Consider the following 72,089-nt stretch of genomic DNA (forward strand, 5'->3'; position numbering starts at 1 on the left):
CATTCACCCATTCATACACCGATTGCGGCGGAAGCCATGCAAGGTACCAACCAGCACATCGGGAGCAATTTGGGGTTCAGTGTCTTGCCCAAGGACACTTCGACATGTAGACAGGAGGAGCCGGGATTCGAACCGCCGACCCATGGATCATTGGACGACCTGCTCAACCTCCTGAGCCACAGTCGCCCACACGGTCAATTTAATAACCTGCTTTTGAACCTCCCTACCTCAATATGTAACTGTTTTTAACTTATGTTTTGTCTCAATGTCTGTATAATAATGTCTCTATGCCTTACAAGAAGATTTGTTTTGTGTTTTATACCTGCATGTCTTAAATTGTTTCATATACTGTATGTAATCTCGTCAGCATTGAAAATGAGGGAGAACCTCAATTGCTCTTTCGAGAATAAATAAAGGTTTCAATCAATATACTGTTGGATGGGATGGATGGATTTTATTTTGTCATTGAACACTGTTTACACACATGTACAACGAAATTGATCTGTTGGCATCACTCCAATGCAGTACAAAAGTAATCATAATGTGTTAGTAGTGTACCAATAGTAGTAGTACCAATAATACAAAGAAGTAAGAAATAACAGTGTATGTATAGTCAGTGAAGAGTTCATATTGTTGGGCGAACGAATGGAAAAAAGCACAAATACATTTAGGAGCTTAACTTGATGTTTGGATACAAACAACAAGTTAGCAGAGATGCAGGCAGAGCTTTGCATTGTAAACTGTTACGCGCTTCTTTGTCCTTTGTTCAGGGTTGCAGGTGCGGTGGTCTCAAAAACAAAGGACAACGGGCAGGAAAAGACATGCTCGCTGCATAAACTATTAGGTATCATGACATGCTGTTTAACAAACTATTCAAGTCTTTATTGTGGTCCTTCAAACATGTAGGTTAAAGGTTTAAACAGAAAAATACAATCAAGTGAGCCATGGCATGTTTTTTTCCTCCAATTTACAATTTAGGCATTTAGCAGATGCTCTTAATCCAGAGCGATTTACAGTATGCAAGAACCACATAAACAAGCTAAGAACCTAACATCCCTCTAACAGTAGAATATAATTATGTACAATTCAATGAAACTATGAGTATACACTATAGAGTGCTATGCCTATATAATATCTAAATTACATACGTTTAGCTTTTGCACACGCCTGTAAGGTCGTCGAGGCTAGTGCAAGTGCTACGGAAAGTGCTGTGGGCTAAGATGAAAAATTAAGAGGTAGTTTTCAGACTACGGCGGAAGATTGGGAGTGAGTCTGCAGTTCTGATTGCAAGAAGTTCATTCCAAAGTTTTGGAGCCAAAAGGGAGAGGAGTCTGGGACATGTGGAGCGTTGTCCTGGCTGTTTTAGTAAAGGTTCTGCCAGCCTCCCTGTGCTGGCTGATCTGAGCGAGCGTGGGGGGGGGGGTTGTACTCTGCGCAGGCAGTAATCGGGAGCCAATAGGGGGAGCGGAGAAGGGGGGGGGGCATGTGTTCTGATGCTTTTCCAGCTGCAAAAAGTCCTATTTGCAGGGCCCTGACGTCGCAAAAAAGTTGCATTGCAAACGTTTTGTCAGTGCAGTGCATCTTTCTTAAAGGTCTCATGACGACATCGATGACATTTTCAAATTTTATAACCTCAATTACACCCAAATGACTGTAACGTTGTACAATCAGTGGATTTTCTGCTGTGGTCTGGTCTGGGGTTTTCTGAATAATTAGGCTCAGAAAAGTGCTGTGATTGGCCTGTGGACTTTGATGTCAAAGTCGACTAATCCTGCCCCCTTTCCACTAGGGGGCAAAGTCTTTATCATGGTCCTTCAGACGTGTCTTAAAAGGTTTTAACAGGAAAATGCACTCCAGTGAGTAGTTTTTTTTCGCTCTGTGTTCTGAGGATTGATGAAAAAAGATGTGGGTGTCAATGTTGAGGGGTTTTGCCTGTCAATCACCACCCCCCGTCCCGTCTGTCTGTCTGTACGTCCGTGTGTCCGTCTGTCTGTGAACAGCTAATCTCCGGCACTGTTGTCCCGAGTCCCGACCAACGTGAAACTGTGCACACACTGTCCCTGGATGCCCAGAGCAGAACCTCTGCCCCAGTCTTTTCACATTCCTCTCGATCTTTGCGAAAACACATTTTTGGATATTACTCCTACAGATTCCGTCCAAACATCACACAAATCTGTATACAGTAGTCCCATCTCATGTCATGTGATCAAGACGGCATGTGATCAAGACATGTGATCAAGACGGATCTGTCTTGATTTTTCATATTCTATCCTGATTGGCAAAGATTTGCTTCCAAAGTTTGCAGGAGTCCTGAATGCAATCTGCGATTGCCGTGAAACTTTGCACGCACATTCCTATACTAGGCCAAGGAAGAAATTCCACTCCAAATGTTTCAAATCAGATGGCACTATGAACAAACATCAAGAAAATTGGTCCACATTATCTCTATGTGGTGAAGACAGATCTGTCCGATTTTTCATATTACATCCTGATTGGCGAATTCAGAACATTGCTTCCCCACAAAAACTTCCTGACCTGCTGATGGAGTCCTGAAACTGAAATAAACTGAAGGTTCATACTGCCTCTATTCATCCTCAGATCAATTCTAATTTAAATGGATATGATTGGACCTTGGGTATGTTTCATAACACACACTTAATAACTGAGTTCTGTCAGTCAGTCAGGGGGCACACGCCTGGGAGACCACACATGAGAAATGAACCCTATTTCTTTGCTCTAAAGTGTTACCGCTTGCGATGAGGAGTCAGTGAAGCGAATATAAAATACGCTTAAAAACTTTCAAGTTTTTTTAAAGCATCCTCAGGTTTTGATGGACCTCATCAATAGTCTGCTTTCTCCTGCCAAGAAGTGTCTCATAAATCCAAGGTGACAGAGGTTTCATAGGAATACGCCTGATGGCTGATGGCATTGTTCAGATTGAAAGGGCCAGGGCTTTAAAATGATAACACATGACCTCAATGGGAAGGTGGGAGCACGTTTTGTAACAGTGTTTAACCAAGCCTGGGCTCTGGGAATCCATTACCGTTAGAAGGAGACCTTGGCAGCAATCTGTCATATTGTGAACGTATGGCAACATCTGATTATAAATACAAAGTTCTCCACACTCTTACTTTCTGTGAAGTGCCCAGGGACAGTGGACACCATTCTGCTTTTCTGCGATAAAAGCTGAAAACCTTTGAGTCAAAAGGCCAAAATCAGCCAATCAGCCAATCCAAACAGCCACAGGCGTAGCTTATGAGGTCCAAGTGTTGTATCTCTCGAGTATTACGCAATGTCCGAGATCACCCTAATCCAGCCACTTAGAACGGGTGTCCCCTGGCCGTGGCACAATCGTTATGTGATGCTCAACCAATTTGCGTCCTAATTTTTCCGTCCTCACTTTTGTCTTCAATGTTTGCGTTTACACAAACCCGGAAAGCTGGGCATAAAAAGGTTACTTTTGTATCTCTCATATTTCATGATCAATAATAATAATAACGTGGTTGTTTAAGGAAACGGAGAGATTAAGGGAAGAGGGCAACCGCTCGCCCCATCGACTTCCCTCAGGGAGTGCAGTGCCCGGTGTCGAGTCCGTCGGATAGCCGGTTGTCCAGAACCAGCACAAAAGCCTCTTCCTGGGCTATGGACCTGATCCCCCCCTATATCTCCATATATAGAGCTGGCCTGTTCTGACATCATTCTGACATCTGCATAGACTCCATATTTGGGCATGCCTGACAAAGAACTCCATGGGCATAAAAGGGACACAGACATAATAAGCGGGCCTGTTCCGACATCACAATGCTTTTCTGATATCACAGTGGCGCACGACCTCGCCTTTTATTAGCCCCAACAGGCACTGTTCTAGTATGGTTATAAAGGGGACACGGAGAGACAGGCTGAAAGACAGATACAGATGCACAGACATGTGAATCTTCAGTTATAGCTTCCAACTTCCCGCTCGGCTGATCACACTCTATGGCCCTCGGCAAATACACACACAGCAGGTTTGAAGTCAATTATTGGTTCAACGGTTCTCGAGATGTGTGTCGGGAAAATCGACAGATAAATAGACATAAAAAAAGGGCAGGGTCTAATAACGACGTGACTTCCCTGCGCTGTTTTGTGGAAGTGCATTATTTGGGACGGCTGAGCCCTGCTGTGGGGGTGAGTAGAGGAGATGGCTCAGCAGTCAGCAGCACACACCGTATCAGTGGTTGTCATGTGATGGTGCCCAGAGTCCCTGGCTCTACGTCAAACGCTTCATGAGCTACATACAGCAGTGGTCCGGGGACCACCAGTGGTCCGTGAAGGGGTTCCAGGTGGTCCCCAGCTAAATGATGGGGAGTTGGTAGCCTGGAACTCACCTATGCTTTTTATGGCATAGGCAGCTCCCGGCAGGATCCGCCGGGAGAAACTATGCGCAGCTGCTAGACATGAGACTAATTAATTAGAGCGACAGAGAGAGAGGAGTGTGTGTGTGTATATGTGTGCGTGTGTGTGTCAATTTAACAAAGGTGCAGACGAGCAGAGAGTGAGTGATGTTGGCGCTACTCTATGCCGAATTGAAGTGGACTCGGACCCAGACTTTTTTTTTCTCCCTGCAGGAAATAAAAACGTCTGGGATTCCGAGGCTAGGGAGTTGGTAACCAAATAGACCCTATAGATCTTTAACTCTTGAGAGCACTTCCCATAATAAATAATAATAATAATAAATAATAATAAATGTATATGAAAAGGGTTGAAAACCACTCATACAGTATGCCTGTTCAAAGTTTGCATTTTTCAATCGAGTTTAACGGCACACCGATAAGAACCAGTATGCGTTCACAGCAGGCCGGGGGCCAAAAGAACCCATTAGATGCAATGTGAAAGTGGTCATAGCACTCACGTGTAAAAATGCATTCCATCAAACTTTCAGATGCTGTTTTCCTCCCAGTGTGGAGGAAGAAGGTTTAGGATGGATGTTTACTGTGGTCTCTAGGCTCTTGGTTTATGTTGTGTGTGAACAATTATAGCGATTCTCAAAGTAGTCGTCCTCCAAACTCCACCTCCAGTCGCTGTCATTCGAAGGACGGAGCGCTCCCTATGATCACGGCACCATGAGCCTGCTTGATCGCACTGCAGCTGTATCCCCTCAAACCTAATTGATGCTCTGCCGCAGGTGTTGCGAGGAGAGAACGACCGAGAATAGCACCTCTTTAAGCTGACAATGGTTCGCTCAACCAAAGCAACAGGTTTGGGGATCTGTTGGGAATTGACCACATGAAACTGGCACCTGCACGTGCAGTCTCAATGTTTGTAAACAAGAAATCAGTCTATAGCGCCACCCTTTGTTTGGTTGTGAGTTTCGTTTCTTGGCCTTTTGGCATATAGCCCGGCCCTCGACCATATTGCCATGTAAAAAACGACTGCATGGTTAATTCAGAACTGCAAAAAGTGGTGGAAGGAGAAGAAAATAAACAATTAAAAAACAAACAAAGGGGTAACTACGCACTGCGTGCTTGGCCCCTAATAACCTTGAAAACGTCAAAGTCAGTCGGAAGCCTGTAACATAGCTGCCTTCTCGTATGTTAATGGCGCCATCTTGTAACCTCATCAATATTTAAACATAATCAATCTAAAAGTGTAAGCCGGAACATACTATCATACTGATGCGATGGGATAGTCCTTTTCACCCCGTAGTTTTAACATCAATTATGCCAGCAGTGCGTCGATTACGCAGACACAAAATAGCACACTGTGAAATTAACAGGGCTTCTTTGTTGATGTTTATTGCCGTGTTTGCTTGAAAATTGCTTTTACGATTATGAGCGATTACCTCCGTTAATCAGCAGATTAAAATGTTTTTAGTGTTGTAGAGATCACTCTATTCCCTCATTTATTCGGCAAAACATATACATCATCATCATCATCATCATCATCGGCTTCCGCTTAACCCATTAAGACCCACCCTGGGCAAGACCTACGCTGAAAAGACTATCATCGGAAGTTGCGGGATTTTAGCGGAAGTATCGCCCAAGGAAATTACGTTGATGCTTTACAAATCAGTTTACATTCTCCGGGAATTAAACAAGTATTGTGATTGGTCGGGAAAATATCGTATCCGGGGGAAATACATCTGACTGATGTTCCGGAGGATACATCCGCCGATGGCTTCTCTGCCTTACGTTGTGACCAGGCTTTTCTTTTCGCAGATAAGTAAGCCTGGGACCGAGGCTAATTAAGACCTGGAACGCAACGGTCACCTTAGCTTTTAACCACTTTAACCATTATTTTAAATTTTAGCTATTGATAAATAGCAGATATACAAGCTCATAGCACGACACAGAGTGAGCTTGTAGATCTGCTATTTTTTTTTAAACCGTGAAAATGTATGCACATTTTTGAACATTATATTCTTTCACAGCAAACGTGACGTGAAAAACTTGATTTCAATTTAGAGTCCATTGTAGATTCTGGTCCTCGGGTCTTAATGTGTTAAAGACCACTTTCCAGGCACCGCTGGGTTGGACTGGTTTCTCGCTATATGGCTTTTATCAACCGGGAACAGTCCATGGCCACCTCGATGCCGAGTGCTTTTGCAACGTAGACCGAGCTTTCGCTGTGGCCGGAACCAGTCCCTGGAACGCCCTGCCGCTCCATATTCGCTCTGCTTGGTCATTGACGGTTTTTCAAGTCCTTACTAAAGACTCGCTTTCAATGTGTAATTAATTTACCCTGGCCCTCATAGCCTATACCTCTGATGTACTGCTTTTACTGATATGTTGTTTTGATGTTACTTTGACATATTTTATTTTCTTGCTTTTCCTCCCTTTTGCTTTCCTCTGTCTTCTTATCAGCTTTTTCTTTTTTGCCCGTTGCCTGTTATGCTCTGTGAAGCACTTCGGTTTGACCTTGGTCGTTGGAAATGTGCTATACAAATAATAAAGTTTGATTTGATTTCATGTAAGCCAACACGGTCGTCTGCCAAGTCCACTTAGGCCTGCCACTGCATGGGTCTTGTCCCCTCTAAGGTGTTGTCTAAATCAGTGGTTTTCAACCAGTGGTCCGGGGACCACCAGTGGTCCTTGAAGGGGGTTCCGCAGGTGGTCCCCAGCTAAATGATGGAGAGTTGGGAACCAAAATAGACCCTTATAGATCTTTAACTCTTGAGAGCGAAATATTAAACCAAATGGACCTGTACGCTCTCAAGAGTCAAATTATTGTTAAACATCTGTATTATGTAATTTACAAGACGTCTACAAAACAAGAGAATGTAGAAGAATACAACAACAACAAAATATTCAAAGCTTTGGTTCTGAGAGGCTAAGGGCTCCATTTTCGCATTTTCGCATGATTAAAAGACCAGTCAGAATGGACTTATAATAACTTGTCTTAGAATAGAGCTGTTGATAAACAGGGCAGAATAATCCCTGCACAGCTTCGGGGACTCAGGCAGTCTACCCTGACCCTCTAGATAGGAAAAGTGAATTTAAGTTCATTAGTATATTTGCATTGGTTAAAAGAAAATATACACTACAAGTAATTCATTTAAAAAGTTATAATGTGTGTTATGCTTAGTATTTTCTTTAATAGTAGATTTCATACTGTACACGCTTGAGTTGAAGTAAAAGAAAATAATTGTCTGTGTAATTACAGTAAAAGAAATTAACAGTTGTTTGTTTAAAAAGAAATGTTGGTAATCGACTAAAAGAGGGAGATGTGGAGATATGCATAGGAACCTATGTGTGCAGGTACGGGGAACACATTAGGTGACGCACCCAGCCATACTGGTGTGACATTAATAAGAGTTGTCAATAAAGCCACACATGAGGATACACGCCAGTCTCTTCTAGATTATTATACAGAGTTGATACAGCCTGTTACACGTACCATCGCAGTCTGCCTCTCCTCACCACACCCACTATGGCCTCTATACTCCCGACTACTCTATCAGCTCTGCACTGGTCTCTTTTCCTCCATGTTTAGCATGGTGTCTAGTAAGTAGGGATGTCCCGATACACTTTTTTCGCTTCCGATCCGATCCCGGTACCTACATTTCTGTGTTAGCCGATACCGAATACCGATACCAGTGTCGTGATCTCATGTTGTGTGTATAGCTATCTAGCTATATATATATATATATATCTCGTGTTGTGTTTATAGCAGACTCCTCACTCAAATATGCACTTGCAGTTTGGGCAACTCCAAAGCAAACTCCACATGTCCCAAAAATTGATTTACCTGCCACAGTGTCAACCCCTTACCCCTGTGTCGGATCGGTGGTTAGACTGGCATATTCACCGATACCGATGTGATCCGATATGACAAATAAGGCCGATCCGATACTTTTCCCAATACAGTATCGGGACACATTACTACTAGTAAGGCTGCACAATATATCGATACGATAACGAGCAATATCAGTATCGCAAAAAAGGCAACGGTATCGTGATAAATCAACATATCAATGTATCAATGTCCCAATCAATATATCAATAACCCATCAATATATCGTCGGTATATAGTCCACTTCTAAAGCCAGCAACATCCCATCCAGCTAGTTTTCATTGTTGCTACAATATGGGAACCCAATAGCACTTAAAATTAAGAGTGATATTGACTTGTTATTATGCGTTTTTGAGTTGTGAAACCACTCCTATAGACAGCTAGGTATGTCCCTGGATCTGTCCGAGCATGAAAATAGCGTTATAGTGTTTGTTCACCACCAAGTGTCACTGTTGCGCGCGCGCGCGCACGCACGCACGCACGCACGCACGCACGCACGCACGCACGCACACACACACACAAGGGATGAGGGCTTGTACAGTACGTACAGCATGACAGCACCACTCACTTCAGACAGGTCTGATTTTTTGAGTGGTTTGCACCACTCCAACAACCAGCTTTGTCTGTTTGTGTCTATGTATGTGTACCTGTACGTGTGTGTACCTGTACGTGGGACCCAAAAAAAATGAGCATTGTTACTATGGTCACTGACATTACGTCAGACCACAGCTGATCAGGCTATATAAGACCTTGCACCACTCAGTTCACACGGTTGTGATCTTTTAATAATGTTTAGTGTTCAATGTTGCAACACTTGAAATATAGAATATGAAATGTTAACGTTAATATCGTATATCGTATTGATATCGCAATACTTGCCATAAATATAACTGAGATATGACATCTTGTCATATCGTGCAGCCCTATAGTGTCTAGATATTATCTTGTGGGACTGTGTGTAATAATTGTATGAAAAGTATAGCCAACATTCTCAGGATCATCAAAGCTCTCACAGTAAAGTGGAAGAAACTGCTCTGATGGCTACATTCTGGCCTGCATGTAAAGGTGGAGCTAATTAACTAACTTTTCATGACAAGATCTGGCTTTACAGCGAGTTGCTAATGACAAGTGGAAGTTAATGGCTTGCTAACTTTACCAACATCAAGTTATATTTAATTTGAATCATTATATAGTGTGAGACTAAGATTCCTCCAACAAGATGTTTATGCTGATCTTCTGAGAGGCCTTAGTTTAATTTCTCTTGTCAGTGTATATGAAAAGAACATTTGTGACCAGATTTGACTGAGAGACTGCCATCGCACACATTCCAGCTTTTCACCAGAAGAGAAAAAGTTTTTTTTTTTGTATGAGTTAATAGCACAGGCAGACTCTTCACATACTAGAGCATGTCTGAAATAAGTGTCAGAGCTGATATCGACATGTAAATATGAAATAAATGCTTAAACATGTAGCTAGGTGTAATGTTAGAGACCACAGAAGTGAACCTTTCAAGCCTGTTTTCTCAACTCGCTGTTTTCTGCAAGACATTACTCTATAAGCCATATCTCCAAAACTGGTGGGTCAAACTGAACAACCAATATGTCAATTTGAAGCTATGATTCCCTGCTTTCATATGATATGAAAAAACGAAAATTCAAAAAAATCCAATGGCAGTCCCTCAGTCAAATGTAGTCAAATTTTTTGGCAATCTCATTCATTTGACTATTATTTAAGTGGAATGTCTCCTTCTGCATTGTACAACATATTGTCTCTCTCATCTACACCACCGTATGTTATTTTCTTTCAGCTTCCTCCCTGAGCTTGGCTGGATCGAGCCAGCCAGCCGTCGCCTGATGTCTCAAAATCTTTTTTTTCTTTTCCCCTTTCTTTTTTTAAGCTGCTCTGGTCTAAATTTAGCAGCCACAAATGTATTTATAGCCTCACGTTGCAGACAGACCCTCCCTGCTTTTCTCTCTCTCTCTCTCTCTCTCCCTCTCTCTCCCTCTCTCTCCCTCCCTCCCTCCCTCCCTCCCTCTCTCTCCTTCCCTCCTCTCTCTCTCTCTCTCTGGCCTCCCTCGCTTCATCCCATTTTCTCTTTCATATCTCTGTCTATTCCCCCTTCTCAGTAGAAGCTTACCCCCCAGCCCCCCCTCTCTCTGAGTTTCCTATATTCTCGCTCTTTGATCCCCCCCCACCCCTCTTGCTCTCTCAGTCAGAGCTCACGTGCCAGTTGTTGGCTGTACCTGTGCCGGAGTGAGTGGAGTGGAGTGGAGAGTGGAGTGGAGTGGAGTCTGCGCATGATAGGCATGCAAACAAGTCTAGCAATGACGCACTGTCTGATGAAAGATGATATGTGAGATTTAACGGATGCATTTGAAGGATGTTTATTGCTCTGCTCGTGTCGACTGTACTGCAATGCTTCTCCACTCCTCCCCTATATGCTGCAGCGCTCACACACACATGCACGTACGACTGCACGTGTGAGAGACACACACACACACACACACACACACACACCCACAGCCAGGGCTGATATCTTTGACCCACCCACCCACAGCCAGGGCTGATATCTTTGAAATTCAAAGATAGCATGAGTTTTCTTTGTATCACTTGGTATTCAAAGTTTGAATACCAAGTGATACAAAGAAAACTCATGCACACAATGTGCGTTTGCAGGTACACAGTATTTTGAATACAGAGAAGTAGAAGCGCTGCGTGGTCCGTATGGTTATTACTTAGAGTATATATGAATAGAGACGGCACCCGAGTTCTCCTCCCATCCACTTGCATTAAGTTGCTCTAAAGCGCATGACTTGAGGCGATTTCACTCCTCCTTCCGGGTAGGAACAGAGTGCATTCTGGGATGGATTTGCCCTGAAACACATGAACGCGCTGCCGTTGACCAACATTGCACGCGTTCACGTGCGTTCACGTATGAAACAGCGTTCGCGTGTCATCGTGAACGTGCACAATGATAGTCAACGGACCAGCGCGTTCATGTGTTTGGGCCCACGCTGCAATACCAAATTCGGCCACTATGTCCATTTCTCCTCAGGGTTTCCTCCGGGTGCCGTCTCTATTCATATATACTCTAATAAGGTGGTTGCACACCGGCCGCGATCGGAAAACCGATGGAGAAACGCCGCTAAAAATCCGAATTCGCATCCGATTCGCGCCCGGTGTGTGGAGACCTTAAGGGTTATTATCACTAAGGTGCTCGTTGGAGAGGGTTTCATTAATTAGTCAAGTCAATTTTATAACAGCATAAAACAGCACCCAAAGTGCTTTCCAAAACAAGTCTATTCACAGTGAAATAGTACAAGCACACTGTATAGTGCAATTATGAAAACAAGCCAAACAAAAAAAACAGCTAAACAACAACATACAATAACCTAAAACTGTGTTAAAAGCCAGACTAAAAAGGTGGGTTTTCAGTTTGGATTTAAAAAATCTCCAGGGTGGCCGTGGGGCTATAGCCTTAATCCATTGAGACCTGGAACGCATCCATGTCACGTTAGCGTTTAACCACATTAACCATTAACCCATTTTGGGGCGGGAACCCGTTTGTGTTTTAAACATTGTTATAATTTAGCTATTGAAAAATAGCAGATCTACAAGCTCATAGCGCGCCACCGAGTGGCGCGCTATGAACTTGTAGATCTGCTATCTTTGAAAAATCGTTAAAATGTGCCTCAAATCTTTCCGAAAATTGTCATGATTTAGAAAATACATGAGGGGGCTAGGCCGTTGAGAGCTTTGAACACAAAGACCAAAGTTTTAGATTGGATTCAGAAATTTTACTGCTAACAAGTAATCAAGTTCCTTCCCCTGTGGTGGTGGGCTGACGATCATCCAAGTGCAAAAAAATCCAAGGCACTCTGTTCAGTAAAGTTTAAAAAGCCTTTATTTTCATGGCTCAGCTAGGCAAAAAAAGTTGACTAAATAAATAAAAACTACCTACGCGCTTCGGCTATGAAGCCTCATGCATCATGCATTATTTATTGGACTAGTGACTACTGCACATTTGCAAAATATAATGCTCATAGATTTTCCGACTAGATGCAATGCCAACTGTAATGCATTATACGGACGGAGGTATTAAAGGAGCATTCAGTGATTTGAGTGATTTGGAAAACCACCCAGTCCGCCCCGGTAACAAAATGTGCACATGCACACTCTACAGTGGGGGGAAGTGCAACAGGCCAACTGCATGTGCACCAAGGCCCGCCTCCACTCGATTGATTGGAGGAAGGCCCCTCTCATCCTGATTGGATGAAGGCTTTGCCACCCGTCACCAAAACTGAAACTAGGGTTTTTTGACGCCAGGGGCTCACTGGGGACAGGGAGGAACTCCTTATATGGTCAGCACACTCTATAGTAGGGAGGATTATCCAGAAAAAAAGAAAAAATAAGTGATATTTAGATTAAGTCAAATCACTGAATATACCTTTAACTACTGCCATTCAGATGACAATATGTCACAACCCCTCCAACGTGATTTCCATAGATTAATGATGCATGGCGTGACCCTCACGCCTACTGGTGACCGGCATCATGTCAGTGTCCTTGGTCAACACACTGAGCCCCCAATTGCTCCCGACCCGGTGATTAGATTGGCTCTATGCATGGCTGCCTTCACCATGAGCGTGTGAATTGTACACAATCCATCCATCCATCCATCCATCCATCTTCAACCGCTTATCCGTAGTCGGGTCACGGGGGCAACAGCTCCACCAGAGAGCTCCAGACTTCCCTCTCCAGAGCAACATTAGTGACTTCCTCCTGGACGATCCCGAGACGTTCCAAGGCCAGTGAGTCGATGTAATCCCTCCATCTGCGCCTTGGTCTGCCCCGGGGTCTCCTCCCAGTGGGACGTGCATCGAGGACCTCCCTAGGGAGACGCTCGAGAGGCATCCTAACCAGATGCCCGAACCACCTAAGCTGGCTCCTTTCCAGGCGAAGAAGCAGCGGCTCTACTCCGAGTCTCTCCCGCGTGGCTGAACTTCTCACCCTATCTCTAAGGGAGATGCCAGTCGCCCGTCGGAGAAAACTCATTTCGGCCGCTTTCGCGACCTTATTCTTTCGATCATGACCCACGTCACTTCATGACCATAGGTGAGAGTAGGAACGAAGATTGCTCGGTAGACAGAGAGCTTTGCCTTCTGGCTCAACTCTCTCTTCGTCACAACAGTGCGGTACAGCGACTGCAATACCGCCCCTGCCGCTCCGATTCTCCGGCTGATCGCCTTCTCCGTCAATTGTACACTAGTACATCGTAAAGTTCGTGTGGTGATAACTGCAAACAGGTGCTCGTTGGAGAGGGTTCCACAATCGATTGGTCCCTGATGAAAGCTTCATACAGTTGGGTGCCACCGATATTGTCCCTTATCATTTGACCCATTTAGGCCTGACCTCAAAATTTAAAAAAAATCCTTCTAAATCCTCCAGTTTTCTGAAATAAATATTTTCACGATTTTTCAAAAATAGCAGACCTACAAGCTCGTAGCGCGCCACTCGGTGGCGCGCTATGAGCTTGTAGATCTGCTATTTTTCAATAGCTAAATTATAACATAATGTTTAAAACACCAAAAGGGGTTCCCGCCCAAAATGGGTTAACTGTCCTTTTGCGCAGATCACGCAAACCTCAGCAAAAAGAAAAGGACAATATCGATGGCCTCCAACTGTATAGTCGAAGCGCGTTGGTCGTTTTTTTTAAACCTAGCTGATGCCGTTAAATTGTAAAAGGCTTTTTAAACTTCACCGAAACAGAGTGCCTTGGATTTCCTTTGAGTTTCACTCCTTTTGCACTTGCCCTTTTGCACTCGCAGGGGAAGGAGTTTGTTTATCACATTGTAAAGTGCTTTGAGTTGTCGGAAGACTGTAAAAACACCATAGAAAGTTGTAGGGAGAAGACCTGCAGACTGAAACAAGTTGTTGATTTTGTGCTTTACTGTAGAAGTCAATAATCACTGAGAGAAAATAGAAGTGGGCTCTGGAGAGCTACAGTATACCAGAGTCGCAAAGTCAGTGTAGTCACAGAGTATAATGTGAATATGTGAATTAATTCTCCAGATTTGACAGTGAATGACTAACAAGTTAGATTTTGAGCATACATAGTATGGCTATAATGTACGTGACTGAATGTTTCCTATCACTGCAAATGGTGCACATCTATCTGTATGCACCACGTAGCCTTGTGTCGGTTCGGTGGGACACACCGTTGTCCAGAACCAGCACAAAAGCCTCTGCCCGGGCTCTGGACATGGCCCCTCCATATATGGAGCTGGCCAGTTCTGACAATGATGTTGTATAGACTCCATATCTGGGCATGCCTGACTACTAACTCCATATATGGGCATAAAAGGGACACAGACATAATAACTGGGTGGGGGGCATGCATTTCCAACTTTGATCGTTCCAAGTAGGCCAGTGCCCAACGGGCACTGCTCTAGTAAAGTAAATCATTATTACAACTTCCATGCTGATGCGTGATGACAAGACATGCAGGTTTACTTATATAGTCTAGTAGCCAAAAAGTGAACCCGGACATGTTGAGTACAATATTTTGCCTTCTATAGGTTGTAATTGGTATGGTCACATATTATGCCAATTATGAAAATTGCTCAACATATGCAAGTTAGCATCCGGCAGTTTCTACATGCTGGGGACCCATACTAAACACCATACTAAACATTTCTAACATAAAACCTTGGTGTACTCAACATGTCCGGGTTCACAATGGGGCTCTATGGGCTGACTACTAGACTAATACATATACACCTCTAGCCTGGCTAATAAGCCAGACTAATATCACACAACACGCCGGGAGGCAATTCTTTTTTTGCCAACGGCTGATTCGGTCTGGCTTATTAGCCAGGCTAATACACCTCAGCTGTGCTGAACTGAAAGTGACTGGAGGAGTTAGTCAAAAGAGTCCTTGAATATGGCTGGTCACGATAATTTTTTTACTGCGATTATGGTAAGCTTACATTTCGTTTCTTTTAATTACTCTGGCCCGGCACTGGGACGGGATGGATTTTTCTTTCTGTGGGAGTGGGAGTATGATGGGATTAAGTGACAGTACGTTTTGACAGCGGGCGACAGCCAGACGAATTTTCCGGTAAGTGCAGTATTTGTCTATGCCAGGGGTTCTCAACGTTTTTGGCCGGGGACCCCCGGAAATGCTTTGGCAATGTCTCGGGACCCCCGCCCCGCCCCCTCCCGACCCCCAATATAAATTGACTGATACAATAACCTTAATAATAGAGATAATACACCATAAATAAATACTGAAACCAGATATAATCATTAGGAAGGTGTATGCATGTACTATGTGTACCATGTAAACTCTTAATTTTCGATTTTCCATCCATTCAGTTGGGAAAAGAATAATTCTGGGGGTCGCGACCCACGGGTTGAGAACCCCTGGTCTATGGGACCCGGCGACTACCGGCGATAGCAGGCGAACAGGCGATGGTAGAAAAGTGGGCGGAGCAACGTCCCCCGAAAAGATAAAAAATAATTCACCTTTTCGGGCGATAACGGGCGATTAGGCGATGTGTCGGCCGATGCTCCCCCCATTTTGGGCGGGAACCCCTTTTGGCGTTAGCATTAGGTTATGCTTTAGCTATTGAAAAATAGCAGATCTACAAGCTCATAGCGCGCCACCGAGTGGCGCGCTACGAGCTTGTAGGTCTGCTATTTTTGAAAAATCGAAGAACGACTGACATGGAAACATAGCTTTTTCAGAAAACTGTCAGGATGTAGAAGACATTTTTAGAATCTGATCTCAGGTCAGAATGGGTTAAAACGTACTGTGAGAATCCACTCCTGTGCCAGTCTGTAGTCTGCCTCCATTAGGGAGAATCCACTCCTGTGCCAGTCTGTAGTCTGCCTCCATTAGGGAAGCTGGATTACTCTGAATTAAACGCTCTTTAAGTCTGTGCAAAGGAGCATGTTGTTCTGCCCACACCCGACAGCAGCCTTCTGGTGTTTATCTGAATCATCTAAACAGAGCCTTATGAAACAGTATATCTGTATTATCTCACTTATACTGTAACAAAGCAGCTTTCAATATCACTCTTCATTGTAAACCAGGGATGTTGCTGTGAATAAATTAAAGACAAATTAAAGACAACAAATTAAAGTTGTTGTCTTTAATTTGATACTTGACAATGTGTGCGTGCGTGCGTGCGTGCGTGCTCTTCTGCTTGCTGTGTGAGGTTTACTTTTACACAACAACTTTTTTGGTTTGGCTATATGTTTCAAAGTAATAACAACAGAGCCATCTAGAGAATGAGACACAATAGAGTGAGTCTAGTGCATTATGATGTAATAGGTTTTGCCACCAAGCCAGTCATGAACAACTGATCATAAGCTTCAACAACAGCCACAACAGACACACTGTAGATCCACATCAACGTCTTCAATTCAATTCCAAGTGAACATGTGTTCTTTACAACTCACTATACCAATTCAAATTCAACAGCAGATACAACTCAACATACACACACACAAAGTAGAAATGCACTTCAGCCTTCAATTCCAGTACTTGTACTTGACCATGGTAAAAGCTATGCGGATGTGTCAATAATTCTAACCTCAGCCCTGACAAGCATTCAAGACTGGCTTACACACAAAGTAGAAATGCACTTCAGCCTTCAATTCTAGGGCCCGAAACGGTCACTCTTCGACAGCCACCCAGTCATTGGGTCCCAAAGTAACAGCAATAGTTACACCTTGAATTACAGTAGTATACACACAGCCCTGACAAGCATTCAAGACTGGCTTACACACAAAGTAGAAATGCACTTCAGCCTTCAATTCCAGGGCCCGAAACGGTCACTCTTCGACAGCCACCCAGTCATTGGGTCCCAAAGTAACAGCAATAGCAACAATAGTTACACCTTGAATTACAGTAGTATACACACAGCTTACAACAAAGCAGCAGCAAAGAAAGAAAGAAAATATAAAACAAGGTTCATACTTTGAGCAGTCTTCTACGTCAGGTCCTCAGCTGTGTACTGTAAGTGATGGCCAGGGTGAAACGTTGGAAAGCCCCCCTCTCTCTATAGTTCAGCCTCAGACGAGCCCTCCAGAAGAGCAGCATCTCGCATACACTGTATCCTGTCAAAACATACAGTATAAGGGCCTTTCTGTGTGGAGTTTGCATGTTCTCCCCGTGTCCCCCTAGGGTAGATACCCTCACAAAAACATGCCGTAATCCTGGTCTCTAAACTACCTCCCCCTGGCCAGCCGGGGCGCCTGATGGAGGGGAAAGGAACTGGTCGGAATAACGTGTTCCTTCCACGCGATGTCCAGCCGGGGAAACTCTCCCCTGTCAGGTGAAAAGAAGCAGCTTGGACTCCTCATGCATAGAAGGAGGCATGAGGTCAGTCCGCTGCCCCCCCAGGTTGGCAGAGGAAGTGTAGCGCCCAGGATTACATTAGATAATTGACACTGGGTGAAAAAATGGGTTACAAAATTGTGGGATAAAACATTAAAAAAACAAAAACAAAAAAAACATACAGTATACACAGCTTAGAATTCTAGTAGTCCAGTAATAATGTAATTTGACCTCTAACTAATTGCAAAAAAAACAAACTCAACTGATTTTGCATCTTCAATATATCCTGAATAACAGAAAGAAAGTTGCCTGGAATTGTCTGAGGGGAAAGTGTTGAAAATGGCCTGTACAGTATGGCCACCATTGACATCCTATTATAAGGCAATATTTCCTTATGCTTTAAGTAGCATGTGACATATCAAACTAGGTTGTTGTCATGATGCTGAAGCCATTCCAAGCATTAGTTTTGCATAAAAACACTCATTGGGCTAAATTTGGCCATAGCAACTTGCCAAAATGTAATGAGGTCAGCACATTTGGGCAAGTTGCTATGGCCACATTTAGCCCAATGAGTGTTTTTATGTAAAACTAATGCTTGGAATGGATTCAGCATCATGAAAACCCCCTAGTTTGATATGTCACATGCTACTTAAAGCATAAGGAAATTTAGAAAATATTGCCTTATAATAGGATGTCAATGGTGGCCACACTGTACAGGCTATTTTCAACACTTTCCCCTCAGACAATTCCAGGCAACTTTTTTTCTGTTATTCAGGATATATTGAAGATGCTAAATCAGCTGAGTTCGTTTTTTTTGCAATTAGTTAGAGGTTGATCCTGTATTTTCCATAGATTTCCTGTACTATAGAGGCAGGTACAGTCACTGAACACGTTTAATTTCCAGCCAGTCAATAGGTAAAGTTTGTTTTATATTGGATCATTGACAGAGTCATAGGCTATATTCAACAAGAGAGCAACTTAGGGCCGTCAAAACGTACGAGTTCGACTTGATCTGTAATTTATATTTTTCAAACGCTTTTTAAATGTAATGATATGGTTCAACAAACCACATTGGGATTAAACAGGTTAATCTTCCCCTGCAGTAACCCACCAGGGCACAATTCTGATCTCGGATTATACATCCAACCTGATGTCTCCAATAAATAGCTAAAACTCTTGAACTCTCTTCCATTCTCATTTTCCAGCTCAAGGCCCAGGCTTTTCTCTCTAAATAGGCTTATCTTACTCCTAGTGCAAAATGTAGTATAGCAGTTAATTTTATGCTGGCCGGTGCCTACACAGTTTTTCCACCATCCTCCCTAAATCACCTTCCTCTCTAAAAGTAAACCTCACACAGTAAGCAGAAGAGCACGCACACTGACTGATGTGCGCGCGCACGCACGCACGCACGCACTCACTGACTGATTCACTCACACACACACACACACACACACACACACACACACACACACACACACACACACACACACACACACACACACACACACACACACACACACACACACACACACACACACACACACACACACACACACACACACACACACACCCACCCACCCCCCCCCCCCCCCCCCCCCCCCCCCCCCCCCGACAGTGCAGGGGTCAATCGATATAAAGTCCACTTCCACTCCACTGAATCAGCAAACTGCCTGTTCATAGAAAAATTAAAGTGTGCTTTGAACAGAGCTCCCTGTGCACCGGGTCCTCTTGTCCAAATTAACACATTTTAATTTCTCTCCAGAAGCTATATAGAATGGTTTAGTTCCTATCTATCCACCAGAAAACAGTGTGTAAGTGTCAACAGTGTAAAATCTCCCTACCACACCTGTTCGGTCGGTGTCCCCCAGGGCTCAATACTAGGTCCAATTTTGTTCTCTCTGTACATAAATGACCTCAGGCACGTAACTACCGTGACGCAGACAACGCGACTGCGTGGGGGCCCAGAGGCAAGGGGGGCACACGGCCACCCACCCGCGCCGTCTGTAAAATTAAATTATAATAGGCTACAGAGATGCAATGACAGTTGAGTTGAACAAAGTTTGGCGGAGCCTGCATGGTGGTGGCTGCTGCTATAGCACACACAGCCCCACACCATACCATAATATGCATAGGCAACATGTCCCCCAAACAGGCTGGGGTCATATACAATTAAGACCCTACATGGTCTGTGCCCGCCCCCCCTAAGTGAATTCATTAAACGAAAGCCCGATAGGGGAATCAGTACCAGAGCAACCACTCGAGGAGACTGCGCCGCACCGGCAAACAACATTCGGCCAAAATGTGTAGCATGGAATGGCCTTCCTCTGCGTATAAGGGATTGTGCTACATTTCCCTCTTTTAAATACAATCTGAAAAAATGGTTGCTTGAAAACCAAAGCTGCAACCATTCATGATTATTTTAGGTGCATTTCTTTTTTTATGCCGTGTTCCCTATGTAATGTTATGTAAATGTATTCCACTGTTTGACTGTCTGTTTTTCCGTTTCTTGTGAGGACTGCGGATGAAAATTAGCAACTGTGCTATATCCGGTGTATTTACGTCCACGTGACGTCCATTAATATGCATTGTCCTGTCCAAATAAACAAATATTGTGCTGCTGTGCCCCTGCTAACATATGTTATAGCAGCCAGAGCACTAAGGCAGTGGTTCCCAAAATGTTCACGTCAAGGACCCCCAAATTGACCCTTAATTAAGATTTGTATGGCTCTTAGGACCCTCAGTTTGACATGCATGCATTAGGCTACGGACCCCCATTTAATGGCATTTCTATCTCTGGGACCCCAATTTAAATAGTAAATTCAATGTTAATGTAACTCTGAGAGTGTATACTGTACTGTACTGGGGAGTGGGGACCCCCTGGAACTTCCTCAAGGACCCCTGGGGGCCAGGCCTATAAACATGAGTCCAAAAGAGCAGTGTCTAGTGTATACAATGCCTTGGTTTAAGCTAGGACTAACTCCACAGAGTACATTAAAACTAATTGGGGAAAAAGAGTTGGAGATTACCATCACTACAGAGGAATGGGAAAATATGTGCAAAACACAAAGTATGTCCACCAACTCAAGAATGTGGAGGGAATTTTGTTGGAAGAACCTAATGAGATTTTTCACCTACAATTAAATCAAGACAATTGAAAACAGAACAGCCATGCTGGAGACAGTGTGGCCACAATTAAATGAGGCGGGTCACGCTCAAATTCTGGACATTTTTATTGTTAGGAAAAAACCCTGAAGAGTTTCTAATACATGATAAATATTTAAGCAAGAATTCAAGATCCTCTTAGTAACAAGTAAGAAAGCGATCATCGTTTTTCTGTCTTGTTGTAATTGTCTTTTTTCTCAATAAAGATTAAGTGAAAAAAAGGACCCCATCTTGGGAACTCTGGCAGTGGTAGTCTCATGATGATATGGACACGGAGGCCTGCTGTGCAGGCGGGCAGCCCGCTGTCATTTTACACTGGCAGCTCTGCTGCCGAGTACATTTTAATTGCGTAATTTCTTTTTTTACTTGAGTATTTCCAATTTCCAGGAGCTACTTTTACTTTATACGCCCACTACATCTCAGAGGCAAATATTGTACTTTTTACTCCACTGCAAAGATTTTTGATTATTATCACAAAACATATAGGCCTATAGTAACCACTTCTGCCCTATGTACATTTCGGCAATTTGAAAATAGCCGATCTACAAGCTCACAATGTGTCGCGAATCGCGATGCTATAGTGCCACACATTGTGAGCACAGCTTATATAGATCTGCTATTTTCAAAGATTTGAAAACTTGAAATGAGACGTTCTGCACAATGAGTAGGCCTATACTTTCTAATATTGGTCCTTTAAGGAGATTTTTTATGCCAACACTTTTGTAATTTTACTGAAGTAAATTTTGAATTCTGGACTTCTAGGCCTCACTCAGACCTTTACTGCATTGCTGTATGCTTGTTGGATGAATGTTGTGTAGTGTCATGGCCGCCCCAATGCATTTCCAATGGAAGTCACATGGTTTGTAGTCCACATTTTGGACTACAAGCTGTTGTATGGCTTTCGGCTGTGTTTCGACTGCGCCCCTCCCCCTCATACAACACAAATGTTGTGTCAAACCATGTGACTCCCATTGGAAATGCATTGGGGCGGCCATGACACTACACAACATTCATCCAACAAGCATACAGCAATGCAGTAAAGGTCTGAGTGAGGCCTAACGGAGTACATTGCAGTATTGATACTTTTACATAAGTACAACACTTGACTACTTTTTTCCACCCCTGACAAAAACATCTCTCCCCAGGTGTGTGGAGTACCGTACCGTATGTGTCAATGCTTCCTTTGTTTGCCGCCAGGCAGGCATATTGCAAGTTGAAGACTATAGCATAGGTGACTTCGGAAAGAAAAGAAGCAGAGCGTTTAGGCAATTCTCAGAATTAATTAAAGTGACTACGGTAGATTAATCTAAATTAATCAGTCGAGGCTAGTCCATCGACCGTTTTGCATTTAATTACATTAACATTTCATTTGAATTAAAAAGCATGCGTCAATCGCACATTAGGGGCGAGATACGATCCGGCACAGGATATTACTATTTAAGTACAGCATATGAGGAACAATAGACGTCAACCTCAAGGATATTGAGTACAGAGGGATAGGCTGGCGAGGGAACAGGATTAAAGATTCTGCCGTGTCCGCAGTGACAATATCAGCTTTCCTCGAAATCCCAAGGTTTCGAAACACAATTAATCAGAATAAAGTGGTCCCGGCGCCGAGAGTGGAAACTAATAACACGTATAACACGTTCCCCCACACATCGGTCAGAGGGTCCACGGTCAAATAAGCGTCTTCGGTCAGTATAGAAAATGTCACTCGGGATATTTGTGGCGCAGTGTACTGTAGGGGTTCCATTGTTAATCCATTCTGGGCAGGAACGCCTTTTGGTGTTAGCATCATGCTATGCTTTAGCTATTGAAAAATAGCAGATCTACAAGCTCGTAGCGCGCCACTCGGTGGCGCGCTACGAGCTTGTAGGTCTGCTATTTTTGACAAATCGTTAAAATGTGGCGCAAATCATTGAATATATATTTCAGAGCGAACATTTTTAACTAAAATATTTGCTTCTGGGGAGGTCCCTGGAACTACATATTTTGAGATGGGGGTCCGTGGCCCAATAGAGATGGGGGTCCTTGACATGAAAAAGGTTGAGCACCACTGACATAGAAACATAGGTTTTTCAGAAAAATTTTAGGATTTAGAAGCCTTTTTTTTTAATCGACCTCAGTCCAAAATGGGTTAATGGGGAGAGCCACGCGACGGAGTGGCAGTTATTGCATGGTGTCCATCATCTCTGACCGCCACACCTCCGGGAAATGGCGGACGAGCTCAAGGACATGCGTGCTTTGCACAGACTATAGAGCCAATGAACTGCACCACAAACCAGTGTTGATTTTGACAGCACATTTAGTTTTATAGTCATAGCCTTTTGAATAATTTTCATTTAGCTTTAGTCACATTTTTGTCACCTGGAATGTTTTAGTGTTAGTCTAGTTTTAGTCGAATAAATATCGTACGATTTTAGTCAACTAAATCTACAGTTGATTTAGTCGACTAAATTGTATTTTGGCGGTACTTGATGCCGTCGTAATGGATAATTTGCTTGTAGATCTGCTATTTTCAGCATGCAACCAAGTATAAAATGACTTGTCTTTTAGTTCTGCTGGATCTCTTCTCCACTAGTCCCTTTCCTAACATTTTAGTCTAGTTTTCACTTGTTGACGAAATTGTCATCATAGCTTAGTTAGTTAAAGGTAGTCGACGAACATTTTTCGTCAATAGTATTAGTCGACGGAATCAACACTGCCACAAACCAACCGCTATCGCTGTCTGTCAGGTTCCTGCCATAGGCCTCACTCACACCTTTCGATCTAGCATACAACATTGATGCATGCTTGTTGTATGAATGTTGTGAGTGTCATGGCCGCCCCAATACATTTCCAATGGAAGTCACATGGTTTGTAGTCCACATTTTGGACTACAAGCTGTTGTATGGCTTTCGGCTGTGTTTCGACTGCCCCCCTCCTCCTCATACAACACAAATGTTGTGTCAAACCATGTGACTCCCATTGGAAATGCATTGGGGCAAGATGTATCACACCCTTTGTATACAACAAGCATACATCAGTCTGTTGCGAAGGTGTGAGTGAGGCCATAGAGGTCACAGTTGCGGTTTCTGCCAGTGGTGGAAAAAGTACTCACATGCTTTACTTACGTAAAAGTATCAATACTGTAATGTAGAACTTGAATTCCGGAAAAGTCCGGAATTCAAAATGTACTTCAGTAAAAGTACAAAAGTATATTGGTATCAAAATGTACTTAAAGGGGCATTCCACTCATTTTCAACATTTTACTATGTCATTAATATACCTTAGAGCTGTTGTGTGGAAATAATAAAAAAGTTCCCCCATGCTGTGTTTCCTAGAACTGGAGGTCTGAAAAAAATCATTAACATGGTGAAACACATCTTGATGATGTCATCAAGATGTGTTTCACCATGTTAATAATTTTTTTCATACTTTTCATACTAGGAAACACAGCATGGGGGTACTTTTTTATTATTTCCACACAACAGCTCTAAGGTATGTTAATGACATAGTAAAATGTTGAAAATGAGTGGAATGCCCCTTTAATGTACCAAGAGTAGAAGAAAGTACTCTTTATGCAGAATATGACTCATTTCAAGTTTTCAAATGTATAACAATCTTTTGAAAATAGCAGATCTACAAGCTCACAATGCGACGCATCGTGACGGGCTGCAAGCTTGTAGATCGGCTATTCCAAATCAACAAACTAGTAACTAAAGTTTTCAAATAAATGTAGTGGAGTAAAAGTATTGGATATTGGAAAGTACAAATACCTCTAAACTGTAGGCTACTTAAGTACAGTACTTAAGTAAATGTACTTATACTGTAGTACCTTTCTACCACTATTAATGTGTGTCTTCTGAGAAAGGGAATTTGATTTGTCTGAAGACCAAAAAAACCTGTTTAAAAGCCTAGTATGAAAGGCTTCAGTAACTCTGGTGACAGAGTCTATTATACAGGACAACAACCGTAGCAGATACAAAACTGTTTGGCTTATTAAGGAACATCCATCCAATTTGGAACTGCTTTATCTGACGAGCAACAGCAGATTGATGCAGATTGCTTGAACTGGTTCCCAGTGTAGCTGTACTGGTCTGACTTCACAACACATACAGTATAAAATAGCTCAAGGCTCTATTGCTGATTACTTAGGTTAGGACCCCCGCAGTGGTGTCCGGTTAGAACTTAAACCAGGATGCTTCGACTTCTGCCTTCTGCCTGAAGCCGACCCTCTATATATTCTCCGACCAGGCTTGTCACGATGACTAAGCCAGTTAGATCTATCCATATATGGTTCTATCCATATATGGTTCTACCATATCTATCGATATCAGCACTAGGTCGGCTCGGGCCCAAATATAGGGATTGTCATACTAAACATGTCATATATCATATAGCCCAACGTCCTAGTCAGAGTCTTCGTTACAGCCACCCCAGATTTCACGTTGAAATCTATACCGCATCCAGAAGACTCAGACAATTGTCCTTTCTTTCGGCTAGGTTCTAACAGGCCAGGCCTGGTAGTTATCCAGCAAGGGAAGCTCTCGAAGATGTTAATTTCTCTCCATTAGTCTGCTGACGATCTGTGTATGCTCACAATCCAAGCTATTTGGCGATCAATGCTCCCTCAATATTATTGACTTGATTTGGCTGTACGGCAGGAGATACCTCGGAAGATACAGCCACCCCGTGCAAAACGTGAAGATCTCTCATGATTCTGATACGCAACTCTTCAGGTTGACCCCTCAATCCGACTTGGCAACTGTGTGTAACAAAATGGTTCGCCCCGAACCATCATCCAGAACTGCATATCCTTCCATTACTTTGCCATAATTGCAAATTAGAACTTTGCACACCTTTAACATGACATTTCTCCCTTTAGGCGGTGGATAGCCAACATGCAAGGACTCTCCTGCTATAGTCAAGATTGTAAAAGCTGGCTGCGGAAAATTCCTCTTGTAAATCCTGTCACGTCTCAATCTTAGGTGTCCTAGGGTTCCGCAAATGTTCATCTGCTCTCCGGTTCAACCGGGTCCGGCTCCTATTAATACTGTGAAAAGCCAGAGGGTGCCTTCCACCACAGTTCACTCCTAGTCTGTAGTTAACAGTTTCTTGCCTGATGACGACGTCCATTGCTGATAACACAGCTTAATCTGTCATATCAAATCTCGTTTCGCCATTAAACTCAGTCGTTTGAACCTGCCGCATACCCCAAGATGGTGTGTGCCACTATTACAGTACTGACAATACGGCTTCTTACCGTCTTGCTGGTTACTTGGTGTACGATCGGCATAATTGGGTGCTACTACCGTACCATGCATGATGACTCATTGCTCATGGTCATTTCTGCAAGAGTGACCGTCCAGCCTCCTTGCTGGACTACTTCGGTCCCTATGAACCTGGACTTCTGGTCTGTCAGCTTGCACTTTCATCTCGATATCCTATCGGTGAACGAAGCCTCTGCCGTCCTCCGACTGCTCCAACATCTATGGGAGGGTTGATATAGCTCCGATGCCCTTGCATCATCATGCTGTCCAGACAATGCTCATGATATCTACCAGAGCCTTCTGGCCCTAAAGACATATAAAGCTCTAGGTGAAAGCCTTTGTTACATTCATTGCCACCCCCAGATTTCCCATGGAAATCTGTACCATATCAAGAAGGCTTGAACAGTAGACCCCTCAGGCCACCCCAATACAAGCATACTGAGGCTTGAACAGCAAACGTCAACCATTCAAGCCACCCCATTGAGGGCGTCCAAGCTTCCCGATTTCTTCCTTTGATGTTACCGTGGGTCATAAAAACCTCAAGATCAAATCACATGCCACCCATTAAGGGCATTCCCTGTCAATGGTTCAGAGTCAGCCAACACATGCAGTTCCAGTTTGAAGTAACGCCCTCTTGATCGTATCAAGGGTGGTCCACAACTTCAGACCCAGGCTTCTACAACACCACGCCACCACTTCGACCCTGGCGTCTACAACACGACGCCATCACTTCAACCCTGGCGTTTACAACACGACGCCATCACGTCAACCCTGGCGTCTACAACACGACGCCATCACTTCAACCCTGGCGTCTACAACACCACGCCATCACTTCATCCCTGGCGTCTACAACACAACGCCATCACTTCAACCCTGGCGTCTACAACACGACGCCATCACTTCAACCCTGGCTACTTTCAGGGAGGTGATCATGTCCAGTGCTCTCTCTCTCTCTCTCCTGCACATCACCAGTGCTCTGCACATCACCAGTGCTCTGCACATCACCAGTGCTCTCTCTTTCCTGCACATCACCAGTGTTCTGCACATCACCAGTGCTCTCTCTTTCCTGCACATCACCAGTGCTCTCTCTTTCCTGCACATCACCAGTGCTCTCTGACTCTAAGGGCTGGGGAGGTCTCACGGCTCCGAGATTCTCGCATCCAGATTCTGGTAACAGGGTGGGTCTCACAGCTTCGAGACACTGCTGCTCACCTACGGAGCAGCCAGGACCGACAGAGCGTTCGTGCTCTGACGGCGACAAATGGGTGGGTCTCACAGCTTCGAGACGCTGCTGCTCACCTAAGGAGCAGCCAGGACCGCCAGAGCGTTCATGCTCTGGCGGCAACAGAGTGGATCTCACAGCTTCGAGACGCTGCTGCTCACCTAAGGAGCAGCCAGGACCGCCAGAGCGTTCATGCTCTGGCGGCAACAGAGTGGATCTCACAACTTCGAGATACTGCTGCTCACCTGCGGAGCAGCCAGGACTGCCAGAGTGTTCAGACTCTGGCAGCAACTGGGTTACCATCTGGTTAGAATCTTGCCACTGAGTCAGGGGTTGGCCAGGGTCACTATAACTTCCAAGGCCTGATGACGATATCAAATTAGTCAAGCGAGTCTGCTCAACTACTAAATCTTTAATTTGCCGCTGGAGCTTCCGAAATCGACCGTCCCGCGGCAATCCGGCCATCACTTTCCAGACCCCAATTCTCCAATTGGCTGCTCGCGCCAGCCCCATTCTCCGAAGAGCTGGCCTGCTGCCGTACCTCTACTTCAATGCTCTACGAATTGCTTAGCCATTAGCCAGTTATTCTGTCTCATCTAGAAGACTCGTGCCAAAAGTAATAGAAGCTGTTCAAGGTATATGGGTTGTAAAGCCAGATACCTTGGTTCGTATGTGTCTGGAAGACTTCAGCATCCCGTTACTGCGGTAAGCCCTAATCCGGCTCGAAGGACCATATAAAATAGCTCAAGGCTCTATTGCTGATTACTTAGGTTAGGACCCCCGCAGTGGTGTCCGGTTAGAACTTAAACCAGGATGCTTCGACTTCTGCCTTCTGCCTGAAGCCGACCCTCTATATATTCTCCGACCAGGCTTGTCACGATGACTAAGCCAGTTAGATCTATCCATATATGGTTCTATCCATATATGGTTCTACCATATCTATCGATATCAGCACTAGGTCGGCTCGGGCCCAAATATAGGGATTGTCATACTAAACATGTCATATATCATATAGCCCAACGTCCTAGTCAGAGTCTTCGTTACATACAGTGTTACAGATACAACATGCACGAGACTCATTTTCTATGAACTCTTAATCCGCCGCCATTCATTAATAGCGTACTGCCAGGGTTTTGTCGCGCGTAACACTTACTTTGAAGTGCCAAATATCCGTAATCGCATGTTACAGTGACAAACTGCTGTGTGAGGTGTCTTGCATGTTGGGCAGTTCAGAAACCCGTCTTCGAGTGACATCATTTAAGAGAATCAAACCTAGTTTTTTTTATCATCGTTCTCACGATGATAAAAAAAAATCACACCTGTGTGAACTGAGTGGTGTACGGTCTTATATAGACTGATCAGCTGTGGTCTGACGTAATGTCTGACGTAATGAAATCACACCCGGGTGAACTGGGTGACCGTAGCAACCATGCTCATTTGGTACGAACAGACAGACAGACAGACAGACACGTAAACTAACAAAGCCAGTCGTAGGAGTGGTTTACACCACTCAAAAATCTAAATATATAGGCTATTTAAAAAGAAAATAGAAATCTGCCTAACGATGATCATATCACTGGAAGACGGGTTTCTGAACTGCCCACATCCCTCTTATAAGACACAAACCAAGTAGAAAGAAATGGTGCTATTTTGTCATGAACATTAATGAGCATAGATATTTAAAAATCACACCCGTGTGAATGCAGTTCATTGGAGCGATGTGTCTCCAGCGTGAGGAGGAAGTTAAGCGGAAATGCGGAAGGCACACTGTGTTGCTGCCACTCAAGTGACTACTGGCCACTCACAGCGCGTCCTTGCTGCCACTCAAGTGACTACTGGCCACTCACAGCGCGTCCTTGCTGCCACTCAAGTGACTACTGGCCACTCACAGCGCGTCCTTGCTGCCACTCAAGTGACTACTGGCCACTCACAGCGCGTCCTTGCTGCCACTCAAGTGACTACTGGCCACTCACAGCGCGTCCTTGCTGCCACTCAAGTGACTACTGGCCACTCACAGCGCGTCCTTGCTGCCACTCAAGTGACTACTGGCCACTCACAGCGCGTCCTTGCTGCCACTCAAGTGACTACTGGCCACTCACAGCGCGTCCTTGCTGCCACTCAAGTGACTACTGGCCACTCACAGCGCGTCCTTGCTGCCACTCAAGTGACTACTGGCCACTCACAGCGCGTCCTTGCTGCCACTCAAGTGACTACTGGCCACTCACAGCGCGTCCTTGCTGCCACTCAAGTGACTACTGGCCACTCACAGCGCGTCCTTGCTGCCACTCAAGTGACTACTGGCCACTCACAGCGCGTCCTTGCTGCCACTCAAGTGACTACTGGCCATTCACAGCGCGTCCTTTCTGCCACTCAAGTGACTACTGGCCACTCACAGCGCGTCCTTGCTGCCACTCAAGTGACTACTGGCCACTCACAGCGCGTCCTTGCTGCCACTCAAGTGACTACTGGCCACTCACAGCGCGTCCTTGCTGCCACTCAAGTGACTACTGGCCACTCACAGCGCGTCCTTGCTGCCACTCAAGTGACTACTGGCCACTCACAGCGCGTCCTTGCTGCCACTCAAGTGACTACTGGCCACTCACAGCGCGTCCTTGCTGCCACTCAAGTGACTACTGGCCACTCACAGCGCATCCTTGCTGCCACTCAAGTAACTACTGGCCACTCACAGCGCGTCCTTGCTGCCACTCAAGTGACTACTGGCCACTCACAACGCGTCCTTGCTGCCACTCAAGTGACTACTGGCCACTCACAGCGCGTCCTTGCTGCCACTCAAGTGACTACTGGCCACTCACAGCACGTCCTTGCTGCCACTCAAGTGACTACTGGCCACTCACAGCGCGTCCTTTCTGCCACTCAAGTGACTACTGGCCACTCACAGCGCGTCCTTGCTGCCACTCAAGTGACTACTAGCCACTCACAGCGCGTCCTTGCTGCCACTCAAGTGACTACTAGCCACTCACAGCGCATCCTTTCTGCCACTCAAGTGACTACTGGCCACTCACAGCGCGTCCTTTCCGGGACGTATCAATTCAATCCAAGGGAACTTTAATGGCATGAGGAAACAAACGTTTACATTGCCAAAGAAAGAGGGAGTCGCGCCTGCCTCCCGATATGAACTTCCCCTTCTGTGACGCACGCACAAGCTTGGCAAGCTTCCGCTCATGCTTCCGCTATTCTTCGCAAAGGAATCTCGGGAAAGCTTGCGTCCACGTTGCCTCCCCTCGAGAGAGACACGCCCGAGAGAGCCGAAGGAGGCGTCTACCCCACTGAGAATTTTTGTAGTCTAATAGACGTCTAAATGGCAAAAAGAAAATGTCTAAAAACTGGGGTAAAAAAAAGTTTTTTAGCAGTCTAGGCTTAGATTAGACGTTGAAACAACGTCTAATCTAATAAAACAACGTCGTTTCAACGTCTATATATAGACGGTATACATTTAGACCTTGATTAGCCTGCAGGCTAATCAAGGTCTAAATGTAGACCGTCTATATATATATAGACGTTGAAACAACGTTGTTTCAACATGTAATCTAAGCATAGACTGCTAAAAAAACTTTCATTTTTAGACTATTTTTACCCCATTTTTAAAAAGCCGAAAATTGCTCAGTCTATGTTAGTGAGGACCAATTATATGAAGATAGGTTGAAAAGTGGTGAAGTTGACCTTTAAGGGGACTGTAAAGCATACGTTCACTAATATCCACTGGGCCGCACTGGCGCACATGAATGGTATATTTGAATCCGTAAAAAATCAATGGTCGACCCCTGAACCATCGCCATCCCATTATTGAACCCAGATGGCCCACTGTCTGTCGCATTAGACTCTGAACAATTTCTGTATGGTCTCTATTGACCTTGAACGCATGTCGACCAGCTGGGCTGGGCTGGGCTAGCGCTGATGTACTGATTCTGAACAGTCCATGACCGATAGATCGAGACGATCTATCGCCCTAGGGGCCATACGGTGAGACCACAGCCTGCATGTGACAGTACATTACGAGGAAATAGGATGGGTGGGTTATGCTCCTGGCTCTCGTCCCCCCCGCCGCCCCCCCTCCTCCTCCCCCTACTTAACCCATTTAGGCCTGTCGTCGAAATTTAAAAAATGTCTTCAAAATCGTGATAGTTTTCTGAAAAACCTTATGTTTCTGTATCAAGTGGTTCTCAATATTTCATGTCAAGAACCCCAAAAATGATATGTAATAATGCCTCCGCCCCCCCATCTGAAAATATGTTCTTCCAGGGACCTCCCCAGAAGCAAAGATTTTAGTTAAAATGTTCACTCTGTAAGTCTGTAATAATAATAATAATATATTCAAAGATGAGGCACATTTTCACGATTTTTCAAAAATAGCAGATCTACAAGCTCATAGCGCGGCACCGAGTGCCGCGCTATGAGCTTGTAGATCTGCTATTTTTCAATCGTTAAAACACCAAAAGGGGTTCCCGCCCAAAATGGGTTAATAGAGTATGTAATGGCTGAGTTCCCTCCACTCACAGCCATGCGAGCCAAGGCAGGCAGGCAGCCGCGGCTATCAAGAGGATTCGATTATCCTGGCACAGACGAGGACTTTTAACCCCGTCCTCGGCGCCCCCGGGGCACAGGGTCAGCCGCAGAACGAGTCCCTTGGGCATCGTAGAAGACGCTAATATCCATATAACGTTAAGCTAGAGCTCCGCTCTGCATGCGACCTTCTAAATGTCGCAATGTATTCATCCGTTGTAAGGAATTAGTCGTATACCAGTGTGGGGCTTTCATACTGTACTCCATCCACTGTCTTTCTCACATCAGGCCGCATCTCGTGATGCAGCGCACTACAATTTGGAGGATTTTTTTTGTGCTTTTGAGTAGGTCACATTTTCAATACATTTCAGAGGCAAATATTGTACTTTTACTCCACTTTTACTCCACTAAAATTATTATTTGACAACTTTAGTTACTATAGTTGAAACTGACTGACACTAATTATGATGCATCAAACTACTGTGGAGAGCCGATCAGAGCTCTATGTTTCAAAGATGAGGCTTGTGTTCCACATTAGTTTTAATTCCCTTAATGTTACAGGTGTGGTTCTGAAACAAATACAACAAATACAAAATCGAATATGCATATATCAATTTAACTTGTGCAAAAACATAGGACTTAACATGAAACATAAACATAAACATGACTCACTTGCTTTTCCATGGACGCACACATGAACAGAAATGGCTCAACGCTGCACACCAAACTTTTCTCTTCTAGAGCTGTGGTCCAGCTGCCTTACATAGCAATCAGTGAGTTCTGTCCTATAATGCTGATTGGCCCCACCTGGAGGGCCTTTTCAACAATAGTTACTTTGTAGATTTTGATTATTATTAACCACTTCAGCCCTATATCGGAAAATAGCAGATCTACAAGCTCACAATGCGTCACATCGTAGATCTGCTATTTTTATATTCAGCTATAGTGTAGATTTTTGTCCTAACACAAACATTAAATGGCATTGACAATGAATGGAGAATTTACGTCATATGTAGATGAGCAAATCGGCTATTTACGTCCTACACAAAAGGTGATTTTTTTTATTCCAGACTTGTACTTGTAACGGAGTAGTTCTACATTGCAGTATTGATACTTTTACTTAAAGGAGCATTCAGTGATTTTGGTGATTTGGAAAACCCCCGATAACAAGATGTGCACATGCACGCTCTACATATGCGACAGGCCAACAGCACACACACACACCAAGGCCCGCCCCCGCTCCATCATGATTGGCCGGAAGGCCCCGCCTCTCTATCCTGATTGGATGAAGGCTGGGCCACCTAGCCAAAAACGAAACCTAAGGTGTTTTGATCACCAGGGGTTAACTGGGAACAGGGAGGAACTCCTTATAATGGTCAGCACACTCTATAGTAGGGATGATCATTATCATCATCAGGTCTCTTGCTCGGCGGCGGAGGCGTCGCCATGCGTAGAGCCAATCAGTTTCACCAATCTTCTCCATTTGGGTCGGTCCAGTGCTAGGGGGCGGGGCTCAGCTTCAGTCAGCATGGCCATACCAGCGCATCCGTTGCTGTGCTGCAGTGCTCTACTGTCAAAGCCATCAATTCTGGCAGCCAGGGTGATTATTGAGAGGCCAGGTTTCTGCTCCATAGAGAAGGATGGAGAGGACTGAGTTGTTGTAGATCTTTAGTTTCCTATCTCTAGATATGGAGTCTGGTGTCTCCACAGTGGCTTCCAGAGTGTTTTCATGGCACTGGCTGCCAGAGCAGCCAGTGCCGGTTTATTTCGGTTATTATGTTGCCATTGTTAGTGATGGTAGATTAGTAGTGAAGGAAGTCATGAACTCAACTTCCATCTCCACTGATCTGCAATGGAGGGGGGGCAGCACCTCCGATGATCATTAGTTTATAGTTTTGGGCCAGCTGACCTTTAGACGAATGGAGGTCAAAACAAAAACAGAAGTGATATTTGAATTGAGTGAAATCACTGAATATACCTTTAAGACAGTAAAACTTTTTTCACCACTGTGCAAAAGCAACAGGGTCCATTTTCCGAGTCAGGGGCGTTCTATGTGCTGCCGGGCCGGCCCAGGGCATGGGCATCCATTATAAATGAGGCTGACATAATGATGTCAAAGTGAAGGGCAAGCCGGGTGAAAACTATGCTGATATTAGTACAATATAACGGCAGGCATTATTTTTTTGCACATGCCCTCATGACATCTCAAACTCACTTTCACTTTATTGTTTGGCTCGTCAGAGAAAAGGATAGGTGGTTATCCCATTCTGAGAGCGATTCAAGTTTCAGTAACAATAAACACAGGGTCGTTTAAGTTCACGCGAAGAGGAACAGACAGTCGCATCCCAGGCATTGACAAAGTAATTGTGGTCGCCAGAGAGCCAGTACCATAATCAATGGGTGTGATCAGTTCACATTAGCACACAATCCAGTGAGTATACGGGAAGAAGAGGATCCATTATTTGGACACATGATCGCATTTGTAATGCTCAGGTCTATTAAGACCTGATGTCACTCTAATCATTCAGAGGGAAAGAGAGAGACTTCCTGATATCAGGGCCGGATTAACACCTCTGAGGGCCCCTGGGCACTGAAGCTCGAAGGGCCCCCCCTTCACGCGCGCGCAACATTTTTGCGGTTTTGGAGCCGTTTTGGGGCAGTTTTATGCCGTTATATTGGCCTATTTCCGGTCGCCTACCCCCCCCAGAGTGACAGCCAATCTAGCGCATTGTTGCTGCTTTACACACAATTGCACTTTTTAGCTGCCCTTCTCACCAACAATAAAACACTAATCTTTTTAGACACCATTTATTTCATTCGGATTAGCAGGGAAATTTTCTGTGGAGCTAAAAAAGGGGGCCCCTGGTGGCCAAGGGCTCCTGGGCACGTGCCCAAAGTGCCCATATGGTAGATCCGGCCCTGCCTGATATACAGATTATGATTAATGTGTGTTGTGTGTCAGCGACTCATGACCTTTCAGTGGAGTCTGCCTGACGCCCATGTAAAGAGTTTAAAGTGCAACAATCAGTCACTAGCGGTGTGTGATAGTTCTTCCTTACGGGAAATAAACCCTCCATTCCCACGGATATCACTTCTATATATAGGCCCGTGCATGCTGCACCATTATGACTTCTCACGATGTGCAGTCAGGGCACAATGAAGAGAAACGTCTCCACGTTCAATCCCATTAACTCTGGCATGACTATTTGGGCGGGCAAATATCCTTCTACTCTAATGGAAAGGGGGAACACACTAATGGAGAGGGGGTACACAAGCACATGGCTGTTTATCCGTACGCCTTCTCCTATACCAAACCACACCGTTAGCACACATCTCTCTCCATGCACAAAAAATCCTGCATGCCACCTGAATCCACATTACAGCACTATATTGCTTCCACACAACTGTCATATTTACTGTACAAATATGACTTTTGTCTGACACACTGTTATTGCGCAACATTTCACCGTGATGCAAATTGCATCACAAATTCTCCATTCACCGACCCCTCCCCTTTTCACTGCGCGCACACACACACACACACACACACACACACACACACACAGTACACGGAGTACAGTATGGTACAGTACAGTACAGTTATGGTACAGATCCAAGACACACACAGACGGACTGACTGACTGACTGACTGACTGACTGACTGACTGACGGACGGACGGACGGACGGACGGAGTGCAAAACATAGACAGAGTGACAAATATGCTGTCAATCTTTGCATCTTTTGCATCTTCCCGTGTGAACGCAGCGTAAGGACGAGATATTGAAGTAACTCTAGTCTAGGCCTTCAGGGCCTGGACTGGTGTGCATAGTATAGTGTTGATTTTGTCGACTAAAACCATAGTGAAAAATGTCGACTACCTTTTCTCACTGGGAAAACTGAATAAAAAGTAAAAACTAAATAAGAACTAAGCTATGATGACTAAAACTATGACTAAATATATTGACATTTCGTCAACAAATAAAAAAGTAGACACAAATGTAAGGGAGGGACTAGTGGAGAAGAAAACTAAAAGAGAAGTCATTTTATGTTTGGTTGCGCTCTGAAAATAGCTGATCTACAAGCTCTGTGGCTCGTTGTGAGCTTTTAGATCGGCTATTTTCAGAGTGCAACAAAGTGTCAAATCAGGAATTACGACGGCATCAAGGCCTGCCAAAACACATTTTAGTCGACAGTCGACTAAAACTACACTATAGTGCATATTAGTAGGCCTATAGGTCAACAACAGGGTTATTTTGTAATTACAAAGATAAACGGTGAAAAGACATATGGTCTACTCTAAACCAAAACGTTATTATGTCAAGATGAAGCAGTGTTTTGGTACTGAACTACAGTATGTCAAATCCTTTCTAACCAGAAACCAGCGGTCATTGTGTGCCCAGCTGAGAACTGGTATCCTGCCTCTGGCTATTGAGTATAGGTCGTTTTTCAGTCGTGCCAGAAGATAATTATGTATGTGACCTATAAATGAAGTGGAAAATGAATTTCATTTTATGTTTTATTGTTCATTGTATGATGATTTTGAGGGTTCCACTATTTGAGGCAATGCAACAACAAAATCCTATTCTGGGAAAATTATGGTCAGAAGTTGGTTATTTAATGAAATTAAATATTTACAATCTCAGCTCTTCAAGTAGGTCTGAACATTTTGTCACATTTTTAGTCGCCTTCCAGGCAGTGACGCTACCTCATAACATATCGTATAATAATAATTAATAATAATAATAACAATAATAATGCATTTTATTTATAAATCACTTTACATTCTCACGAATCTCAGAGTGCTACTGTACATGGCAAAAATAAATAAGAGAATGCTTTGCTAAAAAGGTAGGTTTTTAGTCCATTTTTAAAAGCATCAGTGGACTGTTCAGAGCAGAAATATCCACCGACTGATCTTTGCTCTTTGGTAAATCATCCCAAAGCTCTAACGGGATGTAGGATGGATTTAATAAGAAACCCCCAGGATCAGGTTCATCATGGCCACCAGCTGCTGTCGACTGATCCATATGGGATGAATATGATGAGTGACAAACTTGAGGATGGTGCATGGGGGACGGGGCACTGACTGTATGGACAGGAACTAAATAGATATTAGATAGATATAGACTGACAGGATAGTGCATGGGACACTAGCCTCGGAAACCCAGACGTTTTTATTTCCAGGGTTTAGTAGCATTATGCCACTGAATAACCGGCCTCGTATGTGTCTCAACCGGCCTCGTATGTGTCTCAACCGGCCTCGTATGTGTCTCAACCGGCCTCGTATGTGTCTTAACCGGCCTCGTATGTGTCTTAACCGGCCTCGTATGTGTCTTAACCGGCCACGTATGTCGGACTATTGTAGGTCAGACTACTAACTCTCGCAGGGATCCTGGAGAAGGCCTGGGAGTATGCATATCCGGTCTACATGTGTTTTGTGGATTTGGAGAAGGCATATGACCGGGTCCCCCGGGAGGTTCTGTGGGAGGTGCTGTGGGAGTATGGGCTGAGGGGGACCTTGTTGAGGGCCATCCAATCTCTGTACACCCAAAGCGAGAGCTGTGTCCGTGTGCTCAGGAGTACGTTGGATTCGTTTCCGGTGGGGTTGGCCTCCGCCAGGGCTGCGCACTGTCACCTATCCTGTTTGTTATCTTCATGGACAGAATCTCGAGGCGAAGTCATGGCGAAGAGGGTATACGGCTCGGTGAGCTAAGGGTTGCATCACTGCTTTTTGCAGATGATATGTGGTCCTGATGGCACCATTGGTCCAAGACCTTCAGCTCTCAATGGACCGGTTCCCAGTCGAGTGTAGGGAATTAGGGATGAGAATCAGCATCTCCAAATTTGAGACTGAGGCCATGGTTCTCAGCAGGAAACCGATGGATTGTGCAGTCCAGGTAGGGAATGAGACATTACCCCATGGTGAAGGAGTTTAAGTATCTCGGGGTCTTGTTCACGAGTGATGGGAGGACGGAGAAGGAGATCAGCCAGAGAATCAGAGCAGCGGGGGCGGTATTGCAGAAAGCAAAGCTCTCTGTCTACCGAGCAATCTTCATTCCTACTCTCACCTATGGTCATGAAGTGTGGATCATGACCGAAAGAAAAACGTTGCGAATACAAGTGGCCGAAATGAGTTTTCTTCGACGGGTGGCTGGCATCTCCCTTAGAGATAGGGTGAGAAGTTCAGTCACACAAGAGAGAGTAGAGTCACGGCTAGAGTCGCTGCTTTTTCGCCTGGAAAGGAGCCAGCTTAGGTGGTTCGGGCATCTGGTTAGGATGCCTCTCGGGCGTCTCCCTAGGGAGGTCCTCGAGGCCCGTCCCACTGGGAGGAGACCGGGGGCAGACCAAGGCGCAGTTGGTGGAAACGACTCACTGGCCTTGGAATGTCTCGGGATCCCCCAGGAAGTTACTCATGTTGCTCTGGAGAGGGATGTCTGGAACTCTCTGGTGGATCTGTTGCCCCCACGACCAGACTACGGATAAGCGGTTGACTACTAACGTATGTCCCCAGGATCATCTTACCCCGTTCTCCCTCATTGTATATGAGAAAATGCAATGCAATGCAAAGCTTTGTGAATACATAGTTACATACATGAATTCTCTATACGCAAGTTCTTCTATACGTTAACGGTAGAGTCTGTTCTCCTATACGGCAGTGAACGCTTGACCCTGAAGCCAACCCTGCAGAAGTCTCTAGATAGGTGCTACACCAGAATGTTGCGTGCAGTATGACATCAGCAAGAGTACACATGTCACCAACATGATTCTGTATGATGTATCATTCCCTGTTGAAGGCTTAACCGCCAAACGATTCTTTTTTGTCTTACCTGCTGTCCTAATAAAATATTGGCACTCTGGCTATTGGCGTGTGCGGTCACCTTCTTGTTTTTTCAAGATTTCCTCTACAGTTTTCTCCCGTGTGCCGGCACCGCTACAAGGACTTTGGTGTGCTTTAGTATGATGGAATGCCACGGGTGAGCGAGAAAATAGCAGCCAGGAGAATGAGACTAACAAGGACACTGCCAAAGACACCAAGAGCTGCCAGCCAGCAAGTTAGTGAGTGCTGTGGGAACCAACACGCTGGCACCGGTCACGAGGACATCCCACATTAACATATGTGGATGTACTCAAGAAGACGCAGGAGCGCAATTAACCCATTTTGGGCGGGAACCCCTTTTGGTGTTTTTTTTGTTGTTTTTTTTTGCTTTCGCCTTTATTTTATATTTTTTTATGGAGGGACAGACAGTAGGCTGACAGGAAATGGGGAGAGAGATGGGGGGAAGACATGCAGTAAAGGCCGTCGGGATCGGGAGTCGAACCCGCGGCACACTGCCAGACTGGATTACCAGCCAAGGTGCCTGGACCGCTGAGCCACGGCCCAGGCCTCCCTTTTGGTGTTTTAAACATTATGTTAAATTTAGCTATTGAAAAATAGCAGATCTACAAGCTCATAGCGTGCCACCGAGTGGCGCGCTACGAGCTTGTAGGTCTGCTATTTTTGAAAAATCGTGAAAATATTTATTTCAGAAAACTGAGGATTTAGAAGATTTTTTTAAAATTTTGAGGTCAGGCCCAAATGGGTTAAAGCATCAATGAGCTGGCCAGATGTATGGATAACCGCCTAACCGGGATGACTGGAAGCAACGCCGGAGGCCTCGTCTGAAGCAGCCTCGCATTGCGATACTAATTGCGTGGGCAACATGCATATGCATCGCAAAAGGCAGATGAAGTCTAGCTGCGCCAGGCTACGTCTGAAGACCTAGAGAGAGACATGTATTGATCCCAGAAATACTACATAAGTAAAATGTTGATTCAATCACCACTCTGGATTTGACAGTGGAATGGTACTAATTTAGGTAGAATGCTGATGTACAGTACACCATTCAGCAAACTGGAGTATATATTTTTTTTATGATTTGTACTTTATTCATTTTCTTTTGTATATGAAACATTGACATAGACATAGACAAAACAAAACCAAAGAAATGCATAACAAAACAAACACATAACAAAACAAAACAAAACAATATAACAGAGATGCACAGAAATATCCCGCAGTCCACCCCAGCCCCAATTCCAGACATATTCCTTCAGTGTATTTTTCTAAAGTTGCAACCCATTCAGAGCTCACTCAGAGCCCCATTTTAAGTCATAGTCGTCCATCCTATTGAGCAGACTGTATGACAGTCGCTCGTAAGCGGCCAATAGTCCCATCGAGGCATCCCAGAGGGATGGAGCAGGTGCAGATGGAGCCTTCCAGTCCTTGACCAACAGCCTCCTACCTGACATAATGGCCGTTTTTATCCATTCAGCTAAAGGAGGAGCAACATGCCTCAATGTGGCAGGATCCCCCAGAATGAACAGACTGGGTGAAAAAGGAATGTGTATGCCTGTTATTCTCTCCAGTCTTTCATGTATAGCAGTCCAATATTCCTGAATTTTGGGACAGCCCCAAAGCATGTGTAAAAGTGTACCGTCTCTATCCTGACACCTCCAGCATTCAGGACCATCAGTCAAGCCGACCCTAAACAATCTTGATGGTGTCCAATATATTCTATTATAATTTTGAATTGAATCAACCTTGTACGTAGTTCTCTTGACATTTTCCTTCCATTCCTAAGAATTATAACCCAATCACCATCTGATATTGTAAGTCCTAAATCCCTTTCCCAAATTCCCATGGTAACTTGGATGTGAATGTACACTGGTCAGAGGCATCTAGGAACATGGCATAGTATTTAGAAGCCTCATGACCCAGTCCAAATATTTTAAAAATAATTTCCACTGTGTCAATTTTAGGGGGGGGTGATGTGAGAGAACCAAAGGTTTTTACCAATAGGTGTCTCAGTTGTAAGTACTGCCAGAAGTGATTGTGTGGTAGGCCAAATTCTGTTCTTAATTCTTCAAATGATTTCAAATTGTTTTCTTGGTATAGATCTCCCAAAATCTTTACACCCCTCATGATACCATGGGTCCCAGAGGAAGGGCTTTTTACCTATACAAAGTTTGGGATTTTGCCAGATGCCAGCTGACCAATGGAGAAGGGGATTGAACTTAAACATACAAGCTATTTTCCTCCAAACCCAGTGAATGTGAGACATAATCGGATGTGATTTGCTAATTGAGTCCAGTTTAGTTGTGAGACATTCAATAGGCGTCAGAGGAGCACAAAGTGCGCTCTCAAGACTAAACCACGGGCGGGGCCCTTTCCGGTGGAAGGGTCGATTGTACCATATGCCTCATGGTGAACGCATAGTGGTAGAGCAAGAGATTGGGTATACCCAGACCCCCTTTATCCACTGGCCTCTGCAGTTTTTTAAGCTCATTCTTGGGCGTTTGTTGTTCCATAAGAACTTATTACAAATTTGGTCAAATTGTTTGAAATAATGTAATGGAATCTTAACTGGGAGGGCCTGGAGCAGATAGTTGAGTCTCGGAGCACAGTTCATCTTAATAATGTTTGCCTTACCCCACATAGAAAGAAACAAAGAAGACCATCGTTCTACATCAGTCCGTATTTTGTCCAGGAGCGGTTCGAAGTTAGTTTTTACTAACTCCAAAACTGGAGTATATTTGAAATGATGTAAAAAATTCAACTCGTATATGATAAATTGAGGGACCCATAAAAATGGGTCTGCGACCCATAAAATGGGTCCCGACCCACTGTTTGGAAAACAGTGCTGTATAGTGTATGACTGTATATTACCTAACACCTTCACCAGCTGAAGGCCTGAGGCCAGCACGCACGCACACACGCACACGCACACGCACACACACACACACACACACACACACACACACACACACACACACACACACACACACACTACATACAGGAGAGTAGGACAGAATGCTTAGCCTGCCCATAGACCAGCCCATAGACCCCACCCACTCGACTGAGCGCACTGGTTTTTTCAGAGTCTGACAATCAGGCTACAGAATGCTGGCACTTGATATAAATATACGGTGGTATGCCAGGAGCAGCGGGTCATGATATATTGAACACAATTTGCTACTCAAGTGCCACAGTTTGACTTAATGCCCCTGCGCACATTTATGCAAATGAGGCGTGACCTCTACTCCGAATTATTATTTCCCCCCAAAATGTACCGTTTTGTGTCCACACTAGTTAAACACACACACACACACACACACACACAGTCACACACACACACACACACACACACACACACACACACACACACACACACACACACACACACACACACACACACACACACACACACACACACACACACCAAATTGTGTGCATGTTTGTGCATGCCTAATTAAGACTAATTAGTGCATTCATTAGAGTGACTAACAGCATAAAGGTCTGTTGTTGAGCAGAGCTTGTGTGAAAGGAAAACATCTGTGCTCATCTCATCTGACAAGAATAATGCAGTGATCATTTTGAGAGCAATCCACTTCTAATCGGGGACAGAGTGGCGTTCCGACGCAACCGCCATTCATCCCGACTAAGTGGCTTCAGCATACGGTTAGGGTTAGTAATGCGGCGAGTCAGGGGGCGCGGTGGTGCAGTCGGTAGTGCTGTCGCCATCACAACTAGAACGTTCTGGGTTCGATTCCCGCCGTTAGTTAGGTTAAGTTGTGGCAAATCTGCAAAAAAACACTCCTTGGGCTAAATTCGGCCATAGCCACTTGCCCAAATGTGCCCATGTGCTGACCTCATCACATTTGTGATGACGGCTATGGGCATTTTTAGGCAAAGGAGTGTTTTTTAACACTCCTTTGTGGCTTCCGCATACGGTTAGGGTTAGTAATGCGGCGAGTCAGGGGGCGCGGTGGTGCGTCGGTAGTGCTGTCGCCATCACAACTAGAAAATTCTGGGTCTACTGTGATAGTAGACACCTTTATCTGTGAAGAAAGCTAGTGGTAAGCATTTTTTGTCCAGATTTGCCATAACTTAAGCTAATTTTCCCTTGATGTGGGCGCTGGGGGACGTGTTCTCTCCTATGCGTCATCAGTGTCCATATACCCTATAGGTGGGGTTGGCGAAAGGGCCTTTCTGTGTGGAGTTTGCATGTTCTCCCCGTGTCCCCTAGGGTAGGTATCTCCTCACAAAAAACATGCAGTAATCCTGGTCTCTATACTGCCTCCCCCTAGCCAGCCGGGGGGGGGGGGGGGGGGGGGGGGGGGGGCTGATGGAGGAGAAAGGAACTGGTCCAGGAAACTCCGTCAGGTGAAAAGAAGCGGCTTGGACTCCTCATGCATAGAAGGAAGCATGAGGTCACACTGCGCAAAGAGCATGGAATACGGATGTGTATATTACAGGAAACTCCCGTTAAACTTTCCAACAAACTCCGGTAAACTCCCGAATTGTACCATCACACCTGTATATTACCGTATATTAACTGTATATGCCTGCTAAACTTGGGTGAAAAGAAATGGGTTACATAAATCGTGAAAAAAAAGAAATCCTAAGTAATGAAATGAAATTAAATGAAATGATTACTATATTTACCCAGGGTATCTGGGCTAAGCTCAAGAACTTGTTTCCAGCCAGGCCCTGCTCATAGAACATTTCATCGTAGTGGTTCAATGCCTTGTTCAAGGGCACTTCAGCGGGGAGTCGGAACAGAGGGCTTGGAAATGCTGGTGTGTAACCCCCCTTCTAATCAATTATTTATTAATTTACCTGGACCCGTGCTCTTGACCTGAGTTTGAGCACAACTGGGACGTCATTCAGAAAACTATCTGATTTTAGTAGAATCGTAATGTTTCTTTTAAGGGAAAATAAATGCTGTGAACCTGGAACTGTTGGACAGTCTCGAGGTGAGGTGAGCAGAGAGGAGTGGAGGCTGTGCTCTTCTGACAGACAGAGTGATTTCCCTTGTGGTCAGACCTCTTGAATAATATTACACATGTCTGTACGTGGGGAAGGAATAGAGCCTCCGAGGGGCGTGCTTTAGACTGCGGCATGCTGGGAAAATAGACAGTAGCTGACCTGCCAAGATTAAGTGGCTCTGAACAAGGCCTATATGCTTTGGACCGCGTAGCCTACATGCTATTCCATACGTGCTGTCTACTCTGTCTCTCGCACACACGCACGCACGCACGCACGCTCACACGTACACACACACACACACACACACACGCACGCACGGATCGCACGCACACGCAGGCACACACGCTTCAAAACTGGACATACATTAACCCATTTAGGCCCGACCTCGAAATTTAAAAAAAATCTTCTAAATCCTCCAGTTTTCTGAAATAAATATTTTCACGATTTTTCAAAAATAGCAGACCTACAAGCTCGTAGCGCGCCACTCGGTGGCGCGCTATGAGCTTGTAGATCTGCTATTTTTCAATAGCTAAATTATAACAATGTATATACCCACCAAAAGGGGTTCCCGCTCAAAATGCGTTAAAGCTTAGATATTCATAGCTCACTGCATACGGTTTGCCCCCAAGACAGTGTACAGTTCTCTGGGCAGCCAGGGGGTGAAAGCAGGCCGGTCCGGTCTGTTAATCCGTATATATATATATATATATTTCCGTTCCGGCACACAGCACTAGGTAGAGTGGCTAGCTGCCAAAACACACTCATGCAATCCTCCACAAAATGCATTTCCATAAGAAAACACATCAAAGTCCAGTGGGTGGAAAGTAACTACAGTATAAGTACTTACTTAGTATTTACTTAAGTACAATTTTGAGGTATTTGTACTTCCAATGCTTTTTACTTCTACTCCACTACATCTCAGAGGCAAATACTGTACGTTTACTCCACTACATTCATTTGAAAACTTGTATAGTTACTAGTTACTTTGGTTATTATTACAAAAAACACTTAAGCCCTGTATACATTTCATCCATTTGAAAATAGCCAATAAGCTCACAATGCGTCGCACTGCTATTTTCAAAATATTTTTTGAAAACACTTTCTACTTTTAGTTCATTTTGCTGCCAATACTTGTGTACTTTTACTCCTGTACACTCCTTAACAAACATGAGTACATTTTCCACCACTGTCAAAGTCCCAATTGCATCTCCCTTAAAAAAAACGCTGCTAAATTATATAGATGCACTTTACACCTTTGTACTTTCCTTGTGTAGGCCTATGTATGTTTTTAAATGCTTTGTTTGTAAGGTACTGTTTGTTTTGTTTAATGTTTTTATGTGGGTGACAATTTTCATTTTTGCAACAAACAAAGTGAAGTAAAATCAATTTCCAATAAGAAAACACATCAGAGTTATGTCAATATAACCAACAGTTTTCTTAAATTGCTTCAGAATGCTGTGTTTGTCCCCATCAGCACAGCCCTGTGGGTCTTTATCAGTGCTGAGGCAATCCCGTTGCGTCGCTGCTTTTACAAAACCTTAAGTTACTAGCGGTGGTAGAAAGTATGGTAACTACTTTAAGTACATACTGTACTTTACTTTGACTTTACTTTTATATCAATCTTTTTCATTACGTTAGCCTATACTTCCACTAGAAGGTTTGTGGCATTCTGTGACCATATATAGAAGCCCAATCGTCTTGATCACATGACCAGAGAGATACTGTAATGTGTACCGATTTGAGTTTAGAGGTTCCGAAATAATCTGTAAAAATTGTTCTGTTCAAAGAAATCTGGCTGTTATGTACAGTAGCAGCACCGCCAATTAGAGGCCAATTCTGGCTGTTCTACTGTAGCACCACCAATTAGAGGCCAATTTGAAGCAAGAAACTAAATGTCAATTACAGGTGGCTGCTTCACTGCTTGTCTCGGTGGCGCCAAGGCATTGTTTGGGGTCTGAATGGGGTATATAGGACCCTAACCACACCAAAGGGTCACCAATGCAACTCCTTGGGTCCAAACGGTCGCGAGGAGTTAACGCTAGAACCGTCTCGACCCTTTGGTGTGGTTAGGGTTTTACGCCGAAGCTCCACTGACGTGTGTTGCGTCGCGTTACTTTCCAACGGCGTCAAAAAATGAACCAGAGCGAATTACAGCCATCGAACGCAACGCAACTGTCGGCAGGGGAGCACCCTTCATTGATTAAAAAGGGAGCATTCCCTGCATTGACGATGAGGTGATGCCCAATGGCTGCAGTGGAGTCATGCGTTAGTCTCCCATTGGCTTAGAGGCCAGCCAATCATGAACATCTCGCCACTATAGTCCTCTGGGTGCTTGTCGATAGCTGGCTTTCCAAGCCAAAGAAATCATCACACCCGTGTGAAGTGAGTGGTGCAACTCCGTGTGGGGGTCCCAGGAAGCTCCAGACCCCCAGGAACACGCCGAGGGGGTCCGTGTGGGGGTCCCAGGAAGCTCCAGACCCCCAGGAACACGCCGAGGGGGTCCGTGTGGGGGTCCCAGGAAGCTCCAGACCCCCAGGAACACGCCGAGGGGGTCCGTGTGGGGGTCCCAGGAAGCTCCAGACCCCCAGGAACACGCCGAGGGGGTCCGTGTGGGGGTCCCAGGAAGCTCCAGACCCCCAGGAACACGCCGAGGGTGTCCGTGTGGGGGTCCCAGGAAGTTCCAGACCCCCAGGAACACGCCGAGGGGGCCGGCCCGGTTCCGGTGAGCCACCCTGCATCCGAAATGGTTGAGCAATGACAGTTACCGTCTACTGTACTGTATACTGTACTGTACCACCCCAAATCATCATATATACATTTTGTGTGTGTGTATGTGTGTGTGTGTGTGTGTGTGTGTGTGTGTGTGTGTGTGTGTGTGTGTGTGTGTGTCACACACACACACACAAAATGTACAGTAGGGCTCCATCTTATAGCCTACTATATAGTGCATATATAGCCTACTATATAGTGCATATATAGCCTACTATATAGTGCATATATAGCCTACTATATAGTGCATATAGGGCTCCATCTTATAGCCTACTATATAGTTCATATATAGCCTACTATATAGTGCATATATAGCCTACTATAGAGTGCATATATAGGGCTCCATCTTATAGCCTACTATATAGTGCATCTAGGGCTCCATCTTATAGCCTACTATATAGTGCATCTAGGGCTCCATCTTATAGCCTACTATGTAGTGCATATATAGGGCTCCATCTTATAGCCTACTATGTAGTGCATCTAGGGCTCCATCTTATAGCCTACTATGTAGTGCATCTAGGGCTCCATCTTATAGCCTACTATGTAGTGCATCTAGGGCTCCATCTTATAGCCTACTATGTAGTGCATATAGGGCTCCATCTTATAGCCTACTATGTAGTGCATATAGGGCTCCATCTTATAGCCTACTATGTAGTGCATATAGGGCTCCATCTTATAGCCTACTATATAGTGCATCTAGGGCTCCATCTTATAGCCTACTATATAGTGCATCTAGGGCTCCATCTTATAGCCTACTATAGAGTGCATATATAGGGCTCCATCTTATAGCCTACTATATAGTGCATCTAGGGCTCCATCTTATAGCCTACTATATAGTGCATCTAGGGCTCCATCTTATAGCCTACTATATAGTGCATACATTAATTATTGAGCTGATATACAATTAAACATATGGATTACCCTTTCACTAGTCAGATTTTTATGTTTGGTTTATATTCCCCATAAATGAGTAAAAAAAGCCTCAACACAAACTATTGCCACACTGTAGTGTATACTACAGTGTGGCAACTACAATCAACTACAATCTTTTTAAATGGGGGTGCACATCACGTCAATTTGAGGGACAATGACATGAACATGGTTGAGAACCACTTGTGGGCCATTCTGCATGTTATGTCGTTTTTTCTTATTTAGTTTCTCGAGCTATGATTGAAAATGAAATCACTAATATGGAAATACAATAGCTTCAAATTCCTTCAGAACAACATAAACTGGTGTGGTGAAGGAATAACCTGGTTGTAGTGTTCATAACAGTACTTCTAAATGGTAATTCATGTGAATTGCTGACTGACATTATCATGAACACAGTATGCCAATAAAACACACCACAAATCACCTTTTATCTGAATGTTTATTACAAGACAAAAATACAACATAAGTCAAAAGTAAATACAGTGAAACTAAGTCTAGCAGCAAAGGGTAGCTGTTGCTGTGGTCCATGATACCACCCCTGACATTATTACAGCCTAGCCACACTGCCTACGTGCAAAAACTGTGCATGGGAAAAAGTTAAAAATAAACTATCAACAGTATACAATATAAAACAGTGATATCCAATACTGACATGAAAAAAACAGCCTGCTGGATTTACACTTGAGACATTTCCAACACCCATAAAAAGACTGGGAGGACAATTCTCTTTATTTTTCTTGTTATTGCTCTTATCTAAATGTCATGTTCCATAGTGACACACACTTTCCCAGGCAACACCCTCAGAGGGAGATGGTGGCTAGTAGAAATGAATGGAAATAGTTTATCAGTGAAAGTGTGTGTGAAGGTGTGTAGGTGTGTGTTAGTGTCAGGATCGGAGAAGGACAGCTCTCCTCTGTTCCAGTCCAGCTGGACTCTGATCCTCCAGGGTTGCTGCTCCACCGAGAGAGCAGTCGCCGACCCTGCTTCATTTGCTGTGTATGTGCCATTCCCAAAGCCTAAACACCAAAACAAACCATTAACTGCATTGTTTATCTGGAAAGACTCTTCTAACACCCCCAGTTCCCAGAAGTTATTGTCTCCAACTTGAATGTCCCAGCTATGAGTCCCTGAATTAAATCCCTCAGAACCCTGGACCACGTGCAGGTAGTCCGGGTTGGTATACAGCTCTTCACGTACATCATCATCATACAACACACTGGTCAGATCATCAGACAGGATGAATCCAGTATATACTGTGTTGGGATCCAGGATCACAGGAGTGTAGGAGACGATCTCCTTCATCTTGACCCAGGTTCTGAAGGTCAGGTTGCCCAGGTGTTTGGCCATGTCCATCACTACTTTTGAAACTGGCTGTGGATCTGGCAGTGTGCGCTGGACCGTTTCCACTGTGGTTTTATAGTTCTGCAGGAATGAGATGTCATCTGCCTCGACATCTCTGATGGTGTTGGAAAGAGTCACCATTTCTCTGCATAGACTCTCAATCTTTTCCATCAACATCTGACTTTTCTGTTTCTCTTCCTCCCTCACCTCAGTGATTCTGGCCTTCTCTTCTTGCTGTAGGTAATCCCGAATATTCTTGAAATGTTTCTTAATCTGTATCTCAGTGTGTTGGGCCTGCACCTTAATGTATTCTGCTGTTTGGTGATATCCTGCTTTAATCTCTTTAAGGTCCTCTAGTTTCTCCTCTAAGGCCTCCAGTGATTCCCGGAGGTCCTCTTTGAGTTGTTTTGCAGATTCGTAAATGGGTCTGAACTTATGTCCTGCATGTTTTTCAGAAACTTGGCACACTAGGCATGCCAAATGTTCATCATCCAGACAGAACAGCCTGAGTTTCTCATCATGTAGAGGGCAGAGAACCTCAGAAATACATCTGTGACTTCTCTCCTCTAAGAAGTTCTCACACAGGTTCTTCAACGCCAAGTTGATAGGAGGTTGATCTAGAGAGGAGTTTGTTTTGCAAACAGGACATGCCTTGTTCTGTGATGGTTTTCCTGTCCACCATTGCTGCATACAGGACTTGCAGAAGCTGTGGCTACAAGACAGGATAACAGGGTGTTTAAAGATGTCACGGCACACAGGACAGGTGAGTTCCTCTTCCTGCCGAGTCAAATAGGAATCCATGTTGTCAGTTACTTCCTCCTTTGGAATATCCCCTGCGGTTGACATGGCTGTAAGTCACCAGTGTTGTGTTGCGTTCTGTAGGGGAAACAACAATGTTAGCATTATGAGTAGCAGTGGTGCTAGTAGTAATAATATTAATCAGGTTGGATACTGTTAAACTAACTTTGATTCTGTATATGTGGCCTATGATTTTCAAAGGGAATTGGGCGTTGTGTTGCACTGACAAACAGTGTCAGTCTTGGACACATTAGGTAGAATCAAAGTTAGCTGTGACTGTACCCTTAGTAGTAATTGTAGTAGCAGCAGTGCTGGTAGATGGAAACCAGAATTTGAGCCCTTCAAACAAATCACTGCAAGTCAAATTAATGAAGACAAGAATTGTGAAATCATAAACATACCTGATAACTTCACCAAGTCCAGAAGAGAGAAGTTCAGCTCTTAACAACAACACACATTACAGTGAAGTGACACCAAATAAAACAGAGCCCTGCTAAATACCCACCCTCCACTCTGATTGCATCATCAGACCCCCTGTCTGATGATGCAATCAGAGTGGAGGGTGGGACACACCAACAATAGACAGAAACTGTACTGGAGAACTGTTGGTTAATAGCCCCTGCCCCCACTTAACCCTTGACACCACTGCATAGTCAAACAATTCTCAAAGTTGTTAATTAAAGAGATTTGAGTTTTCTATAAACACAGTTCATCCATCATTCCAGTAAGCCAGCTAAAGTCTGTATTTACCCATTATCTTTCTATTATATTTCTACTATTCCTCCTAGACTATTCTGGAAAACTGACCAAACTGTGGCTTTCTCGATCTGATAAATGTATCCAATATATTTTACTTCATAATGTATTAACATATTTACCAGTAGCTGCCTTAATGCAACACAGCTCTGCTAGATATAAATCAGCACAGTGAATTTGAGCCAATATAAGGAACAATAAGTCAATTTACCCAAGACATATGTATTTGACAACCAACACAATAAATGTGTTATTTTATTGGCATGAGAAAACAAATGGATTGCCAAATCAAATGTAATAAAATCACACCCGTGAGGGGCGCTATCATACATCATCATACATCATCTCATTCCGGCCACAAAAAAACTGGCCATTCATTGTCAATGGCATTTCATGTTTGTGTTGGGACAATGACATTCAATATCATTTAATTTAATGTTTGTGCTAGGATAAAACAAACACCAAAAGCTGGACAAGTGGACATATGGGGGGGGGGGGGGGGGGGGGGGGGTAGCAACCATCAAAAATACAAATAAAACTAATGTAAGAAATGTAATACTTCAACGTGTAAAGAGTATAAATTATAAAAGATGATGAAGGTCATGATGATGAAGAGCTGATACATGTCTCTCCTCATCTGGGTGTATTTCACACCTAGACAAACCCCCATCCAAGCCCATCAACAGTCATCAATCATCTCCCATCCAGTTTCTGGACTGTTTCAGCACTAAGCTATGGGCCATTTCATTAGAATGGAATTAAATTAATCTGTTATCAATTTGAATAGCCTGCCCACTTTGTTAACATCATGCTATGTAAATTCAATATAGTTCACCCATTGTGAGTAATTATACTGTAATACAACATGACAACAGTTCAGACAAATCCTCACCAGAAAGTGTATTTTAGAACTGCCTGAAGAAGGTTCAGAGGGACCGAAACGTTGCATTATTAAAAGAAAATATACAGAGCAGATATACATATGCGTCACGGACTGTTACCACTAGGCTACACCACTAATATCTCACTTGAAACCAGTGTTCTAAACACAAGAACAATGGTGGAATAACTATTTTTTATTTTTCACGTCAATGACGTAATATTAGTGTCAACATTAACAGAAAACCACATGCATTATGTATGATGTTTGATTTATACAACAAATAGAATAAAAACCCAAATCACAGTCCTATCTCTCTCTCTCTCTCTCTCTCTCTCTCTCTCTCTCTCTCTCTCTCTCTCTCTCTCTCTATATATATATATATATATATATATATATATATCTAAAGGTGTTTTTATTTTTAGTTATAGAGAGAGAGTATAAGGTTTTAAGGCCTACTTGTCTTATTAGCCATGCAGGGTTCATTCACTAGGCCTACTATAAAAACATACTCAACTGCTCCACCTGCTGGTTGATTTCGGAACTAATTGTGTGATATCTGCAAAGGGAAAAGGACAGCTAAATAGATTGGGACAAGCTCATTGGCACTCAACTGTATAGTGTGTGTCACACACACACACACACACAAAATGTATAGTGTGTGTGTGTGTGTGTGTGTGTTAGGCTGTGCAACAGTGACACTTGGTTGTGAAAACCAACCAAATGCTATTTTCGTGCTCGGACACAGCGGACCCACATAGCTGTCTACAGGAGAGGTTGCACCACTCAAAAAAAATCCATGTTATTCCTTGGCATACTCGCAGTGTTTGTGTGTGTGTGTGTGTGTGTGTGTGTCACAAGCCAAGGGCTTCGGGGTCTGGTCTGATTGGCCAGATCTCAACGACCTCTGCCATCGGACAGGAGTCCAGCTAAAATGGGCAAAAAAACAACGAAAATGTGCCCATCTCTGATGGGTTAATTACAGACTCCAGCGTGGTAGTGGAGGCTACCCTCACCCACCAGGGAGGGGACACTAGACTACAGTAAATTACAGTTAATTACAGTTAATACAGAACACAGCCGCCAGGATCCTTACAAATACTAACCGCAGATCACACATCACACCAGTACTCGCTGCACTTCATTGGTTACCCGTCAAATCCAGAATCAACTTCAAAATTATTTTAACCACATACAGTATAAGGCATTACACAGGCTGGCCCCTCTCTACATTTCAGACCTTCTGATTTCAAAAACTAATTCAAGATCACTCCGGTCTTCAGATAAGGGCCTTTTGGAAATTCTGGTGACTAAACTGGTAACCAAGGGAGACCGGGCATTTGTAGTGGTTGCTCCCACACTGTGGAATGCCCTCCCCCTTTTTATAAAGAAGGCAGAGTCTGTCGACATTTTCAAGAAATTGTTAAAAACGTATTTATTTCGATTGTACTTTGATCTGTGAAATGTCTACCTGACCTATTTTGCCGTTTTGTTTTTGTTACTCTTCTTGTTGCGTTATTAATCGTGTGTTTTACTTCGTCGTGTGTTTTACACTTTTCCAAACTTTTGTTTGGAAAAGTGCTTTATAAATAAAATGTACTTACTTACTTACTAGACTACAGGAAGAAACGGCAAGTAGGATTCTGCTTAGCACGAAACAGACTGAAGCCAAAGAACATTGGCGTGGCCTTCGACTGCAGGGAAAGTTGGCCTGTTGATTCAGCCGATCACTCCATTTCACATTCGATGTACAAAAATGCTGCTATCGGGAAGGATGTTTTAAAATTCACCATCAAAGCAAGACTGCAAGTATTACCAACCAAGTACAATCTGTCAATCTGGTATCCCGACACCCACACTCCACTCTGTATAAACCATCATGATTCTGAACAACACCTAGAATCCATCGCACACATAACAAGGGATTGTGCTACATTTCCCTCTTTTAAATACAATCTGAAAAAATGGTTGCTTGAAAACCAAATCTGCAACCATTCATGATTATTTTAGGTGTATTTCTTTTTTATGCTGTGTTCCCTATGTAATGTTATGTAAATGTATTCCACTGTTTGACTGTCTGTTTTTCCGTTTTGTGTTTCTTTGTGAGGACTGCGGATGAAAATTAGCAACTGTGCTATATCCGGTGTATTTACGTCCATGTGACGTCCATTAATATGCATTGTCCTGTCCAAATAAACAAATAAAGTAAAGTAACAAATGGATGTAGTGCATACAAAAATGTGTATATTGCTCGCCACGACCGGATTGTTGACCTAGTGTCTGATGCAGTTCGAAAATATGTGCCATCTAGTGCAGCAATGTATAAACATTCAAGAGTGTTAATACCAGATTGGTTTTGCTGTGCATGCTATGTCTTTGCTAACATCCCAAATATACCTGATGTTGATGTTGTCTTTGTTGACACCAGTCACAAGGAGGTTCTGATTGTGGAGGTGGGCTGTGTCTTTGATTTGTACATGGACCATGCATTCCAAGATAAACATTGTAAGTACCAACCATTACTTGGAAGTATAACAAACCTGGGATATCGCTGTAGATTTGCCATACTGATATTTGGAAGCCTGGGCCATGTGCATAAACTGACCATGAGTTGTGGAGGAGGAGGAGGAGGAGGAGGAGGAGGTGCCATGTGTATCCTTAAGTGAACATGAACTGTCAACACCGTTATATTTGTTTCCTTGTCAAATGAATTGTAATTTGTGCAATCAAATAAAGAACTAAAATGTGTGTGTGTGTGTGTGTGTGTGTGTGTGTGTGTGTGTGTGTGTGTGTGTATGTGTGTGTGTGTGTGTGTGTGTGTGCAACATCGGTCCAGTGGTGCCCAAAATGATGTGCTCTGAGATGGATGGCGAAACGGGGCGGAAAACATAATCCCTCACCTTTGATAAAAAAATAAATAATAATAGGCAGAATAATTAGCTAATATGAAAATAGGGAAATCAATCAATCACATGGAGAAAAAAATTGTACTCGCAGTAATATATAATATATATATTTATTAATTAACTTATTTATATTAATCAACTATAATTCCTCGTGACAATTTGCTCCACAGAATGAATTCATAAATCATGACAGCACATGAGCACATTGCATGAGTTAAAATGAATCCGTACTTGCACCTGAAACTGAACTTGGAGGAGCAAAACTTCTCAAGCTACTTTCTGAATGCCTTTGGCCGCCGTATTCGTCCGTTGGTCATCTCGTCGATGAGTACTATAGTGATACTGTAGATCACTGTTTCCCGCAAACAGTGGGTCGGAACCCATTTGTGGGTCGCGGACACATTTTTATGGGTCTCTTAATGTTCTGTTTCCTACTGTACATTTCATTTTTTTTCATGAATTAACCCCTTTTGGTGTTTTAACTAAGCATTATGTTATACTTTAGCTATTGAAAAATAGCAGATCTACAAGCTCATAGCGCTACGAGCTTGTAGGTCTGCTATTTTTGAAAAATCGTAAAAATGCGGCACAAATCTTTGAATATATATTCTTTCAGAGCGAACGTTTTTCGACGTCAGGCCGAAATGGGTTAAAAACAAAATTCAAAGATTTTTTTGTTTCTGTAATTTCATGACGAAATCCAAGAAAAATCTAAGAAATTCCATACATTTTGAAAACAAATGTAGTGGTGAAAATAGCAGATCTACAATCTCACAATGCGGCGTGACGCGATGCGTTTTGAGCTTGTAGATACTGTAGTTTGGGTCCTGGGGAAGACGTCTAATCTCTCTTTTGGGTCACAGGCTAAAAGGTTTGTGAACCTGCAGATGTCTTGCAAAACCTTTTCTCAGACTATAAAGCTTCATCTGTAAACATGGTTAAATCTGTAAGGCACGACAAAGCAAACCTTTTGAGGAGAAATGACAGGAGGAGGAAATTGTCCACACACAGACAAAAAAAAATATCCAAAACTAATTAAAGCAAATAACACACTTTGGTAGAGGTTGTGTTACCTTGTCGTGATGTAACGATTGCATGTGGCGTGTTACATCACAGTGCGAAATTAGAAATTCTTAATCCACAAATCGCTCCTCATTGACCTCCATTGTACGACAAAACGGCCCTCAAAGTTACTTTTTTAGCACATATACAGTAAACAAACGCAAAACAAGGCTGATTGTGACACTGTATAACATTGCAGAACCCAGTATGGCATTTGCTTTAAAGAAAATTCTAAACTTGATTTTACTATTTGATAATCCCGATCCGCAGATCCAGTCCAGGTCTCCTTCCTTCCTTTCTTCCTTAGAAAACATCTTAACGGCCGAGCTACACAGAGCGTGTGCTGCACGCAATATGCGGATATGCGAGCTCCGCATACGCAGGAATAAAATATGGATCTAAAAGTGCGCGTGTGCGTTTAGTTATTTTTTATTAAAAGCAAATGCCTTGCTGAGTTTTGTGTTATACAGTATATATATATATATATATATATATATATATATATAAATAAATAGTGAGAAGGAGCAATTCTTTTATTATTAATTTATAATCAAGAGCGCAACGGAGCGATAGGTATCTCGCCAATTGGACTCGTTAAAATCACAACAACTACACAACCCAAGCCTCTATCTATACCAAAGTGTCCTATTGCTTTAAAGTCACTGATGTGCAAAACAAATCATTAATACAAAATCGGCACAGACTCCATTTCTAAGTGCTGTTAAAAGCTTGGTTAGACATTACATTACTTTCAAATTAGCTCATTAGGTCGTAATCATCGGCACCCATTAGGTAGCTATATATAAGTTGAGCTTATATGTGCCACAGTGCCAGGCAGTCGGTGATGACGACACCGGCAGCACTGACACAACGCTCGGGTTCAGACTCAGACGCAAATAAATGAAGATGTTAACACTTCTGGTGCCGGGGAGTCTTTCAGAATAGTAAGTCTGATCTCTCTTTAGAAGCGTTAATATTGTAGCCGAGATGGAAGGATAAAGTAAGACATTAGGACAGAACATCAGCGTTCTGATCAATCTGCACGGAGACCGCGTAGATTCTGAGAAAATAGGGGCCGTAAACCAGGAAGTGAATGGCTGCGCGCGCAGCCAAACAGGTCCGGGAGGGGCTGAGCAAGGCGTTGCCTAGCAATAGGCCTATCTCACAGAATTTCCCCGCCCCCTTTCGGAGCTAGTGGTGATAGCGTGACGTCACTCCATAGACACTACATGTTAACAGAGGTCATTTAAGAAGTCTACAACTTTTGTTTTCTCAAGGTAAGGTTTGTTCTATCTGTTCGAGCTGATTTACCATCTTGTTTGCTTCATAATAATATTGGTCTGTCACATTTTTACATTAGGAAATGTACTTAGATTCTCCAGAGAAAAAAACGTGTAAATGCTAATGTTAAATGACACCACTAGCTACCGGAAGGGGGCGTGGAAAGGGGGCTGTGAGATAGGCCTATTGCCGCAGTCAGAAAACTTGTCCGCGTGTCTTCGGCCTCCTACGGGTGTCAGTATGAAGACACGTCTTGCGCATCAGAAGTGTTAACATTGAGCGGATTGGACTGCAGTGTCACACGGAGGTCAATGAACCCTGCGATGGCAATAATAGGATCTGAATGTGATTTGTTGCCAGTCTAAGACACAGTTTATTGCACTATAAATTCACTACTAGCGCACATATGCTCTGGCGTGGCGCCATGCGTTCAGCCGCCAACCAAAACGATGGCACATTATTGCCATTACCGCTGATGGCCTTTGGAACAAATTGAACCCACTTAAAGTTATGTTATCGGTCATGTAGAAAGGCCCTTTAGAAGGGTGGTATAATAACGCATGGACCGTGAAAATACCATTACACATTGTACACCATGGTACACATTGAAATGGCAGATGTAAAATACCCTTGACGATGACACTGCAGATTGTCTCTTTGCTGCTGTCCAAATCCTACGAGCAATAATGGACAATGCTACAAACGTAGAAAATACAGAGTGTTCCGTGCTGATTCGTCTGCCCATCAGTTAGCTGTGGGGAAAACATCACAAGTCTGTTCTGTTTAGTTGGACAAATCAAAAGTTGTACTCGTCGATGTGCTCAACACGACTTCGCCGAAACGCCGACTCTTTAATGAACGATTTGTGGAGCTATGCATGCTTTGAGCACTGCATGGTGTTTGGTTGCAGGGCTCGGGAATGTCTTTGAGGATGGAATCTTGGTTTACTTCGGCTCAAAATGCAGCCGTCATCAGGTACAATTTGGCTTTTGTCATGGTCCAGCTTTGACGGCATCTGTTCCCACCTGCTGTTTCTGTCCCTCTTTATAAATATGCAAACAGCGGGAACAAGTCCAGTAGTGCTGTCAAAAAAACCATTTGGTTTCATGTATCCCGATATCCATATATGGTTTGTGAAAGTCATTTTTAAGATTTAAATGAACTAGAATATACTATAGTCCTCTCTGCTCCAACAGCTGTTGTATGTTTTTGTGAGAGATTAATACTCTCTCGGTTTGACGGAATTTACTACAGGCACTATTTAATTAAGTAGCTGTGTCAATTGTACAGTTAAGGACCTCTTCTGTCCACAGTGTCCAGATTCCTTTATGGTGCGAGACTCGAAATCTCTACCCTGATCGCTGTGTAGCCTCTCTGGAATGCCGTAATTGACAATGAATTGGTCCCATAAGCATTTGGCAACGGTCCGGGCCTTAGGGAGAGAGCGTTTTCTTGGGTTTAGTGTCGTATTCTTGTCTGTTTGGGGGAGTGAATGCGTTTGGTCAGTATGAAAGGTGTAACCAGTAACCGTTCTGGGAATTGGCCAGTACAGCATGTTCCGTTGAGACGTGTACGCTGGCTTCACTGTGCTTGAGTACCGTTAAAACCTCTAATACTTTGGAATGTGAATTGTGTGGGTCTCATTATTACGTTCTTAGGTACATTTGTGGCCCATTAAAGATCACAGGTCGTATCCACATGCCTCTAAACACTATCATATTAGTGTTGTATGTGTCTAGCCCATTCTGGGCGGAAACCCCTTTTGGTGTTTTAACTAAGCATTATGTTATACTTTAGCTATTGAAAAATAGCAGATCTACAAGCACATAGCGCGCCACCGAGTGGCGCGCTACGAGCTTGTAGGTCTGCTATTTTTTTTCTATCGTAAAAATGCCGGCACAAATCTTTGAATATATATTATTCTTTCAGAGCGAACGTTTTTTTTATTTCAACGTCAGGCCTAAACGGGCTAGCATTGCACATTAAAGCACCACTCCCACCCCCTACATATTGGCCTGGCTTTTGTGGTGCCATTATGTAGTGGAATAATGAACCTGACAGGGAACATGGCACTGTAAGTCCCTAAGGGCAATGCTATACAGTATGTTAGCGGTTATACAGAGGCAGAAAATAACAGCAGGAATAAAATGACGAGGGGAAAAAATACTTGAAAGAATGGGGTCCCCTGGCCGTGCCATTCTTGGATTTGATCGGATGGATAGCCCCTCTTATAAGGAGGGAGGCTTTTTTTTGTAAATGTCACACCGGGGCATACATACATGCAAAATGTTGACCCTGATGTTTAGGCTGTTATAATTATCTTTTCTAATACTTTAATAATGTACAGTATGTGTATCGTTCCTAGCTCTGTAGTTAATTTGATGTATTTGGTCCTATAATACTCAGCTATTCCCAGCTGTTTGTTCCCATGATATATGTCCCCCACTCTGTCCAATGTCCCCACTCCTCTGTCCAAATGTCCCCAGTCTGTCCAATGAGAGCCTTCTACTACCGGCTGAAACGGCAGCTGTGGTTTCTGATTGGAGTGTTATCAACCCTTATTACATGGCTTGGTTGAATACTTGATTCTGATTGGTCAATCGCAGAATTCAGCGGTGTATGTGTTATTTCTGGATAATGACCGTTCCGCTCTATAACAGACCGATGCCTAATCTGACCCTTGGAGCACCTGCTGCGCCCCGCTTGATTTACTGCTGTTTCCAACATGACAGCCATGTAAACACACACACAATGTCATTTACAGCTAAAGATTGCTCTAAAAACATGTTTTTTGAAAACATTTGAGCGAGAAATAGACAAAGCAATACCCACAAATTGATTATATTTGATCAACTCCCTTCCTTGTTTTCTGACAGTGCTGCAGCTGGGCAGACCACGGCCTGCACAACACTTATGGAATACTTCCATTACGGTAAGCAAGTTTTGTTGTGTTTTGGGTCCATTTATTAATTTATGTACTAAGTAGCCATGTAATAAGCGTGATAATGTCTGCCTATAGGTGGTCATTGACCACCTATATAGGCAGACATTATCCCTTACATATTGTTGTTGTCGTCAGCCATTGTCAGTAATTTCACTTCCGCCTTTCCTAATGACAACCAGTAGGCTCCAGTAGAGCCTATACTTGCTCCACTGCATGGTCCTGATGAGTAACCTATACCGGTGATTATGGGTTGATGGCGTTCAAAGCGGGTGGCTATACTCTCCCAGCCGTTTGTTTCCTATGTCCCCACTCTGTCCAATGTGAGCCTTCTACTGCCGGCTTCCAGTGAAACGGCAGCTTTATTGGCCCAGAAGAGGAATGCCTGGTCATTTGTGCGGTATAGGTTACCTGCAGGAATAACGTCCTGCTCCCCATGTGTACTGTGTGTGTGTGTGTGTGTGTGTGTGTGTGTGTGTGTGTGTGTGTGTGTGTGTGTGTGTGTGTGTGTGTGTGTGTGTGTGCGTGCGTATACGCGTGCGTATGTGAGAGAGTGAGTGTTTGTTTGGGGTGGTGGAGGAGAGGTCAACCCGAAGACAGAGAAGGTGCTGTAGTCCAGTTTTCGGTGAAGGTCCCGCTGGGGGCCAGCAGAGTGGCGACGGAGGTGCCGGGACCCGCCCCTCCTTCCCCGCCGACAGGGTAAAAGATCTCGCCCAGGGTGACGTACGAGCCCGCCAGGAAGCCCACAAAGCCCACCGCGGCGATGAGGAGGTCCTTCGCCAGCATGGACGGCCGCAGCCGGCGGTCCGAGTAGGTGATGAGCTCCACCAGCGGGGGGAAGATGAGGGCCAGGGCGCTGCTGCTCACCGCGCCCACCAGCGAGATGACCAGGTCCAGGCGAGGGATCAACACCGCCCCGGAAACTGTGTACGCATGCAAAGGAAGGACGTACACGTGGGACACACATGAGGAGGTGGAGTTGAAGAAAAGGGTAAGAGAGGAGAGAAGAAAATGGGAGTGATGGATGTATTTGAACAGAAATGAAGGGTGATATGAAAGGAGGACATTTTTTGAAGGAGGCATAAAGAGGGGAGAAGTAGGGCAGATGATTTAAGAGGGGGATGTGCAGGCGAAGTGGAAAGATGGAAAGAAAAATAGCGTGGACAGACAGGGTGGGTGGTGCATGGGGGGGGGTGGGTGGGGGATGTGGAGGGGAGGATAAAAGGTAGAGAAAGAGCATAAGTCATCAACCCAAGCATGGCAAACAGCTGTCTTTATGAGACACACAGACACACACCGATCCATCTTCCACGCTCCAGGCTCACGTTTGCGCGCACACCCATTTAGCATACGATACGTACAGCACGACACACTACTCCACCGCGCATCTCCTCCATATATCAACTTTGGATGTTTTTTTTTTTTTGTCAAATGAATGGCTCCACATCACACAAGAACGACGCACAAAAGTAGTGAAATTAAATAGCAGATCTGCAAGCTCGCGATGCAGCACATTGTGCAGCTTGTAGATCGTCTGTTTTGACTATTTTAAAATGTTTTACGGATGCTAATAAAAAGGAACACATTCGGACATGCAAGGTTTCCACCTGACAACGACGTCACCCCCCCCCCCCCCCCCCCCCCCCCCCGCCCTACATTTACATTGTGCTGTGCCTGGGAAAACCCTCTTATCGTCTCCTCTGCCTAAAATGATTGGATCACATGGATCATGAAAGGTGCAGCCTGATTGGATCACATGGATCATGAAAGGTGCAGCTGATTGGATCACATGGATCATGAAAGGTGCAGCTGATTGGATCACATGGATCATGAAAGGTGCAGCGGTTAATTGTGACCTCGTGGTCTGACTGATTGGAATCAGGGAACAAAAACCAGGGTCCCTAATCTGGGTTAGATTATGAAAGTTACAGAGTGCAAATTCAGACAGTAACATCAGTGCAACTGAAGATACTGTAAATGTCTGCATCAAATTAACCCATTCTGGGCGGGAACCCCTTTTGGTCTTTTAAACATGATGTTATAGTTTAGCTATTGAAAAATAGCAGATCTACAAGCTCGTAGCGCGCCACCGAGTGGCGCGCTACGAGCTTGTAGGTCTGCTATTTGTGAAAAATCGTGAACATATTTATTTCAGAAAACTGGAGGATTTAGAAGATTTTTTTTTAAATTTCGAGGTCAGGCCTAAATGGATTAAGTCAAGGTCAAGTCAAGTCATTTACATTTTGTTCTAAATTTGAACTTGTCCTAAACTCTCTCAACCTCAGATCAAATGCTATGTCGTGCCCCCAACACAATCCGAGTCTGGGGGGGAAAAAAAGCCTTGCTTTTTTTGGACCCTTGTCATGGAATGACGTACAGACCAGACTCAAACTGGCTTCTGTGATTCCCCTAGTGAGTTTTGACAAGGATTGCCATGGGCACACTTCTCAAACATTGCTCCTGCTTTGAAATGTGTTGCTTAGTTTTTGAGTGGTGCAAATGTCCGTGTCTGTGTTTGTGTGTGACTATGTGACCAGTACCAATGAGTACCAAAAGTGGCGCTGTTGTGCCAGAAACGGAGAGAGAGAGATAGTGCTGCATGCTGCCTGCTAATGAGAGAGAGAGAGAGAGAGAGAGAGAGAGAGAGAGAGACAGAGAGGGGGGGGGGGGGGGGGATGCACCACTCGGTTCACACGGGTGTGATTTTCTTTTTATTTAGAAAAAAAAGGGGGGGGGGGGTTGCACCACTCGGTTCACACGGGTGTGATTTAAAAAAAAATATTAGCCTTTATTGGTTGCGTTATTAGACGTTCCTGTTCCTTTGAGGCTCTTCGTTAGTGGGCACTGAGTTTATGAACGTTGCATGTCTGTCCTCCTGTTATCGTCTTGTATGTATTGTTACTGGCAGAGCTCTGTTACTTATTTTGCCTCTTCTCTTGGCCAGTTCACACTTAAAATGGACTTTACTGGGTTTTTGAACTGGTTAAATAAAGGTTAAATAAAAAATAAATAGTAAAGAAACACTTGACACTTTAGATTTAATGTTCCTTCCTGCACAATACATACAGGAAAATGACACATGGTGAAAGAGAGAGCATTCCTGCTGCCACACACAGTCCTGTAATTAGATCATTACGCTGTTATGAGTCCAGAATTTTAAAAGTACAAAAGTATTGGCATCAAAATGTATTTAAAGTGCCAAAAGTAGAAAGTACTCACTATGCAGAATGTTATAAATCGGAATAATTCATTATTGTGGTCGGATAACGGGCGGATTATAAATATGCACACGTGGATTCGGGTGACAAAAAAGTCCATCCGCAGGTCTCTAGTGGTATGTTTTGTAATAATAATAAAAATCTACAAAGTACTAGTAACTAAAGTGTTCAAATAAATGTAGTGAAGTAGTAGTACAACCTTTTGACCTGAGATGTAGCGGAGTAGAAGTAAAAGTATTGGAAATTGGAAATACTCAAGTACAAATACCTCAAATTTGTACTTAAACACAGTACTCAAGTAAATCTACTTAGTTACTTTCCAGCACTGCCCGGCCTTTAGCGCTAGCCTGGCTAATAAGCCAGACTCAAATCACACTGTCGTGTGGTATTTGAGTCTGGAGATGCTGTGTATGGATCTTGTTTCCCGGGGGGGCGGGTTCAAACATTTTCTCTTTGACGCAATTGGTCAGAGCTACTGTCAGTCAAAGGTCTCAAGCATTGAATGTCACTGTACCAAAGCCCGCCCATATTGCATACCGTGTCCCGATTGGCCACACCAGTTCTCTGGTGTAGGAAATGGGCGTACAATTGAGCCTCTCCAGACCGTAATCCGCCGGCAGGCAATTTTTTTTTTGCCAACGAATGATTCTGTCTGGCTTATTAGCCAGGCTACTTTAGCGCTGCAGTCCAGCACCAGTGTGAAGTACAGCACAGAATGAACTAACGGAAACCAGCAGTCCTCAGAGATAATTATCGACTATAATGGGATCCAATGATCCAATACGATGTGAGAGATGCATTCAATACATTTTTAATAAACCTTGCTTTGAAAATCCCTGAATCCCTGCTGGTGATCAAAGACCAGAACAGACAATAGTGGTTCATCAATCTACCAAATAACTTTTTTTCTTCTTCTTCTTGTTTTACTCTATACATTAAAAATGCATGGAATAATAAAGATTGGCAAGGGGGGAAAAAATGCATTATCGAGCCCATTCAACAAAGATTAAGCCATTTTGGGTGGGAACCTTTTTTGGTGTTTTAAAGCATTATGTTATACTTTAGCTATTGAAAAATAGCAGATCTACAAGCTCATAGCGCGCCACCGAGTGGCACGCTACGAACTTGTAGGTCTGCTATTTTTGAAAAATCGTGAAAATGTGCCTCAAATCTTTGAATATATATTCTTTCAGAGTTTCAGTTTTAAACTCAAATCTTTGTCAGGCATAAATGGGTTAATCAGGGATGGGAGCAGATAAGACCGTGAACTTTAAAAAAAAAAAGACATGAGGACTGCAGATCTCCCAACTTTCTCTAAGTTTATCACTGGACACAGGCTTTGAATAAAATGCTGATAATTCCTGTGTGTGTGTGTGTGTGTGTGTGTGTGTGTGTGTGTGTGTGTGTGTGTGTGTGTGTGTGTGTGTGTGTGTGTTTGCGCATGGTATTTGTTATAATATGGTCTCCATGTATAGCGTCTTTGGGTGCTCATAAAAAGCACTATATAAATTCTAGATATTAAAGTTAACTATGAAAACATGCAGTCAGTCAGGCCTCGTGACAAGCTCCATATATTATATGTCCAGCCCGCAGCCCAAACACACGCGCACGCGTGTGTGTGTGTGTGTGTGTGTTTGGGCTGCGGGCTGGACAGGAGAACCCGTCGCCAATACAAGCTCCATATAATATATGGAGCTTGTCACGAGGCCTGACTGACTGCATGTATTCATAGTAAACTTTAATATCTAGAATTTATATAGTGCTTTTTCTGAGCACCCAAAGACGCCACACACACACACACACACACACACACACACACACACACACACACACACACACACACACACACACACACACACACACACACACACACACACACACACACACACACACACACACACACACACACACACACACACACACACACACACACACACACACACACACCCCCAAAGACCATGGAGCACCAGTGTGTCTCAGCTCCATTGACTAAATGTCTGCAGTGCCATTCCTCTACGTACGTCAGTATACCTAAGGCCAGTGTGTGCTTTTAGTATGAAAAGAACAGCCAGCACTCCAAAGTTCTTCTGGTACTTTTTAATTGAGACACGGGTATACACGGGCGCGTTTCGGCATCACGCCTTCCTCAAGTTTGTGCATTGCCAATTTTTAGGATTCGGTAAAAAAAGAAAGACAAATCTATACATCCACGACTGTATGTCTTTGTCCTTTTTACCAGCTGCTATGCAATTGACCATTTGCAGACCGCGGCCATGTTTCCATCAGAGTTTGGAAGCACTCGTTTTCAGTAAAGCAATGTCCTGGTGCCTCTTGCATTATGTGCTAATTCAAAACAGGTGGAACACAGGACAGATAACTAACGAGCACTTCCAAACTCCAGCACTTAGAAAAATAATCACCTGCAAGGACACAAAGTAGCTCATAACATGTATACAGTGGCTTTTTATGAAACAAACACTTTGAGGAAAGAAAGAGAATAATTCAAGCTTTCCGTACAGCTGCAATGTTGGTGAGTTTGATGTTGTTTAATACAATCAGATAGGACTTTTCTGTTTCTGGATTAATGGGCTGCCATTGGAAGTTGCACCTAGGTAGCACCTTGCCATTAACTTATATGGTAAGATGGCCGCGGTCTGCATATGGAGAATAGCAAGCTGAGTCTATCATCGATATGCAAGCTAGTCCTCTAGTACTCTAGTCCAGCTGGTTTAATCATTGGCTGATGTATGTGCGCACCGCAAATATGTCTGGGCGGAAATGAACGACTCAGAACACAATAGTTCTGCCTTTTTGGTTCATACCTAAACTACTGCACTGAAACTGACACAGAGGCAGTTATAGCGGACCCCCGCAGATAATAATAATGCAGCTGGTAATTAATTTAATCAATTCTTGTTTTTTCTTCTGATTTGACTGTCATTAATAGACTTGCCTCCAAGTACTCTGGTAACAGGTAGCCTAATGTGCTACAGGTGCATATCTTTGGTACGACGTACTAACAGTCCGCCGCTACTTTGGTCCGACGCCAAACTGTAATTGCACGCGAAAGTCTTTACCGGCCACGCATGTGTCTTAACCGGCCACGCATGCCGGATCCACGTGTGAGTCTTACAAAGCGGCCACACATGTGTCTTAACCTGCCACGCATGTGTCTTAACCGGCCACGCATGTGTCTTAACCGGCCACGCATGTCGGATCCACGTGTGAGTATTACAAAGCGGCCACGCATGTGTCTTAACCGGGCACGCATGTGTCTTAACCGGCCACGCATGTGTCTTAACCGGCCACATATGTCGGAGCCACAGGTGAGTCTTAACCCGCTTATGGCCAGTTGACGTATTGACGTAATGAATCAATATCCCTTATGGCCACTGACGTATTTGACGTAATCGTTTAATCCCCTGTAATCGGGAGCTTAATATAACAAAATGTAGCAACTATTAGCTTGTTTGGCTAACGGCCGATGTAATCTACCTAAAACCGTCCGAAATCCGCGCGTGGACGGTCGATCACGCACGCGTGTGATCGCGCAAGCATCGCTGCGTAAAATGCGATATTTTGGGCTTGATTTATAGAGCTTAATTTGACTTAGTTATTAAAATAAACAATGATCGCTTAGCATTCCGGACATCTGATAGTGCTGCACCAGTTCAAAGCTATAGCTCCGGATGTTGTGATTCCTTAAACCGGAAGTGACATCGCCAGATTCGCTCTATTTGGTCAAAATCGGCACAATGGTGACGCTACCGCCACCATCAGGACTGGGTATAATACTATAGGATTGCCGTGTGAGAATGAGATGGAGTGTGTATATCACGGATTTTTCTATTCTAATTAAACATATGAATAGTGCAGGCAGAAGGCACAATCCACTGTTAATTAGGCTGGCCATAAGAGGGTTAACCGGCCACGTATGTCCGACTATTAGTACGTGGGACTAACGTCTTCCCCCCATGCGCTACTGCTCTAAGCACTCTGAAAACTGCACTAAGAACGAAACAAAAGAAAACGTTGTCACGCACCATGGTGGGTCCGTACAGAAAGAAAACATTCTGCTTATTTGAAGCACGACTGAGGTTAGAATTGCAATTTGTATGAGCTGCGTGATATGTGTGATAGTGACACATTGACCCGTGAGCAGCTGGGCTCCCGCTCCAATTACAGGACAAAGATCTTCTTGAGCACAGACAGCACCAGGAGGGAAGCGCTTCTTGAACTCTCTATCTTTACTTTTCAAAAACAACTCCCTCTCCTCTCCTCTCCTCTTCCATGCTGCTAACAAGGACATCAAAACAAATCTTCCTAGGAGACAACCTTGGGAGAGAGCTCTGTCTGAGTTTATTTTGTTTCTCCATTGTATGTCAGATCGTATTCTAACTATCCAAGAGGATCAAACGGTTTGAAACGGGGTGAAAAAGTGAGTTGTGAGCCTTCCTTTTGAAGTGTTTCACTGTTTATGTTTTTTCACCCTTTGAGCCGAAGAAAAACAATTCATATTTGCATATCAAAAGCAAAATCTTGATTACTTCAATTTACAATTACAATTTAGGCATTAGACGCTCTTAATCCAGAGTGACTTTTACAGTAAGCAAGAACAACACATGGTAATACATCAAATACATATAAAGAGTCTTCAAGAATCATAAGTAAGCTAAGAACCTAACCTAACAGTGGAATATCTATATAATGAAAATGCGTATATACACATCTATTGCTACTGTATGTCTACATGAAATACAATTTAAGTTACATACATTGAGCCTATGCATACGCCTGTATGGTTGTCGAGGCTAGTGCAAGTGCTTCGGGCTAAGATGGAGTCTGAAGAGGTGGGTTTTCAGACTACGGTGGAAGATTGTAGTGATTGGGAGTGAGTCCCGATGTCAAAGAACTGACCCCAGGCGTGGCATGGTTCTCAGCCAGGTCAAAGAAGCTTTTTTGGTTCTTTATTTACCCAGCAGGTAGCTGAGCACAAGTGCGCTTTTTCAGCAACACCCTGCACATTGACACACACACACACACACACACACACACACACACACACACACACACACACACACACACACACACACACACACACACACACACACACACACACACACACACACACACACACACACACACACACACACACACACACACACACACACACACACACACACACACACACACACACACACACACAGCAGATAAACAAAATAAACTCAGACAGAGCTCTCTCCCAAGGTCGTCTCCTAGGAATATTTGTTTTGATGTCCTTGTTAGCAGCATGGAAGAGGAGAGGAGAGGAGAGGGAGTTGTTTTTGAAAAGTAAAGATAGAGAGTTCAAAAATACTGGGAGCTGACCAATACAACCACAGTCTGATACTGTCGTACTGGGAGCTGACCAGTACAACCACAGTCTGATACTGTTGTACTGGGAGCTGACCAGTACAACCACAGTCTGATACTGTTGTACTGGGAGCTGACCAGTACAACCACAGTCTGATACTGTTGTACTGGGAGCTGACCAGTACGACCACAGCCTGATACTGTCATACTGGGAGCTGACCAGTACAACCACAGTCTGATACTGTTGTACTGGAAGCTGACCAGTACAACCACAGTCTGATACTGCGAGCTGACCAGTACAACCACAGTCTGATACTGTCGTACTAGGAGCTGACCAGTACAACCACAGTCTGATACTGTTGTACTGGGAGCTGACCAGTACAACCACAGTCTGATACTGTCATACTGGGAGCTGACCAGTACAACCACAGTCTGATACTGTTGTACTGGGAGCTGACCAGTACAACCACAGCCTGATACTGTCATACTGGGAGCTGACCAGTACAACCACAGTCTGATACTGTCGTACTAGGAGCTGACCAGTACAACCACAGTCTGATACTGTTGTACTGGGAGCTGACCAGTACAACCACAGCCTGATACTGTCATACTGGGAGCTGACCAGTACAACCACAGTCTGATACTGTTGTACTGGGAGCTGACCAGTACAACCACAGCCTGATACTGTCATACTGGGAGCTGACCAATACAACCACAGTCTGACACTGTCATACTGGGAGCTGACCAGTACAACCACAGTCTGATACTGTCATACTGGGAGCTGACCAATACAACCACAGTCTGATACTGTCATACTGGGAGCTGACCAGTACAACCACAGTCTGATACTGTCATACTGGGAGCTGACCAGTACAACCACAGTCTCACTGCGCAAAAAGCATGGAATACGGATGTGTATATTACAGGAAACTCCCGTTAAACTTTCCAACAAACTCCGGTATACTCCCGAATTGTACCATCACACCTGTATATTCCCGTATATTAACTGTATATGCTGATAAACTTGAGGTTTACGGGCAAAATACAGTGCCCATAATTGGCCGTTAACTCCTCTTTTCATGCAGTGATACGGTCATACTGGGAGCTGACTAGTAGAAACACAGTATGACACTGTTAGCCACTAAGCAGCTCCAATGGAGCAGTCGGGGGTTCAGTAACTTGCTGAAAGGGCACTTTAGCGGTGTTGGGTGACCAAGATGTTTCTGCCGGTCCGGGGAATCGAACCGGCGGCAACAAGGACACTCCACTCACCTTTAGGCCAGTGCTGCCCGCTGGGAGCTCCAGTGCGGTTCAACCCTGCACCGTTTTCGCTGTAATTGACTGAAATGGCCACCGCAAGTAGATTGGCTTATTCACTATCCTCACGATGAATTATACAAGTAAGACGCGTGAACGCGGGAAGCGAACGCAGCTGTTGTGGCAGTCTGACACACACACACACATACACAGAGCTTTTTTTCCTCTTCATTTATTTTTATTTTTTTTAAAGGTTTTTCTTTTAGTGCGTGCGTGCGATGCACGTGCGTGCGTGCGTGTGTGAATGTGTGTGTGTTTTTGTGTGTGATACAGCTGCGCCCTCTGGTGGCGGGCGGGTGGTGTTACAGCGTGACACACAGACAGACAGACAGACAGACAGACAGACAGACAGACAGACAGACAGACAGACAGACATGATCTGCTGGGTCTCATAGTAAATGCTCACTGCGTTCGCAATCACCGTTATAGTGGTTAATGTCCACTGCAGAATCATTCATTCATTAATGTGGCAGCGGTGGCCGAACGGATTGCGGAGCGGTCTTGATACCGGAAGGTCGCCAGTTCGAATCAGCGGTCCGACACGTTCAAATTACCACCGCTGAAGTGCCCTTGAACAAGGCATTGAACCACTACGATGAAATGTTCTATGAGCAGGGCCTGGCTGGAAACAAGTTCTTGAGCTTAGCCCAGATACCCTGGGTAAATATAGTAATCATTTCATTTCATCATTTCACATGGCATTTTCTCAATTACTTACTATCACTGCACCTCCTCTTCTCAAGCCTCGCTTCAATCTCCCAAGCGCTCTGTTACTTGTCAAAGTATGTTCCTTTTCCCATCTCTCCTCCTCCCCATTTTCAACTGACTTCCCCTAATCGTGGCCACCTGTCGTCTCTCATCTATATCATGGATGACTGCAAGATTCTTGAATGCCTTTCTCTGCCTCAATTTGCTGTCCATGGACCCCTGCAACCCCACCCCATTATTATTGCCAGGGGTCTTCTCTATCCACTGCATGTAATTTATTGTTCCTTCAAAGCCCTCTCCCATCGTTCCTCTGTTCTTTCCATCTCTGATGCATTCCCCGACTTCCATCTCCCAGTTCAATTGCCTAGTTTGACTTCCATCTCCCAGTTCAATTTTCTAGTTTTTCTCAGTCCATTTTCCCCCTGATTTTAGTTGCCCCCGGCCCACCCCCACTCCGCCGAGGCCCCTTCTGCCCTAAAATGAAATGCTACTATATAAAGACGATGCCTCTCCTGTTTACTCTGCTCTTGCAAAATGGAAATTACGTTGCACGCCTTGAAACTTGTGTGCTGATTTATGTGCTGTTTGGACAAAATCTGCAGTATAATATAAAATAAATTGTTATGCGAAAAAAATGCCTCCAAGTGGCACTATAAAACGCAGATGTGAAAAATAAGGTTTTTTCTTGGCATCTAGGGAGTGTGCATGCAAAGTTTCCCGCTGATGGGTCCAGTTGCAAAACTGCAGATGGGCCTGTTGTAGCACCACCACGAGGGTGGCATTTCTTCCTTGGCCTAGTGGCAATGTGTGTGCAAAGTTTCACGGCAATCGCATGCCGTGTTCATTATTTCGGGCAGTTTGTTCAAACAGGCCACTCCTGCAAACTTAGCCAATCTTAGCCAATCAGGATGGAATATAAAAAAATCAGACAGATCTGTCTTGATCACATGACTAGAGATACAATGTACCGATTTGCATGATGTTTGGACAAAATCTGTAGGCGCAATATAAAGAAATGGCGCGGCTTCCTGCGCGGCTATAACAGGCCCGATCTGAAACGTTTAGGCCAGAGGTTCTGCTCGGGCCTCCAGGGAGTGTACTGTTGTACGTGCACAGTTTTGCTTCGATTGGAACAAGCTGGGTGCCGGAGATTAGCTGTTCACAGACGCACGGATGGACAGACGGATGGCAAAACATAGTCTGGGAATGGTTTCCTGTGGTCCTGCAGCCTGATCTCACCCATATGGTCTATGTGGGGAGGATTTCAATGTAATATGTACAGATTTGGGGGGTTTTCTAGTAGTGCATGTACGGAATTGCCAATCTGCGTTATCGATGTTTGGGTGAGAACGGGTTGGGTCCTGACCTTCTCATCAGTTTCAACTGAAATTGTTTATAAATCTCCATTTATAGGCAACCTCAACTAAACTTCCTCTACACGTATCTATCTCATAACTTATAGCTAGCGGTTAGGATGACAGGTTATGCTGTAGTTCAGTGGTGACCCAAGTGGGGTCCGGGGACCCCCAGGGGTCATTGAGGGAGTTCCAGGGGGTCCCCTGCAGCTAAATGATAGTTTGGAACCAAATGGACCCTCATGGGTCTATAACTCTGAACCATTTGTACACTCTCAGAGCCGTAAAATCTTCTCTTATGCTTTTCAAATGGGGGTCCGCGGGTTAACAAATGTCAATTTGGGGGTCCCTGACATGAAAAAGTTTGGGAACCCCTGCTGTAGTTCATTACAGGAGACACTGGCGACTTCGTACACACTTTATTTATTTATTTATTTATTTGTATTTATTTGTTTGTTTATTTGACAGGGACAAAGCTTATTAATCAACATGTCAGTTTTCACCTCAATGTAAATGGGCCAGAGTTAGCCAAAACTAAATTGAATCTGTAGTCCCTGGGCAGTGTGTATAGTGTGTATAGTGTGCCAGCACACAGCACCATGCGTTGATGCCATGTGTGCATCCAGCACATATCTATGTCTCACTTGTGACAGCCCCAGTGAGACATAGAGATACAGTTCCTCAGTGCTACATCCCTGTAGCCAAGCATACCTGCTCAGCTCCACACAGGCACGGCATTTAAATGACAATCAAAATAGTATTGATTAATGAAAGTTCATTCAGTACTAAAGGAACAGAGCCTGCAGAGAGACACGACCGTAATCCAATAACAATAACAAAGCCACTATATTTGTTAGACATACAGTAGGGTCACTCTGCGGAGCAAGT

The 72,089-nt window shown here is 44.1% G+C and overlaps 2 protein-coding genes across 2 annotated transcripts in view; both read right to left on the reverse strand.

Moving 5' to 3' along the window:
• Nucleotides 1-33,187: 33,187 nt before the first annotated feature.
• LOC306932176 (uncharacterized protein) lies at nt 33,188-49,428 on the reverse strand (the record flags this gene model as incomplete). Its single annotated transcript, XM_079513874.1, has 4 exons — nt 33,188-33,397; nt 48,070-48,237; nt 48,505-48,612; nt 49,333-49,428. 4 exons carry the CDS (start codon nt 49,426-49,428, stop codon nt 33,188-33,190), a joined length of 582 nt encoding a protein of 193 aa, XP_079370000.1.
• Nucleotides 49,429-58,207: 8,779 nt separating this feature from the next.
• slc36a4 (solute carrier family 36 member 4) overlaps nt 58,208-72,089 on the reverse strand; it is a 247,794-nt gene continuing 233,912 nt past the window's right edge. The window contains exon 12 of the mRNA XM_079514352.1: nt 58,208-60,174. Coding sequence (XP_079370478.1) covers nt 59,837-60,174 — 338 coding nt within the window. The 3' untranslated portion in view covers nt 58,208-59,836. The remainder of the gene's footprint in view (nt 60,175-72,089) is intronic.

Source organism: Electrona antarctica (genome assembly GCF_951216825.1).
Source record: "Electrona antarctica genome assembly, chromosome: 11".
NCBI classification, from domain to species: domain Eukaryota; kingdom Metazoa; phylum Chordata; class Actinopteri; order Myctophiformes; family Myctophidae; genus Electrona; species Electrona antarctica.